The sequence below is a fragment of the Kogia breviceps genome, chromosome 3 (genome assembly GCF_026419965.1).
Source record: "Kogia breviceps isolate mKogBre1 chromosome 3, mKogBre1 haplotype 1, whole genome shotgun sequence".
Classification (NCBI taxonomy): domain Eukaryota; kingdom Metazoa; phylum Chordata; class Mammalia; order Artiodactyla; family Physeteridae; genus Kogia; species Kogia breviceps.
Window position 1 is genome coordinate 108,223,329 of NC_081312.1, and position 72,089 is coordinate 108,295,417.

General features: G+C 38.1%; 1 long non-coding RNA gene and 7 other non-coding genes across 8 annotated transcripts; all 8 read left to right on the forward strand.

The window, feature by feature from the left end:
• Nucleotides 1-3,766: 3,766 nt before the first annotated feature.
• On the forward strand, nt 3,767-3,846 carry LOC131753928 (small nucleolar RNA SNORD115). The gene has a single exon (XR_009334985.1). It is a non-coding gene; the product is annotated as a small nucleolar RNA SNORD115 (small nucleolar RNA).
• Nucleotides 3,847-6,110: 2,264 nt separating this feature from the next.
• Nucleotides 6,111-6,191, forward strand: LOC131753924 (small nucleolar RNA SNORD115). The gene has a single exon (XR_009334981.1). It is a non-coding gene; the product is annotated as a small nucleolar RNA SNORD115 (small nucleolar RNA).
• A 2,069-nt stretch (nt 6,192-8,260) lies between these two features.
• LOC131753923 (small nucleolar RNA SNORD115) lies at nt 8,261-8,341 on the forward strand. Its single transcript, XR_009334980.1, has one exon. It is a non-coding gene; the product is annotated as a small nucleolar RNA SNORD115 (small nucleolar RNA).
• Nucleotides 8,342-10,373: 2,032 nt separating this feature from the next.
• On the forward strand, nt 10,374-10,453 carry LOC131753925 (small nucleolar RNA SNORD115). Its single transcript, XR_009334982.1, has one exon. It is a non-coding gene; the product is annotated as a small nucleolar RNA SNORD115 (small nucleolar RNA).
• Nucleotides 10,454-12,784: 2,331 nt separating this feature from the next.
• LOC131753922 (small nucleolar RNA SNORD115) lies at nt 12,785-12,865 on the forward strand. Its single transcript, XR_009334979.1, has one exon. It is a non-coding gene; the product is annotated as a small nucleolar RNA SNORD115 (small nucleolar RNA).
• Nucleotides 12,866-14,871: 2,006 nt separating this feature from the next.
• On the forward strand, nt 14,872-14,950 carry LOC131753926 (small nucleolar RNA SNORD115). The gene has a single exon (XR_009334983.1). It is a non-coding gene; the product is annotated as a small nucleolar RNA SNORD115 (small nucleolar RNA).
• Nucleotides 14,951-16,599: 1,649 nt separating this feature from the next.
• Nucleotides 16,600-29,871, forward strand: LOC136793828 (uncharacterized). The gene is made up of 3 exons (XR_010839755.1): nt 16,600-16,800; nt 28,618-28,694; nt 29,835-29,871. It is a non-coding gene; the product is annotated as an uncharacterized lncRNA (long non-coding RNA).
• On the forward strand, nt 29,304-29,370 carry LOC131754207 (small nucleolar RNA SNORD109A). Its single transcript, XR_009335237.1, has one exon. It is a non-coding gene; the product is annotated as a small nucleolar RNA SNORD109A (small nucleolar RNA).
• Nucleotides 29,872-72,089: the final 42,218 nt, after the last annotated feature.

Here is a 72,089-nt window from a genome sequence, read left to right on the forward strand (position 1 = left end):
TTTTACAGGATTCTAAAAGTAGCTTTGCGCTACTTTGAAGTACTAAAGAATCTCCCATAGCTGAAGGAAAATGCCATTAAAGAGATTTGAGATACAGTAGTTGGACTGTTAAAGAACTAAAATTTTAAGCTTAAAATTTAGTACATACACTAAGAAACACACAAAATTACAGATCTTAATATGGACTGACTGCATATAATATAATAAACAATTTGCTATAAATCAGCAGTCCCTAAACTTCTTGACACTAGGGACCAGTTTCATGGAAGACAATTTTTCCACAGACCGTGGGGGAGGGGTGGGATGGTTTTGGGGTGATTCAAGCTCATTACATTTATTGTGCACTTTATTTCTATTATTATTACATTGTAATATATAATGAAATAGTTATACAACTCACCATAAAGCAGAATCAGTGGGAGTCCTGAGCTTGTTTTCCTGCAACTAGATGGTCCCAGCTGTGGGTGATGGGAGACAGTGACACCCAAAGTGTGTTGTTTATGTCCAGTCTACTCCATAATCTCATTTTGGTTGCTGTCACTGAAGAAAATCCTGCTTCACAAAGACAGGATGTTGGAAATGGAAGCAGGCTTTTCAGTGCTTTTGTGGCAATGTCAGGATATTACTTCTTGACTTTAATCCAGAACATATGGAGATCTAAAGTTGTCTCAAACATACTTTTAAGGCTACCATAATTTGCGATCTCAAGCAGTTGATCCTCTTCTAGCATGGACAAAGTCAATTCACCTGGTTTATTCACAAATGAGTCACGGATCCATTCCTACCCAGTTCAGGGGTCTTTTGTGGTTGGGAAGTAATGCTCAAGCTCTTTTGAAAGCTGAGATAGGTGATCATGCACCAGCTGAGAAGAAGAAAGCCCTGGCTCAGTCTCTTTCAAAATGTCTGCTAATGTTTGAAACATGTCAAAAAGCCATGTTCACTTGTCGCCCCCATAATTCCAGTTTCGCTTTGAATGCAGCCACTTTATCTGCTGACTAGAACACAGCTGTCATTCTCCCCTGAAGTGACAGATTGAGTTCATTGAGCAGGTTGAATATGTCACACAGGTAAGCAAGTTTTGTGACCCATTCTGTGTCACTGAAGTGTGCTGCCAGTGGTGACTGTTTTTCTAAAAGAAATCCCTGGAGCTGCTCTCATAGCTCAGAAACTCTGGCCAATGATCTACCTTTAGAAAGCCATGTCACTTCGGTGTATAGGAGAAGATATATGTGCTCTGCATCCATCTCCTCACAGAGCTGCGAGAACAGACATGAGTTAAGGACATGTACTTTAATACGGTTGATAATTGTAATCACATCCCGCAAAACACTAAGTTCAGGTGACATTTTTCAGCTAGCCAGCATTTCTCTATGGATGACAGTGTGTAGACTCATTCAGAAGTGACCTCTTTGACCCGAGCGGTGAAACCACAAAGCCGTCCAGTCATGGCAGCCGCTCCTTCCATGCATATACTGACACAAAATGACCAGTTCAGTTTTCCTGATATGTAATCATTCAAAGACTTGAATTGTTCTGCAGCTGTGGTGTTGGTTGGCAACAAAAGTGCACATAACATATCCTCATGCACAGCCTCCTGGAAAATATATTGCACAAAAACAAGCATTGTTGCCTTGTTGTCAACATTGGTAGACTCCTCAACCTGGATTGCGTACCACAGTGACTCATTAATCCTCTCTAACAATTGTGCCTCAATATCCTCTGCTATTTCATCAATTTGTCTATTTATGAAGCTAGCTGAAAAAGGAACATGTGCCACCTTTTGAACTGCAGCCTCTCCTAAAAGTTCACACCAAATGTCCTTAGAAGTAGGCAAGATCAACTCTTCACCAATAGTAAAGGGCTTCTTAGCTTTAGCAATGCCGTTAGCCACTAAGAATGATGCTCTCAGTGCAGACACATTTGATGAAGTTGTGGCCTTCAATAATTGCTTCTGTTCTTCGTGTCCATAGTTTTTTTTCTTTTGAAAAACTCCAAAGGCCTGTCTTTTAATGCAGGGTGATTAGTCTCCATGTGGTGAAGCAGTTTTGAAGGTTTCAAGGTTTTGTTGGATAGTCAGTTGCCACATATAATACAAAGCAGGCTTGGAGAATGTGAACCACCTGTGGCAATGAACCCATAATTTAAGTAGGACTCTTGGTATTCTCTTTTAAATGCATCTTTTTTTATTTGGTAGTCTTGGAGTCTTCTGCTATCTCATCATTGGGTCTTTCCCGATTTTCAAAGAAGCTCTCCAACAAAGTTTGTTTTTTATTCATTTTGGCTAAGGTTAGCTTGTGGGCTTACCAAAACTGTAGCTGAGAAAAGTGAGCAGTGTTGTGGATGGAAGTAGTAAATAAAATAATGGGCAGGCCACATGCAGACTAAAATGATTGTTGTATTCTAACTTGAAGCCTGCCACAAGATGCAGCTGTACAATTGAAGAACATCAACTCACTTGCCACTATAAATCTGCCACCAGATGCAGCTTAATTGTCACTTGCCACTCACAGACAGGGTTTTGATATGAGTCTGCAAACAATTGATTTATTATGGTCTCTGTATAATCAAACCTTTCTGCTAATGATAATCTGTATTTTCAACCACTCCCCAGCACTAGCATCACCACCTCAGCTCCACTTCGGATCATCAGGCATCAGATTCTCATAAGGAGCACTCAACCTAGATCCGTGGCATGTGCAGTTCACAGTAGGGCTCGCACGCCTATGAGAATCTAATGCTGCCACTGATCTGAAAGGAGGAGGAGCTCAAGTGGTAATGTGAGCAATGGGGTGTGGCTGTAAATAGAAATGAAGCTTAGCTCACTCACCCGCCACTCACCTCATGCTGTGTGGCCCGGTTCCTAACAGGCCAAGGATAGGTACCAGCCTGTGGCCTGGGGGTTCGAGACCCCTGCTATAAATGATGCCAGAAGATTCTCATTTACAATTGACTCTGCTAGTGTCACTGAATGAGAAGTATTTTTTTTCTCAATGAGTGACCAACTAACTTTAAAGAATTATCAAGGGCAAATCCAATATTTTTGATGAGATATTTACTGAGCTGTGGTTGCCAGGTGATGGTGTGATTTTTTTTAACTAAATACATAAGAAGGCATATTTACATTGATTATGAAATTCATTTCTTCTGTACATGTAAAGTGGGTAAGATATTGAAGAAAACACACAATATAACAATGGCTTATTAACCATGTTCAAAAAGGCTAAAATTCATTTTCAAACATCACTAAAAAATCAAAATGACAACTGTACTGTTATTTTATTTGTAATCCAAAGACTCATGTGGCTTCAAAAATAGAACTTGAGGAAGTTCTTATGCAAAGAGAAAAATACAGAGATAACAATATAGATCAGTGTTTAATAAAATAAAATTGACCAGTGAAATGACATCATGTTTCCTAAACACTAAAGGTGGAAAAAAGGAAAACTAATTCACAAACACTATAATTCTACAGGGAAAAAATGAAAGGTAAACAAAACTATAATAACATTTAAAAAATATATAATGATAATTAAAAAACAGAAATATTTAGGATGTTTAAATGAACATTTACATCAATCCTAAAATTGAGAAAGTAATAAAGGAAAGAACAAAAAGTATTGTATATAATAAAAAAATAACACAAAATATTTCTGCTAAATGTCAAAAATATTATGGAAATGATATTCAGCATAATGTATTAATTTAAAAATATTTTGTGGTAAACATGTTGAAGAAAGAGGAAAATGATACATGAAAATAGCAGAAAAGATTAGGAAATAAAAATTATATTATTGTCAAGAGAGATGATGGCCTAAAAATCATGCTCAACAGGATTGTGCTAAAGCACAAGGGAATTGGCCATCCAGGGGCAGGAGGATGGAATCTTCTTGTCCCTTCCAGAGCCCTCGGATGTGGGTGTGGAGGCACCCTATCCTTCTAGGAAAGTATGTGAGACTCTACCTTGTCTAGGGGTTTCCACGTGGACAAGGCATGGTCCTGTCTTTGGCTTTCTTTCCTGATCCCTAGTTCCACAACCTGCCCGGAGGCCATAGGTGGGGCCTTCTTAGCCCTTTCTCTTCAAATTGTGTCTTTCAGTCAGACGTTCTGCCAAGGGTCTCATCGTGGCCTGAATGATTCGAGGTGAGTGTCTCTCTTTGGTCCTTGACACAGGCCCCAAAGGACATTGGATTATGTGGGATGCCCAACTAAAAGCAATCAAGAGAGAGGAGTCCTTTCAGAAACCTCAGTCGTCCCAAAGGGGGGTTTCTGCTGTGACACCACAACTAAGGGCTAGGCTCTTAGGAAATGAAAAGCCTTTCATTAGACCTGAATTCTAATCAGATTGCACATGGAAGAAATGTTTCCTTCCCTGAGCCCCTGAGGAGCACACCTCAAAGCAGAGTACTCTGATCAACTGAGGGGACAGTCGTTTGTGGTGTGTATTTTGCAGTCTCCGAAGAACCATTGGTAGAGAAGAATCATGCCCCAGGGCAGGATGTGGTGAGAGGCAGGCAAAACCCATCCACCAGGTCTTGGCATGTAGACGCTGCTGGCTATTGAGAGAGCTGAAGGGCGGCCCCTGAGTTTAACGGAACTTGGCCAGGTAACTTTCAGTGATGGTGGGGTCTTGGTGAGGTTCATTGTTCCTGATACACCCTCTGGAGGATTTTGCTTCAACAACTAGCAGCCATTGCATCTCCTGTGGAGTTCTTCCACTAGGGGAGAAACTGCCTTCAAAGAGAGCACCCTCAAGAGGAGAAACACCTTTTGAGCGTGCCTATCTAGTACGGTTGTTGAGAGCCCTTCTGAGCCTTGGTATCATCTCCATTGTGAGGCCCTGTTGCCCGAAGTGGAGGGGGACCCAATGATGTGGGCCGAGGAGGGAGTAGTTGCATTGCTGTTCTTTGGGGGCCTTTGGTGGTTCATAAAATGGGCTGTTGCACCAAAAGATGATGGCTCTTATTCCTGGCCTGAACGTTCCCTTGCAGGGCTTTTCCAGGTTGACTGGTGCTCAGCCCATGGGCCCATCTCCAGATAACTGCTTCTTCAAGCATCCATTCCATGGGAATTCATGGCCTCATTTTCTGTGTTTTGGAGGGCAAGTGGCCAAGCTGAACGTCCCATTGACCGCCCCATGCTTGCATGGATCAGAATCGAGCCCAAAGGAATGTCTCTGTCCCCAGCACACATCCAGAGAGTTTTGCTGGCCAAGAAGCCACGACAACAGGCCTTCTGAAGGGAGGTGAGCAACTGATGCTCTGCCTTCTCTCAGCAGTCCTTTAGATATTTGTCATTTCTTCATTCCTTGACACATTATCTATGTACGCATTCATACACAGATCCACAAGTCCACTGGTTCATTTATGTTTGTTAGTATGTATAGAGGGAGAGAGGGAGAAAAATAAGGAGCTAGGGAGGTAGGGACCTAGAAACATAGGTAGGTGGGTCAGTAAGTAGGTTGGTAGATAGGTAGGTAGGTAGGTGTTAGGTATGAGTTTCAGATAGGTATTTATGTCAATTCCTATAGGTACATTTGGTCACTCTTTGTGTTTATGCATGTATCCCTCTTGGTATGTCTTGTAGTATCATCCGATGCATGAAGATGTACATGAAGGCTTCCCTGGTGGTGCAGTAATTGAGAGTCCACCTGCGATGCAGGAGACATGGGTTCGTGCCCCGGTCCGGGAAGATCCCCCATGCCGCGGAGCAGCTAGACCCGTGAGCCATGGCTGCTGAGCCTGCTCGTCCAGAGCCTGTGCTCCACAACGGGAGAGGCCACAACAGTGAGAAGCTCGTGTACCGCAAAAAAAAAAAAAAAAAAAAAAAAAAAAAAAAAAAAAATTAAGTTGTACATGCAACTACACCCAGTGCCTAGCGTTATGGACTAGGAGTTGACACAAATATCCTACTCCTCTCTAGGCAGACAAAGTCCCCAGGGGAAGGAAGATCTGAGTTTGGACTGCTGCCTATGGTGAAACCAATGCCAGCCTTGGTGCAACACCTGGAAGAGATAGAAAGTCACATCTTTTTGAGCATCCTCATTTCCAGAAAGCATCTGAGGTAAGACTACTCAAGTGCCAGAGCATGGAGGTGTGGGGATTGCCTCGGTCGGGTCAATGATGAGAACTCATATGGTCCTGAAGAGACATTATGACCTAACAATCATGCTCATTAGGATTATGCTGGGGCCCAGTGGAGGTGGCCATCCAGGGGCAGGAGTTTGTGAATCCTCCTGTCCCTTCCAGAGCCCTGAGGTGTGGGTGTGGAGGCCCATATCCCTCGAGGAAGCCCTTGAGACTCTACCACGTCAAGGGGCTTCCATGTGGCAAAGACATGGTCCTGTCTTTGGCTTTATTTCCTGATGCCTGGTTCCACAGCCCACCCAAAGTCCATAGGCGGGCCCTTTCCTTAGCTCTTTCTCTTCAAATTATGTCTTTCAGTCAGACGTTCTGGCAAGTGTCTCACCATGGTCTGAATGATTCGAGGAGAGTGGCTTTCTTTGATTTTTTGACAGAGGCCCCAGTGGACGTTGGACAGTTGGGGAGGCCCAAACAGTTGGAGAGGCCCATCTCAAAGCTGTCAAGAGGGAGGGAATCCTTTCAGGAACTTCAGTCTTCGCAAAGGGAGGATTTCTGCTGTGGCACCACATCTAAGGACTAGCTTCTCAGACACTTAAAAGGTTTTCATTAGAACTGAGTTCTAGTCTGGTTGCACATGGAGGAAACGTTTCCTTCCCTGAGTCCCTGGGGAACATCCACACAGGTCTGTGCATACCTGAAGGTAGAGCATGTTGATCTACTGAGGGGACAGTCACTTGTGGTGTGTGCTTTGCAGTCTCCAATGAACCACCTGTAGGGAAGACTCATGCCCCAGGACAGGAGAAGTTGAGAGGCAGGCAAGAACCCATCAACCAGGTTTTGGCAGGTAGCCAAACCAGCCACGTAGCTGCTGGCTATTGAGAGAGCTGGAGGACGACCCCTAAGCTTAAATGGAGCTTGGTCAGGTCACTTTCAGGGACCGTGGTGTCTTGGTGAGGTCAATTGTTCCTGATGGGCCCTCTGATGGATTTTCCTTCACCCATTTGGGTCTAATGATTCTCCTGGTGAGTTCTCCCTCTGTGGGAGCCACTGCCTTCTAAGAAAGCACCGTCAAGAGGAAAAACCCCTTCTGAGTGTGCCTTCCTAGTAAGGTGTTGAGAGCCCTTCCAAGCCCTGGTATCATATACATCATAAGGCCCTGTTGCCCAAAGTAGAGTGGTAGACCCATGATGTGAGCCGATGAGGGAGTAGTTGCATTGCTGTTATTTGGGTTTCTTTGGCGGATCACTAGAGGGGACACTAAACCAACAGAGGATGGCCTTGTATCTGTCCTTAACGTTCCAATGCAGTGCTTTGCCAGGTTTACTGGTACTGAGCCCGTGGGACCGTCTCGAGATATCTGCTTATCCGAGCATCCATTTTGTGGGACTTCATGGCCTCATTTTCTGTGTGTTAGTGGGAAGGTGGCCAAGCCCAATTTCCCATAGGCCATCTGATGCTTGAACAGACCAGGATTGAGCCTGGAGGAAGATATCCACTCACCAAGAAACGTCCGTAGAGTTTAGCTGACCAAGGAGCCCTCGACCCAGGCCTTCTGATGGGACAGCCGAAGATGCTGTGCCTTCACCTGGGAGTCTTCAGGGATTCATCAATTCTTCCTTACCAGGCATATTAGTTTAGTACCTATTCATGCACAGATCCAATTGTCCACTGGTTCCTTTATGTTTCAGAGTGTGGATGGAGGGACAGAGCGAGAAAAGTAGATAGGGAAGTAGGGAGCTAGAAATGTAGGTAGGTGGATATGGACGTAGGTAGGTAAACAGTCGTTAAGTATGTGTGTCAGGTAGATGTTTATGTTAATGTGTACATGTACATTTGGTCACATTTTTTGTTCGTGGAAGTGTTCCTGGATGTACAAGACATGTTTTGGTATGTCTCATATCATCATTCGATGCATGAAGGTGTACATTCATGACACCCAATGCCTAAGGGTTGGACTAGGAGGTGACACAGCTGTCCTGCTCCTCTCTAGCCAGATAACATCCCCACGGGAAGAAGATCTGAGTTAGGCCTGATGTGTATGGAGCAAGTGTTGTCTGCCTTGGTCCAGCACCTGGAAGAGACAGAAACTCACATCATTTGGGGCATCCTCATTTTCAGAAAGCTTTGGAGGTAAGCCTACTCAGGTGGGGGGGCACAAATGCGTGGGGAGTGCCTCAGTTGGGTCAATGATGTGAACTTGTATGGTTGCTAAGAGAAATGATGGCCTAAAAATCATGTTCAATAGGATTACGCTGAGGCCCAATGGAGGTGGCTATACAGGGGCAGGAGGTTGGGGATTCTCCTGTCTCTTCCAGAGACCAGGGGTGTGGGTTTGGAGGCCCCCTATCCCTCGAGGAAATCTCTTGAGACTCTACTGAGTCTAGGGGCTTCCAAGTGGCAAAGACGTAGTCCTGTCTTCACCATGCTTTCCTGATCCCTGGTTCTGATGCCCACCTGGCAGCCATAGGCAGGACCTTTCCTTAGCTCTTTCTCTTCCTATTATGTCTTTCAGTCAGACGTTCTGGCAAGGGCCTCATCACGGCCTGAATGAATCGAGGTGAGTGACTTTCTTTTTTAGACAGTGGCCCCAGTGGACATTGGACTATGGGGGTGGGCCATCTCAAAGTCTTCAAGAGGGAGGAGTCCTTTTGGGAACCTCAGTCCTCACAAAGCGGGGAACACTGCTTCCCCACCACATCTAAGGACTAGCTTCTCAGGCACTTAAAAGCCTTTCATTAGACCTGTGTTCTAGTCAGGCTGCACATAGAGGCAAACGTTTCCTTTCCTGGGCCCCGGTGGAACATCCACACAGGTCTGTGTGCACCTCACAGCAGAGAATGCTGATCTACTGAGGAGACAGTCACTTTTGGTGTTTCCTTTGCAGTCTCAAAAGGACCATGGGTAGGGAAGAACCAAGCCCCAAGACAGGAGAAATTGAGAGGCAGGCAAGAAGCTGTCCACAGGGTTTTGGCAAGTACACGCTGCTGGCTACTGAGAGAGCTGGAGGACAGCTCCTGAGCTTAAATGGAGCTTGGCCAGGTCACTTTCAGGGATGGTGGTGTCTTGGTGAGGCCAATTACACCTGATGGGACCTCTGATGGATTTTCCTTCACCAAATCGGGTCCAGTGATTCTCATGGGGAGTTCTTCCTCTCTAGGAGCAACTGCTTTCAGAGAGAGCACCCTCAAGAGGAAATAACCCTTCTGAGGGGGCACTCCTAGTAAGGCCGTTGAGAGACCTTCCAAGCCCTGGGATCATCTCGACCGTGAGGCCCTGTTGCCAGAAGTAGAGTGGTGGCCACATGATGTGGGCTGAGGAGGGAGAAGGTGTACTGCTGTTGTTTGCAGGCATTCGGTGGGCCACTAGAGGGGATACTGCACCAACAGGCGATGACTGTTGTCCCCGGTCTGAAGGTTCCCATTCAGGGCATTGCCAGGTTGACTGGTGTTAAGCCTATGGGCCCGTCTCCAGATTTCTGCTTCCTCCAGCATCCATTCTGTGGAATTCATGACCACGTTTCTTTTGTGTTGGCGGGCAAGTGGCTAAGTCCAATGTCCCATCAGCCACCCCATGCTTGCACAGACCACCATCGAGCCTGGAGGAACATGTCCATTCTGCAAGACACATTTGTAAAGTTTTGCTGGCCAAGAAACCCCCACCCCAGGACTTCTGATGAAAGGAGAGGCAATGATGCTCTGCCTTCACCTGGGAGTCTTCAGGGATTCATCTATTCTTCCTTCCCAGAAACATTAGTTTAGTACCTATTCATGCACAGATCCAATTTTCCACTGGTTCCTTTATGTTTCTAAGTCTGGATGGAAGGAAGGAGAGAGAAAAGTAAGGATAGGAAGGTAGGGAGCTAGAAAGGTAGGTAGGTGGGTCAGGAGGTACATAGGTTGATAATTGTTAGGTATGCATGTCAGGTAGATGCGTACAGGTACGTTTGGTCACATTTTGTGGTCGTGGAAGTGTTCCTGGATGTACAAGACATGTGTTGGTATGTCTCATAGCATCATTCAATGCATATAGGGGTATACGCATTACCCCCCAATGCCTAACGGTATGAACTAGGAGTTGACACCGCTGTCCTACTCCTCTCTAGCCAGATAACATCCTCAGGGGAAGGACAATGTGAGTTTGAGCGGCTGCCTATGGAGCAAGCCATGTCAGACTTGTTCCAGCACCTGGAAGAGAAAGAAAGTCACATCCTTTTGGGCATCCACATCTCCAGAGAGCATCTGAGGTAAGCCTACTCAGGTGCCGTGGCACCGATGCATAGGGAGTGCCTCAGCTGGGTCAATGACTAGAACTCATATGGTCATGAAGAGACATAAGGACCAAAAATCATGCTCAATAGGATTACGCTGAGGCCCAAAGGAGATGGCCACCCAGGGCCCAGAGTTTGGGGGAATATCCTGTCTCTTCCAGAGCCCAGGGGTGTGGGTGTGGAGGCACCCTATCCCTCGAGGAATGCCCTTGAGACTCTACCGTGTCTAGGGCTTCCAAGTGGCAAAGACGTTGTCCTGCCTTCACCTTGCTTTCTTATTTTTTATAATTAATTAATTTATTTTTGAGTGTGTTGGGTCTTCGTCTCTGCGTGAGGGCCTTCTCCAGTCGCGGCAAGCAGGGGCCACTCTTCATCGCGGTGTGCAGGCCTCTCACAGTCGCGGCCTCTCTTGTTGCAGAGCACAGGCTCCAGACGGGCAGGCTCAGTAGTTATGGCTCATGGACCCAGTTGCTCCGCAGCATGTGGGGTCCTCCCAGACCAGGGCTCGAACCCGTGTCCCCTGCATTGGCAGGAAAACTCTCAACCACTGCTCCACCAGGGAAGCCCACCTTGCTTTCTTAAACCCTGTTTCCAGTGACCGCCTGGAGGCTATAGGTGAGGCCTTTCTTTAGCTCTTGTCCTTCAAATTGTGATTTTCATTCAGACAATCTGGCAAGGATCTCCCCACAGCCTGCATGATTCGAGGTGAGTGGCTCTGTTTGATTTTTGGCAGTCCACAATGGACGTTGGACTATGGGGGAGGCCCACCTCAGAGCCATGAAGGGGAGGAGTCTTTTCAGGAACTTCAGTCCTAGGAAAGTGAGGGATTTCTGCTGCAGCACCACATCAAAGGACTAGTTTCTCGGGCACTGAAAAGACTTTTGTTAGACCCGAGTTCTAGTCAGGTTGCACCTGGAGGCAACGGTTCCTTCCCTGGGCCCCTGGGGAACATCCACACAGGTCCCTCCACACCTCAAGGCAGAGCACGCTGATCTACTGAAGAGACAGTTACTTATGATGTGTGCTTTGCCGTCTCCAAAGAACCATAGGTAGGGAAGAATCATGCCGCAGGCCAGGAGATAGTGAGAGTCATTCAAGAACTCGTCCACCGGGTCTTTGTGGGTACATGCTGTTTGCTATTGAGAAGCTGAAGGGCGGCCCCTGAGGTTTAATGGGACTTGGCCAGGTCACTTTTAGGGATGGTGGTGTCTCAGTGAGGCCAGTTGTTCTTGATGGGCCTTCTGATGGGTTTTGCCTCCCATTCTCATCCAGTGATCCTCCAGGGAGTTCTTCCTCTGTGAGGCCACTGCCTTCGAAGAGAGCACCCTCCAGAGTAGAAACTCCTTCTCACTGTCCATTTCTAGTAAAGCTGTTGCGAGCCCTTAGGATCCCTGGTATAATCTCCATTGTGAGCCCGTTTCCCTGAAGTAGAATCATGACCCCATGATATGGGCTTAGGATGGAGTAATTGCACTGCTGTTGTTTGCAGGCCTTGGGCATGCAATGGATGGAGATGCTTCACCAATAGACAGTAGCTCTTTTCCTGGCCTGAACATTCCCATTCAGGTCTTTGCCAGTTTCACTGGTGCTGAGCCCATTTGCCCATCTCCATATATCTGCTCCCTTGATCATCCAATTTTGGGGACTCATGCCCTCGTTTTGAGTGTTGGTGGGCAAGTGGCCAAGTCCAATGTGCCATCAGCCATCCCGTGCTTGCACAGACCAGGATCGAGCCTGGAGGAACATCTCTATTCCACAAGACACGTCCATAGAGTTTGGCTGGCCAAGAAGCCCTCGCCCCAGGCCTTCTGATGGGAGGAGAGCCAATGATGCTCTGCCTTCACCTGGGAGTCTTTAGCAACTCATCAATTTCTTCCTTCCCTGATACATTAGTTCTGTACCTATTCATGCACAGATCCATTGGCCAATGATTCATTTATGTTTGTAAGTCTGGGAGGAGGGAGGAAGACAGAAAAGTAAGGAGATAGGGAGGTAGGGAGCTAGAAAGGTAGGTAGTTGGGTCGGGAGGTAGGTAGGTATTAGCTGTGCATTTCAGGTAGGTGTTTATGTTAATGCATACAGGTACATTTGGTCAGATTTTGTGTTCATGGAAGTGTTTCTGGATATACAAGACGTATGCTGGTATGTCTCATAGTATCATTTGATCTACATAGGGGTTCATGCATGACTCCCCGATGCCTAACGGTATAGACTAGGAGTTGACACAGCTGTCCTACTCCTCTCTAGCCAGATAACGTCCCCATGGGTAGGATGATCTGACTTTGTCCTGGTGCCTATAGGGCAAGAGACGTTATCCTTGGTCCAGCTCCTGGAAGAGACAGAAAGTCATGTCCTTTCGGCAGCCACATTTCCAGAGAGCATCTGAGGTAAGCCTACTCATGTGTCAAGGAACGGATGCATAAGGAGTGCCTCGGTTGGGTCAATTATGAGAACTCTTATGGTCCTGAATAGAGATGATGACCTAAAAATCATGCTCAGTAGGATTATACTGATGCCCAAAGGAGGTGGCCATCCAGGGCCTGGAGGTTGGGGATTCTCTTGTCCCTTCCAGAGCCCTGGAGTGTGGGTTTGGAGGCCCCTTATTCCTGGGGGAAATCCCTTGGGGTTCTACCTTGTCTAGGGGCTTCCACATGGTGAAGATGTGATCCTGTCTTTGGGTTTCTTTCCTGATCCCTGGTTCCTCTGCCTGCCCGGAGGCCATAGGCGGGACCTTTCCTCAGCTCTTCAAATTGTGTCTTTCAGTCAGATGTTCCAGCAAGGGTCTCGCCACAGCCTGAATGATTCGAGGTGAATGGCTCTCTTTGATTTTTGACAGAGGCCCATTGGAAGTCGGACTATGGGGAAGTCCCACCACAAAGCCATCAAGAAGGGGGAGTCCTTTCGGGAACCTCAGTCCTTGCAAAGGAGGGGATACCTGCTGTGGCACCACATATAAGGACCAGTTTCTTGGGCACTGAAAAGCCTTTCATTAGACTTGAGTTCTAGTCAGGTTGCACATGGAGACAACATTTCCTTCCCTGGACCCCTGGGGAACATCCACACTGGTCCGTGCCCACCTCAAGGCAGAGCACACTGATCTACTGAGGGGACAGTCACTGTTATGTGTGCTTTGCCATATCCAAAGAACCATCTGTAGGGAAGACTCATGTCCCAGGCCAGGAGGTGGTGAGAGGCATTCAAGAACCCCTCCACTTGCTCGTGGCAGGTAGACGCTGCTTGCTTTTGAGAAGCTGAAGGGCGGCCCCTGAGCTTTAATGGGACTTGGCCAGGTCACTTTTAGGGATTGTGGTTTCTTAGTGAGGCCAATTGTTCCTGATGGGCCCTCTGATGGGTTTTGCCTCCCACTCCCATCCAGTGATCTTCCTGGGGAGCTCTTCGTCTGTGGGAGCCAATGCCTTTGAAGAAAGCACCCTCCAGAATAGAAACTCCTGACTGTCCATTTCTAGTAAAGCTGTTGAGAGCCCTTAGGAGCCCTGATATCATCTCCACCGTGAGCCCCTGTATGCTTGAAGTAGAGGTGTGGCCCCATGATATGGGCTTAGGATGAAGTAATTGCATTGCTGTTTTTTGTAGGCCTTGGACATGCCATGGATGGAGACGCTGCACCAATAGTCAGTGGTTCTTGTCCTGGCCTGAACATCCCCATTCAGAGCTTTGCCAGTTTCAATGGTGCTGAGCCCATTTGCCCATCTCCATATATCTGCTTCCTTGATCATCCAATTTTGGGACTCATGTCCTCATTTTTTGAGTGTTGGTGGGCAAGTGGCCAAGCCCAATGTGCCATCAGCCATGCTTGCACAGAACAGGATCGAGCCCAGAGGAACATCTCTGTTCCCCAAGACTCATCCTTAGAACTTTGCTGGCTGAGAATCTCTCACTTTAGAAGGAGAGCCAAAGATGGTCTGCCTTCTCTTGGAAGTTTTTTAGGGATTCGTCATTTCTACATATCTTGACACGTTATTTATATATACATTCATGCACTGATCCACTCGTCCACTAGTTCCTTCATGTTTGTAATAATGTATGGAGGGTTGGAGGGAGGGATAAAAGTAAGGATTTAGGGAGGTAAGGAGTAGAGAGGTAGGTATGTGCTTTGGTAGGTATGTAGGTAGATACTTAGGTTTTAGGTATGCGTTTCAGCTACTTGTTTATGTAATGTGTATAGGTGCATTTTGTCACTCTTTGTGTTCCTGAATGTATCACTGTTGGTGTGTCTTGTAGCATCATTTGATCCATGAAGGTGTATCATGCATGACCACCAATTCCTAAAGTGATGGAGTAAGAGTTCTCACTGCTTTCCTACTCCTCTCTAGCCAGACAACACCCCAGAGGAATTCAGTTCCTTGTTTGGCCTTCTTCCCGTGGGTCAATCAATGTCAGCCTTGGTCCAGCACCTGGAAGAAACAGTTACCCACTTCCTTTTGGGCACCCTCATTTCCAGAAAGCATCTGAGGTAAGGCTACTCAGGTGCCAGTGCACCGATGTGTGGGGAGTGCCTTGGTTGGGTCTATGATGAGAACTCCTATGGTCCTGAAGAGAAGATGACCTAAACGTTATGCTCAGTAGGATTACACTGAGGCCCAATGGAGGTGGCCATCCATGGGCAGGAGGTTGGGAATCCCCCCATGTCCCTTACAGAGCCCTGAGCTGTGGGTATGGAGGAAGGAAAGCCCTTGAGACTCTACCGTGTTTAGGGGCTGCCACATGGCCAAGATGTGGTCTTGTCTTTGGCTTTCTTTCCTGATCTCTAGTTCCACAGCCCGCCCAGATGTCATAGGCATGGCTTTTCCTTATCTCTTTCTTTTGATTTGTGTTTTTCTCTTATGCCTTCTGGCAAGGTTTTTCCACAACCTGAATGTTTCGAGGTGAGAGACTCTCTTTGGTCCTTGACATAGGCTTCAGAGGACTTTGTACTATGAGGGAGGCCCATCTTAAAACATCTGAAGGGGGGAGTTATTTTGGGAACTGCAATCCTCATAAAGATGAAATCCCTTCTCTGGTGCCATTTCTACATTCTAGGATCTCAGGCTCTGAATAGCCTTTTGTTAGACTCGAATTCTGGTCAGATTGCACATGGAGTCAATGTTTCCTTCCCTGGCACCCTGATCTACATCCTCACACGTTTCTGTACATCTAGAGGCATAGAATGCTGTTCTATTGAGGGGACAGCCACTTGTGGTGTGTGCTTTGTGGTCTCCCAAGAATCTATTATATGGTATGATCTAGCCCCAGCCTGGACTCTTTCAGATGCATTCATGAACCAGTCCACAGATCTTGGTTTGTAGACACTGCTGGCTATTACTTGAGCTGAAATGTGGCCCCTGATATTATGTAGGGCTTTGCCAGGACATTTTCAGGGATAGTGGGCTCTCATTAATGCCAGTTGCTTTTGATAGGGCCTTCTATTTGTTTTCCTACTTTCAGTGGGGCCCACTGCATTTCATGTGGAATCTTTTTCTCTGTGGACACTGCCCTCTTATATTGCCTCCCACCCCCACAGTTCTGGAAAATCTGTTTACAGCTCTTTGGTGCCATTGTATCATCTCCAATGTTAGATCATTTTGAGGCATGAGTTAGAGTGGTGACCCAAGATGTGGTCCTAGGGGGGGAGTAGTTGCCTTTCTGTTTTTTGTTGTTCATTGTCTGGCCATGGATGGGGTCCCAAAACTAAATGCTGATAGCTCTATTTTCAGGCCTGAAAGTGCCCTTGCATGTTTTTGCCAGTTTGACTGATGGTGAGCCCAATGGGCCAGTCTTCAGATATTTGCTTCCTAGAACATAAATCCACGTGACTTCACAGCCACATTGTCTGTGTGTTTATTGACAAGAATACAACCCCAATGTCCTGTCTGCTACCCATTGTTTTAAGAGACAATGAAGAACCAGTATGAATTTCTTCATTCTTTAATCATCCTATGTTGAATGAATTAACTATTGCATAATTAATTATTCTTTTTGTGCATTTAATGTAATTTCTCTTTAGATATGAAGGAATGTCAAACATAAGTCATTTACCTATAAAAATTTTATGTCTAATCATTTAATACTCTCCATTATTTTTCTTTTAGTTAAAGACTATTTAGTAAGATGACTTTTTGGACATTGTTTTTTTTGTTTGTTTGTTTGTTTTTGTTTTTGTTTTTTTGTGTGTGCTAGGCAGGCCTCGCACTGTTGTGGCCTCTCCCGTTGTGGAGCACAGGCTCCGGACGCGCAGGCTCAGCAACCATGGCTCACGGGCCCAGCCGCTCCGCGGCATGTGGGATCTTCCCGGACCGGGGCACGAACCCGTGTCCCCTGCATCGGAAGGTGGATTCTCAACCACTGCGCCACCAGGGAAGCCCTGGACATTGTTTTTGACTGTACTTTTACCATCAGATCTTCCTGCATTCAATCTGGTCACTTGTACACCAAAATTAAAGCTTTCCATTCCGGGTAAGAGTTTTCTGGAACTGTTTTATTTATATTTGTGAATAGTCATGTTTTGTGTTTTTGATAAAAATTAGTTATTTCTTCAACAAATTCTTAATATCTGATCTTCATTAGCAGGAAGTTTCCAAATGTTTCAGTTTGATTTTAGCACTCTTCAGTTTTTAATTCTTTGGAATTTTGATACTAATTCATGGTGCTTTTTGTTCTCATTTTCTCTTTCTGCATGTCTGGTTAATAGGTGATATCCCAGTCTATGATGTTATGTGAGTGACAGCACCAATGTACCATGTGGTGGCTGTAAAGTTCCAAATAGAACATTGGACAAATGAAAAACAGGGCTCTCTGATTTTATTCAATTGGGAAACATAAATATTATAATGGGTTTTCTTCTCATAAAAGACTGGCCTACTTTCCAAGATTCTTATGAGAAATTTTTTTTTCTTCTGAATTTGCTTTAATTGAAGCTTGAGAAGTTTTGTTATTCTATGGTGATATTTATTATAACCTAAAAATGTTTAGACATATTCATTCCTATTGTATATTTCCAGGGTGGTTATAGTGTTGTGATATGTTTTAATCATTGGCAAACTACTCACAATTAAGAGACCCAGGCAATTGGTGTCTCAAGCTTGAGATTCATATATATGCTTTGCCTATGATATGTGGTCTTGGATAAAATATATGCAAACTGATATCCCTTTTAATGTTTCTGACTTTTACATTACTTTAGTTCTTTCCTTAGAAAGGAAGTACATGATGTGATTAATTATTATTTTTCTTGATATTGCATCCTTGAAGATATGCAAGTCCAAGGACTTGTCAAATATCTATTTGTTTATGTCTGTGATTGATATATCTCTAGTCTACAACAGAAGTATTTTGGACTTTTTAGAGTAAAAAAATATTCCTTGTGTAGAATTTATAGAATAGTCCACGTGAACAATACATACATCAGAGATATAGTTCTCATCCCTGACTAGTGTTATTTTCAAATTGAATAATAATGAAAAAATGAAATCTCAATCTCCTGAAACACCTGGTAGCTACCCAGGAATGTTGTAATAAATGTTCCAGTCTCCAGTTTACTCTGACACCAGGGCTTAAGGATACATATATCTGGTAAGAATTTTCAGGACAAAATGATTATATCTGTGGGTAGTTTTATAGTTCAATTCAATAAGAGCTTTTCTTTTTCCCCAGAATTATTGAGGAATAATTGACAAATATAATTGAATATATTTCAGGTGTACAACATGATGGTTTGATACACTCTACATCATAATATAAATACCAAGATCCAGACAATTAACACATCCATCCCCCACCCCACAGTTAATTCGAGTGTGTGTGTGTGTGTGTGTGTGTGTGTGTGTGTTGAAAATGCTTAAAATCTTCCCCAAAATTTCAAGTATGCAATACTGTATTCTTAACTATATTCACCATGCTCTATATTAGATCTATATACTAGATAAGATTAGTTACTAATCTAGTAACTAAAAGTTTGTACCCTTTGATCTATATCTTCCTAATTCCCTCTCCCCTCTATTCCCTGGTATTCTATTCTCTGTGTCTATAAAATTGGCCTTTTAAAAGATTCTACATATAAGTGATACCATACTGTATTTTTGTATCTCTGTCTGGGTGTTTTCATTTCACATACTGCCCTCAGGTTCATCCATGTAATCACAAATCACATAATTTTCTTATTTTCTATGCATAATATTTCATTATTTTATATATGTATACATTTTCTTTTTCAATTCCTCTATAAATGGACATTTTTTCCATATCTTGCCTGTTGTAAATAATGCTACAAAGAACATGGAAGTGCAGATATCTCTTTGAGATAATGATTTCATTTCCTTTGGCTATATACCCAGGAGTCAGATTACTGCATCATATAATCTTCTATTTTAAATTTGTTGAGAAAACTCCATACTGTTTTCTGCTAGCATCTTTAGGATTTTCTATGTATAGTGTCATGTATCTGCAAACAGTGACTGATTTACTTCTTCTTTTCCAATTATTTCTTTTTCTTCTCTGATTGCCATGGTTATGACTTCCAAAACTATGTTGAATAAAATTGGTGAGAGTGGACATCCTTGTCTTGTTACTTATCTTACAGGAAATGCTTGCAACATTAAGTATGATGTTAGCTATGGGTTTGTCATATATGGCCTTTATTATGTTGAGGTAGGTGCCCTCTCTGCCCACTTTCTGGAGAGTTATTATCATAAATGGGTGTTGAACTTTGTCAAATTATTTTTTTGCTTCTATTGAGATGATCATATGGTTTTTTCCTTCAATTTGTTAATGTGGTGCATCACACTGATTGATGGATTAATCCCTTGATCATTATGTAGTGTCCTTCTTTGTCTCTTGTAACAGTCTTTATTTTTTGTCTGATATGAGTATTGCTGCTCCAGCTTTCTTTTGAAAGCTGTGGATTTGTGGATATTGAAAAATCCTTGAATCCCTGGGAAACATCCCACTTGATCATGGTGTATGATCCTTTATTATGTATTGTTGTGTTTGGTTTGCTAGTATTTTTGTTGAGGATTTTTTTTGCGTCTATGTTCCTTGGTGATTTGGCCTATAATTTTCTTTTTTTGTGGTATCTTTGTCTGGCTTTTGTATCAGGGTGATGGTGGCCTCGTAGAATGAGCTTGGGAGTGTTCTTTCCTCTGCAATTTTTTGGAAGAGTTTTAGAAAGATAGATGTTAACTCTTCTCTAAAAGTTTGATAGAATTCTCTTGTGAAACTATCTGGTCCTGGACTTTTGTTTGTTGGAAGATTTTTCATCACAGTTTCAATTTCAGTACTTGTGAGTGGTCTGTTTATATTTTCTATTTCTTCCTGATTCAGCCTTGGAAGGTTGTACCTTTCTAAGAATTTGTCTATTTCTTTTAGGTTCTCCATTTTATTGGTGTATATTTGCTTGTATAGTCTCTTATGATCCTCTGTATTTCTGTGGTGTCAGTTGTAACTTCTCCTTTCTCCTTCCTAATTTTATTGATTTGAATCCTCTCCCCCTTTTTCTTAATGAGTCTGGCTAAATGTTTATCAATTTTGTTTATCTTCTCAAAGAACCAGATTTTAGTTTCATTGATCTTTGCTATTGTTTCCTTGGCTCTATTTCAATTATTTCTTCTCTGATCTTTATGATTTCTTTCCATCTACTAACTCTGAGTTTTGTTTGTTATTTTTTCTCTGGTTGCTTTAGGTGTAAGGTTACATCATTCATTTGGGATTTTTCTTGTTTCCTGAGGTGAGATTGTATTGCTATAAACTTCTCTGTTAGAAATGCTTTTGTTGTGTCCCATAGGTTTTGGATCATGGTGTTTTTTGTTTGCCTCTAGGTATTTTTTTATTTCCTCTTTGATTTCTTCAGTGATCCATTGGTTGTTTAGTAACATTTTTTAGCCTCCACATATTAGTGTTTTTTACAGTTTTTTTTTCTTGTACTTGATCTCTAATCTTATAGCATTGTGGTTAGAAAAGAAGCTTGATATGATTTCAATTTTCTTAAATTTACTGAGGCTCAAATTTTGGCCCAAGATATTATCTATCTTGGAGACTGTTCCATGTGCACTTGAAAAGAATGTGTTTTCTGCTTGGATGGAATGCTCTATAAATATCAATTAAGTGTATAATGTGTCACTTAATGCCTATGTTTCCTTATTGCTTTTCTGTCTGGATGGTCTGTCCATTGATATAAGGGGGGATGTTAAAGTCCCCCACTATTATTGTGTTACTGTCAATTTCTCTTTTTATGGCTGTTAGCATTTGCCTTATATATTGAGGTGCTCCTATGTTGGGTGCATATATATTTACAAATGTTATATATCCTTCTTGGATTCATCCCTTGGTCATTATATAGTGTCCTTCTTTGTCTATTGTAACAGGCTTTATTTTAAGTCTATTTTATCTGATATGAGTATTGCTATGGCAGCTTTCTTTTGATTTCCATTTGCATGGAATAACTTTTTCCATTCCCTCACTTTCAGTCTGTATGTGTCCCTAGATCTGAAGTGAGTTTCTTGTAGAAAGCATATATACAGGTCTTGTTCTTGTGTCCATTCAGCCAGTTTGTGTCTTTTGGTTGGAGCATTTAATCCATTTACATTTAAGACAATTACTGATACATTTGTTCATAATGCCATTTTGTTTATTGTTTTGGATTTGTTTTTGTAGGTTTTTTTTCTTCTCTTCCTCTTTTGTTCCTTTCTTTTCTGATTTGATTACTATATTTAGTGTTGTATTTGGATTCCTTTTTCTTTAGTGTGAGTATCTGTTGTAGTTGTTTGGTTTGTCATTACCATGAGGTTTTGATATAGCAGTCTATATATATACAAAATTGTTTTAAGTTGCTGATCTTTTAAGTTCCAATGCATTTTTAATATCCTGCATTTGTACACTCCTCATAATTGCTTGTTTTAATATCATATTTGTATGTGGATGACTTCCTACCTTTACTTTTTCTTTGCCTTTACCAGTGAGATTTCCCATTTGTAATTTTTTTGTTTCTAGTTGTGGCCTTTTATTTTCCACCTAGAGAACTTCCTTTAGCATTTGTTGTAAAGCTGGTTTGCTGGTGCTGAATTCTCTTGGAGTTTGCTTGTCTGTAAATCTTTTGATTGTTGAATCTGAATGAGGGCCTTGATGGTAGAGTATTATTTGTTGTAGGTTTTTCCCTTGTTGCTTTTATATCTTCTCTTTGTGGTTTTTTTTTTTTTTTTCGGTTTGATTAGTATGTGTCTCCACATGTTCCTCCTTGGGTTTATCCTTCCTGGGACTCTCTGCACTTGCTGGATTGGGTGATTGTTTTCTTTCCCTTGTTAGGGAAATTTTCAGCTATTATCTCTTCAAATATTTTCTCAGGCCCTTTCTCTCTCTCTTCTTCTGGGACCCATATAATGTGAATGGTGGTGCATTTAATGTTGCCCCAGAGGCCTCTTAAACTGTCTTTATTTCTTTTTACTCTTTTTTCTTTATTCTGTTCTGCAGCAGTGATTTCCACCTTTCTGTCTTCCAGCTCATTTATCTGTTCTTCTGCCTCATTTATTCTGTTACTGATTCCTTCTGGTGTATTTTTCATTTCAATTATTTTATTGTTCATCTCTATTTTTTCTTTATATCTTCTAGCTCTTCATTAAACATTTCTTGTATCTTCTCAGTCCATGCTTCCATTCTTTTTCTGATATCTTGGATCATCTTTATTATCATTAGTCTGAATTCTTTTTCAGGTACATTGCCTATCTCTCCTTCACTTAGTTGTTCCTCTGGAGTTTTATCTTGTTCCTTCATCTGGAACATATTCCTCTGCCATCTTATTTTGTCTAACTAATCTGCAGGCTGCAAGATTGTAGTTCCTCTTGCTTCTGATATCTATCCCCTTGTGGATGAGGCTTGCTCAGGCTACCTGGTGGGAGGGACTGGTGCCCGCCATCTGGTGGGTGAAGCTAGGTTTTGTCTCTCTGGTGGACAGGGCCATGATAAGGTGTGTGTTTAGTGGTGTCTGTGGCCTCAGAAAGACTCTAAGTAGCCTATCTGCTAATGGGTGGGGTTGTGTTCTGGCCCTGTTTGTTGTTTGGCCTGAGGCATCCTAGCACAGGAGCCTAAGGGCTCTTGGGTAGGGCCATGTCTTGGCATCTAAATGGCTTCTAGAACAGCCCATGCCAATGAGTACTCCCCGGTACCTCCACCACCAGTGTCCTTGTCACCTTAGTGAGCCACAGTCACCTCATGCCTCCTCAAGAGACCCTCCAAGTCCAGCAGGTAGGTCTGGCCCAGGCTCCTCTGAAGTCCCTCCTTTTTCCCCTGGTCCTGGTGCACACAAGAGTTTATGTGTACCCTCCAAGAGTGTAGTTTCTGTTTCCTGAAATCTTGTGGAGTTCCTGCAATCAAGCCCCACTGGCCTCCAAAGCCAAATGCTGTGGGGGCTCCTCCACCCGATGCCAGACCCCAGACTAGGGAGTCTGACGTGGGGCTCAAAACTCTTACTCTTGTGGGAGAACCTCTTCAGTATAATTATTTTCCAGTTTGTGGGTCACCCACCTGGTGGTTATAGGATTTGATTGTATCGTGAATGTGCCTGTCCTACCATCCTGTTGTGGCTTCCTCTTCGGAAGGAGAATATCCTTTCTCTAGGTTCCAGTCTTTTTTGTCAATGGTTGTTCAGCAGTTTGTTGTGATTTTGGTGTTTTCATGAGAGTAGGTGAGATCAGGTCCTTCTGCTCCACTATCAGCCTTGCATCCAGGCTGCTGGCTCCCTCAGGTCAGTTCAGCTCTCACCACATGAGACATGTGAAAGATTGAACTGTGCAGCTCAGCCCTTGAATAGTCAATTCCACTTCTGTGAAGATATTTTCTGAATAAGCATTCAGCAACCATGCTAGCTTCAGAGCAGTAAGTACAGTTGTCCCTCGGTGTCCACAGGGGATTTGTTCCAGGACCCATGAGGATAATAGAATCCTGGGATGCTCAAGTCCCTTACATAAAATGGTGTCACTGTAGCTTTTATTTTATTTTTTATTAAAATACAATTGATGTATAATATTATATTAGTATCAGGTGAACTAACAGTCATTTGACATTTATTACATACATTATGAAATAATCACAATAAATCTAGTAACCATTTGTCCTCATATAAAGTTATTACAATGTTATTGACCATATTCCTTATGCTATATACCCCTGGTTTATTTAGTTTATAATTGAAAATTTATACCTCTTAATTTCCTTCACCTATTTTGCCCATCCCCCACCCATCATCCCTCTGGAAACCACCCATTTTTTTCCTCTGTATCTGTGAGTCTGTTTTTCTTTTGGTTTTTTGTTTGTATTGTTAATTGAGTCCAAAGATAGTTGAGATCATATGGTATTTGTCTTTATCTATTTGACTTAATTCACTTAACATAATACCCTATAGGTCCATCCATGTTTTCATAAATGTCAAGATTTCATTCTTTTAATGGGTGAATAATATTCCATTGCATATATATACCATATCATTTTTATTCATTCACCTATCAAAGGACACTTAGACTGTTTCCACATCTTGGCTTTATAAATAATGCTGCAATAAATATTGGGGTGCATCTACATTTTTTTGAAATAGAGTTTTTTTCCCTTTGTATAAATACTCAGTAATTAAATTGCTGGATCATATAACAGTTGTATTTTAAATATCTTGAGGAACCTCCATACTGTTTTCCATAGTGGCTGCCCCAATTTGCAATCCCACCAACAGTGCATGAGAGTTCACTTTTCTTTATTTTTCTCAATGATTCTTTAAAATAAATTTCTTTATTTTTTGGCTGCATTAGGTTTTTGTTGCTGGACGCAGGCTTTCTCTAGTTACAGTGAGCATGGTCTACTCTTCGCTGTGGTGCACAGGCTTCTCATTGCAGTGTCTTCTCTTGTTGCAGAGCACAGGCTCTAGGTGTGCGGGATTCAGTAGTTGTGGCTCATGGGCTCTACAGCACAGGCTCAGTAGTTGTGGTGCACGGAATTAGCTGCTCCACTGCATGTAGAATCTTCCCAGACCAGATCTCAAACCCATGTCCCCTGCATTGGCAGGCAGATTCTTAACACTGTGCCACCAGGGAAGTCCCAAGAGTTCACTTTTCACCACATCCTCACCAACACTTATTTGTTGTCTTTTTTATTATTTAATGCCATTCTGATAGGTGTGAGATGGTATCTCATGTTTTTTAATTGCACTTCCCTGATGTTTAGTAATGTTGAGCATCTTTTCATGTATCTGTTAAACATCTGTATATCTTCTTTGGAAAAATGGCTGTTCAGGTCCTCTGCTCGTTTTTTAATTGGGTGGTTTGTTTTTTTTTATGTTCAGTTATATGAGTTTGTTACATACTTTGGATATTAACTTCTTATCAGATATATCATTTGAAAATATCTTCTACCATTTATTAGGCTGCCTGTCATTGTGTTGATAGTTTTATTCACTATGCAAAAGCTTTTAGTTTAATGTAGTGCCACCCCCCATTTTTTTTTTTTTTTTGCTTTTTATACCTTGCCTGAGACAAATCCAAAAAATCATTGTTAAGAATGATGTCAAAGAATGTACTGTCTAGGTTTTCTGCTAGGAGTTTTATGGTTTGTGCTCTTACATTTAAGTCTTTAATTAATTTTGAGTTTATTTTGCATATGATGTGAGGAAGTGGTGCATTTTTATTCTTTTGCATGTAGCTGTCTGGTTTTCCAAAAAACATTTATTGAAGAGGCTGTCTTTTCCTCCACTGTATATTCTTTCTTCCTTTGTTGTAGATTAATTGATCATATAAGCTTGGGCTTATTTCTGGGCTCTCTATTTTGTTCTATTGATCTATGTGTCTGTTTTTGTGCCAGTACCATACTGTTTTGATTACTGTAGCTTTGTATTATAGTTTGAAATTAAGTACCATGATACTTCTAGCTTTGTTCTTTTTCTCAAGACTGTTTTGGCTTTTTTAAAAGTTTTTAATAAAATTTTAGAATTATTTCTTCTTGTTCTGTAAAAAATGCCATTGGTATTTTGGTAGGGATTGAATTGAATCTAAGTTTGTCTTGGGAGCTATGGTCATTTAAAAAATATTAATTCTTCCAATCTATAAGCATGGAGTATATTTCCATTTATTTATTTCAACTTTTTTCATCAATGTCTTATAGCTTTTTTAGTACAAATCTTTTACATCCGTGGGTAGATTTATGCCTGGGTATGTTATTCTTTTTGATGCAACTGTAAATGACTGTTTTCATAATTGCTCTTTCTGATGGTTTGTTATCAGTGTATATAAATGCAACAGATTTTTGTGTGTTAATTTTGTATCCTGCAACTTTACTGAAGTCATAGAAGAGTTCTAGTAGTTGTTTGGTGGAATCTTTAGGATTTTTTTATATATAGTATCCAGTCATCTGCAAACAGTGACAGATTTACTTCTTTCCAATTTAGTTTCCTTTTTTTTTCTTTGTCTGATTGCTGTGGCTAGGAATTCCAATACTATGCTAAATAAAATTGATAAGAATGGGCATCCCTGTCTTGCTCCTTATCTTAAAGAAGATGATTTTAGTTTTTCACCATTGAATAAGATGTTGGCTGTGGGTTTGTCATAAATGAACTTTATTATGTTATGTTCACTCTATACTTAATTTGTTGGTATTTTATATTAAATAGATGTTGAATATTGTCAAAAGCTTTCTCTGTATCTATTGAGAAGGTCATATGATTTTTATTCCTCAGTTTGATAATGAGGAGTATCACATTGATTGATTTGTTAATATTAAACCATCCTTGCATCCCTGGGTAAATCCCACTTGATTATGGTCAAGTGTGATCCTTTTGATGTACTGTTGAAATCAGTTTGCTAATATATTTTTCGGAATTTTTACATCTATGTTCATCAGTTATATTGACCTGTAATTTTCCTTTTTTTATATTGTCTTTGTCTGATTTTGGTATCAAGGTGATGCTGGCCTTGTAGAATGGGTTTGAAAACGTACTTTCCTCTTCGAGTTTTTGAAATAGTTTGAGAAGGATGAGCATTAACTTTTCTTTAAATGTTTGTAGAATTCACCTGTGAAGCCATCTAGTCCTTGACTTTTGTTTGTTAGTTTTAACGTTAATGATTCAATTTTATTACTGGTAATTGGGTGTTTATACTTTCTGTTTTTTCCTGATTCAATCTTGGCAGATTGTATGTTTTTAGGAATTTATTCATTTCTTGTAGGTTTTCCATTTTATTGGTGTATAGTTATTCATAGTAATCTCTATGACCTTTTGTATTTCTGAGGTGCTGATTGTAACTTTTCATTTTTATTACTGATTTTATTTATTTGGGTCTGCTCTCTTTCTTTCTTGATGATTCTTGGTCTCATTGAATTTTCTATTGTTGCTTAGTCTCTATGTTTTTTTTATTTCTGCTCTATGGTATTATTTCTTTTAATAACTTTTGGGATTGTTTGCTCTTTTTAGAGTTCCTTTAGGTGTAAGGTTATACTATTTGAGATTTGTTTGTTGGTTTTTTAAAGTAGGTTTGTATAACCTACTATAAACTTCCCTCTTAGAACTGCTTTTTCTGCAAAGATTTTGGAAAATTGTGTTTACGTTTTCATTTGTCTCCAGGTATATTTTTATTACCTCTTTGGCTATTTAGTAGCATATTGTTTAGACTCCATGTTTTTGCATTTTTTGCTATTTTTTTCTTGTAATTTATTTCTAGGGTCATATCACTGTTGTTGCAAAAAATGCTTGATCTGATTTCAATTTTCTTAAATTTATTGAGACTTGTTTTGTGGCCTAGCATGTGATCTATCCTGCAGAATGTTCTACGTGCATTTGAAAATAATGTTTATTCTGTTGCTTTTGTATGGAATGTTCTACATATATCTATTAAGGCCACCTGACCTAATTTTTCATTTAAACTTAGTGTTTCCTTATTGATTTTCTGTATGGTTGATCTCTCCATTGAGGTAAGTGTGGTGTTAAAGTCCTGTACTATTATTATGTTACTGTCAGTTTCTTTATGTTCGTTAATATATGCTTTATGTATTTAGATGGTCCTATGTTGTGTGCATAGATATTTTCAATTGTTATATCTTATTACTAGGTTGATCACTTAATCATTATATAATGTCCTTCTTTGTTTCTTGTTACAGTCTTTGTTTTATTGTCTATTTTGTCTGACATAAGTATTGCTACTCCAGATTTCTTTTGCTTCCATTTGCATTGAATACCTTTTTTTCATTCCTCATTTTCAGTCTGTGTGTATCTTTAGATCTGAAATGAGTCTCTTGTAGGCAGTATATATATGGGTCTTGTTTTTGTATCTACTCAATGCCATTCTATGTCTTTTGAGTGGAACATTCAGTCTATTACAATTAATTACTGATAGTTATGTACTTATTGCCACTCTGTTAATTGTTTCCTGGTTGTTTTGTGGGGTTTTTTATCCTATGGTTTCTATATAAACACAAATATTCTGTGTCTAGGGGGTATAGATCTATTGGATAGAAAGAGTATCACATTGTATACTTTGCATACTTTAATAATCTTTTAAGTGATATTACCCAAGTTCATAGCTAACTACTGTTTCTTTGTTTCTATCATACTGGATAAATATATAAGCATTGAAAATTGCCCCAGTGCAATATCACTTCATGTATCACTCTAGACAGAAGAATACAGGGAAGCTTCCCGAATTGCCATTATAACCAGTGTTACTAAAATCAAGTCAAATGTCTACCTGTGCCATTTTCCACTATAAGTTGGATGAAAGTGGTAAATTGTCAAGAACATTAGTGTGTGTAAGGAATGCTTATTTGTTGGTAGTTGTCCTGTCTGGGTCAAGGATGAGCATAAATATCAAGGTTATTGAGATCCCATTGAGTGGCCTTCTAATAAGACAACATTCTCAGAATTGGCTTAATTTTTAACCTCCTCGATAATTGCACAATACCCTTACCATGTGTCTTGCATTTTTAAATCAGAGGTACTTTTACATCATAAGGTATTTATAAAGTCTTTATTGGATGGAATACAACTTTAGAATTTTCCATTTGAGATAACTACTGTGTCACTTATTTGCATAGTTCAGTACAGAGGATTATAGGCTATTTGCAAAAAGTAAAAAACTCAGAGAGGAAACAAGTGGATAAATGAAATGGCAAGGGTGACAATGGATGAAGCAACTGTGATGTTTGTGGCAAAGAAAGCCTATATGATTAATTAAAATGGAACCAATGTTATGCTTTATTTTTAATTAATTTAATGCATTGTATGATCTGATCTATTTTCCTTGTGATGTTTTGCTGCAGGTCAAAAACTAGAACAAGTTACTGTTCTTTCAAGTGAACAAATTATTTCCAGGGAAGAAAAGTGAGCAGCTACTCTGGTACATTTGAAATTCTTATGTGTTTTATGACTAGTGATGTCAGTAGTCAATGTGAGATCATTCAGAGACTCAAGGAATAATATTTTTATGATAGATATATTTTTTCTTGTGAATGTCTCTACATGGTTCAAGGAATTCTCATTATTGTTTCTTCCCCTTTTAAAACGTTTTTTAAAATAACCTGAATAATTTTAGAGAGTCATTGCCGTAATTCCTTTTTTCACTATTTTGTATTGAATGACAATAATCTTGTACTTAAATGAAAGTGATTGATATTTTTAATCTATATCTGGAACATTCAGAACATAGATGTTTCTACTTATATTTGTACTGTAATTATACTACATATAACTTTGATACACTAATTACTCTTCAAATTTTTAGTTGATTAAGTTTTTTCTGTGTTTTCCCAATAAATTTTATCTAATTTTATTAGAACAAGCCAAGGTCACTTTTTTCCATGTTATATATATAAGAATTCCATTATTCAGGTACTAAATAGAATGTCTACTCTACCATGTACTGTTCTTTATTCATAGTGCAGTAGATAAGCCTGAAGGAAATAAGCCTGGCTGTGGAAATGCTTATTTGTTGGGAGGGTGCTTGTCTGGATCGATGATGAGCACAACTGTCTGAGGATGCTGAGGGACTCATTCCAGATGTCAATCTGAGGTCCATATGAATGCCCCTCTAATAGGACAAATAAGACTCTCAGAGCCTGGCTCTATTTGGTAACCCCTCAGTAACAACATAATGCCACTGTTAGCATGCTTTTTTCTCTCTCACAGAAAAGGGCATTAGTGTCCTATCCTGTAAGGCAGTATACACCTTTATGATCAGTGATCCATTTTGCTTTATTTTGCTCACTTTGAACAGAATCACAAATATGACTATATATACATGTATATAGGAAATATGTTCTTGAGTAATGAATGAGAAAATAAAAAGGATTGAATTAAGAAGGGGACAAGCAATTGTGATGGGTACTGAAAGTCTCAGTAATGTTGAACTAAATGAAGGGAACACTGCATGTGTACAGTAAATAATGGTAATGGAACCAAATTTTAGTTCTTTGTTATTTTTACTACTGAATATTTTCTAAGACTCTGTTTTTCTTTTTGTCATGTTTTGCTGAAATAGAAGGACTGGAATCAGGTCTTCCAATTCAGAGAAAAGGGTGAGTAGCTATTTGAAATTCATATTTCATATGCTCTGTGCCAGGTCCTGAGGTCTCTCTGTTTATCTTTTTAGAGGCTTATTTGAGAATATTTTGATGATGTGTTCTTTTTCTCTTTGAGACCCTCACTAAGGTCACTCACATTATTGAATCTTTATAATTTCTTCTTTCATTTTAACTCTTTTCTGCTTTGATGGAAAAATGTAGAATTTTAGAGAATTTTTGGTAATTTCATAGTGGATCAAAAAATTATTGTAGTAAAATTGAAATCTTCCAAAATATTATCAGATTTTCCTCATCTGTTTTATTGTTGGGATTTCAGGATGCAGACTCAATTATTCATAGTCATTTGTGGTCACACTGCATTACATTTTTGTTTCTACTTTAATCTTTGTGGATTGGCATAAATTAGTTGTTTCACATTTTTGCAACATGGAAAGTTGTATGTAAAATTTTGTTAGATCTCTTTAAGACGATGAAGTTTTTATACAATAAACATTGCCATATTCTTTTGAAACCCCAAATAGTTCAGTTTTCAATACTGTGTTGGGCTAAAAAGAAAAGGTATTATGTTAGAGATATCAAATGGAGAAATATGAAATACCATATATGGCATCATTATTTCTGAAGCTTGAAATATGCATCACCAAAAAGAGTCGTCTATATGTTTCCTGGCAAGCTATGTTGAAGATTATGTGTTACCTGGTACTTTGAGATTAATGCCCTAAGGATAGGTAAACATTTTTCTTGACAAAGTTCGGTCACAGATTCTATCAAGAAGTACTTATGTTTATATTTATTATGTATTGTTTATTTATATTTATTCTATAGAACCATAGAAGATAATTCTAAAGAGTTGATAATAACTAAAAATAATAGTCATAGATCAAAAAAGGAAATTGGTTTAGACAGATATTGAAATGAACTCTAGAACCTCAATCATTAACAAACTTTTAAGCAAGCATATGAATAGCAGGAAAAAATGGGACATGTTTTTACTTTTTAAAATGCCTTCTTGCAAACCCTTATTTACATATTTGTTACTATTAGTAGATTCACAGAGCCATGAAGTCAGGGATACTGTCTCAATCCAAAGAGTATAACACTATATTGATGCATAATATATATTCAGTAAATTACCCATATTATTACTCTACAATAGGACAGGATTCAGACACAGAAGCAGAATAGGACTGGCATAATAGAACCCTTCCTTATGACCAGCTCCAACCTCTTCTCCCCAAATGCTGCTTCTTCTGAAAAATGTACTTTATTTTTATGTTTTTTTAAGTTTATAAAAATGGACTGTATAATTTTGTTCCCTTTGTGACTACATCATTTGCACAAGATTCTTACTAATCAGATGAACATTTTATTTGAAACATCAAATTCATTGTTGTAAGTGTGTTAGTAATATGCTCTTCTTATTTTGTATGTCTTTATTTTTTAGGTATTTCATTTTAAAAATAGCAGTAAGTCTTTTAGATTTAGCATTTTATGTTATCTCTAATTCTTGATTAATCTTGCCAGGAGTGTTTCAATCATACTAACTATTTCAAATTACTAATATTTGTTAATATTTCCTATTGCCTGTCTGCTTTCTAATTTGGTGTTTTTCTGCCCTTAATCTCATTAATTTTTCTTTACTCTTCTGGAGTTTGATTCAGTCTCCTTGATCTAGCTCTTGTGATATATAATCTATTGATTTTCAGCCTTCTTCAATTCTCATATATTGCTTTTTACTCTAAACTTCCCTATAAGTCACAAGTGCACAAGTTTGGCATTCTTCATCCTTCTTATTACTCATATAAATGTATTTTCTAATTTCCATATTGATTTATTTTTGACTTATGGATTATTTAGAAGGACATTGCTTAATTTCCAAGCAGATGGACTTTTTCTATCGATTTTTATTACTGATTCCTAACTTGATTCCATATGATAAAAAATATTTTGAATAGATTTTATTACTTTGGAATAATTTTGTATCTCTGTAATGGCCCAGAGGGTAGCACAATTTAGTGACTATTCCATTTTCACTGATTATTACATTAGCATGTAATTATATCATTGTGGATGCAGTATTCTATACTTGCCAGTTATTTCCATTTTGAAATTGCCACATCCATATCTGATGTGTATTTATTCAATGGTAAGCATACTTGTCTGGAGATTCTAGATTATTTCCAGACATTAATCAGAGGTTCCAGCTGGATGTCTATTCATAGGAAGAGAACACTTTAAAAATTGGGCCAGTATGGTGACCTCCTCAGTAATTTTACAATACCTTTATGCACATGCCTTTCCATGCTCTTATCAAATTGCACTGTCATAATACCTTCATTAGGCAGACTTCATGCTTAGAGTTTCACATTAAAGAGAGGTCTGGTGTTTCATATATTTTAAACTATTTGTTGTTAACTGTGAACAAATATTGAAATATAAATTTAAATATAGAAACATATAAATAACTTAAAAAGTGGTCAAGTGACTATAGATTATTAGTGTTATCAGTAATATTGGGAAATTATAAGGGAATATAGGACATTTAGATGTTACATCATGGCAATGATACCAAATTGTATTTCATTATGATTATCATTTATGCATTTTCTCAATTAATATTTACTTTTTCTGACAATTTTTTTTTTTTGCATAGAATTGCTACAACTAGTATCAGCACATAAGATAATAGAAATAAGCAGTTCCATTCATGTGCCTTTTGGAATTCTTCATATGCTGGGAGGATCATAAATTGTGTCTTAGTAAATTTAAAACAATTAAATTAATATAAACCATGTTAATTTAATTCCACAATGTGATGGAATTAGAAATCAGTAAAGAATATCTCTTGAAAATCCTCCAAATAATTATAAAGTGAAATTAGCATTTCTAACATATTCATTGGTTAAAGAAAATTATACAGCATTTTGAAATGGAAAAGATTAAAACATAGCACGTTAAAATGTATGGGATGCAACTAAAGCTGTATTTAGGGGGAAATTTATAGCACTAAAATGCCTATATTAGAAAAGAAGAAAGATCTCAAACCAATGACTTTATTTTCCCCTTAAGACATTTTAAAAAGAGCAAACTAAACCCAGAGTAAGAGAAAGAAAGGCAACCATACAGATAAGGGTAAAATCAATAAAATAGAAATTAAATATATATATAAAGAAAAATAAATGAAATTGAAAACTGGTCAATTGAGAAGATGAATAACATTGACAAAATTATAGCCAGATTAAAGGGGGGGGAAGACGCAAGTACCATTATCTGGAAATGTGAGAAAGGGGCATCATTAGAGATTCTATGGATATTAAAATGTTAATAAGTGAAATTTATGAAAAACGTATGCCAATAAATTTGACAAACCCAAGTTCATGCATCCAATGCACAGTGAAGACAAACAAATCAAAATATCAGAGTTTGGAGCAGAGAAAATTTTATTGCAAGGGCCATGCAAGGAAAAAGAAGTGGCTCATGCTCAAAAGACCCCAATTCTAAGATGGGTTCTAGGGAGGGATTTTTAAAAGCAAGGTGAGGGAAAGGAGTCACAGTGTGTGTGATCAGCTTGTGCACAATCCTCTGATTGGTTGATGAAGAGGTAACAGGTGTTGTCACAGGGTTAACATGATAAATCCTCAGACTTTAGTAAGTCTGGGGCTACGTGCTCATGGTCATCAAGTTGTTAATTTCTTCCACTTGTGGAGGTTTTATCATCAGTAAAACAACTCAGTAAATGTGCATCAGATACTGTTTAGGTACTTCAGAGAGGAACTAAAGATTCTGAGACTGCCATATGGTTGATTTACTGTTTAAATTGTTACCAGTTCTCCTAGTCCAACTGCTACTTTTGTCACTACATGTTCACATCCTTTCAATCATTAATTCTTGAGCCAGAACTTTGTGACTCATGGGAGGCTTTGGGAGACTACAGCTTTTCTATAAACAACAGGCAGTCAGAGGACATGGGGGGAGGGCCCTGTCCTGGGAAGGCCCCATAGAGTCCTGCTTAGTTAAAAAATGAAATGGAAAAATTTATTGAAGGATACAAACTACCAAAATTCAATCATGAAAAAATAGATAATCTGAATAACCCTCCTTCAGTGAAATAATAACTTGTAATTAAAATATTTTCCACAAAGAAAACTCCAGACCCATATAGCTTCAAATGAAATAAAAAATAATTCTAGACAATTGTCTATAAAATTTAAAAGAAGGGAACACTTTTCTACTCATTCTATATGAACAACTTTACCTTGATTTAAACAAAAAAACATGCAATTTTTAAAATACACAAAAATATTCCTCTTGAGCATAAATGCAAAAAGTCTAATGAAAACTGTAGTAAATGAAATCCAACAATATATAGAAATATTGCATGACCGAGTAGGGCTTATCCAAGGACTGCAAGGATGTTTTAACATTTAAAAATCAATTAATGTAGGAAAAGCACTTCTGGAAAGTTGGAGTAAAATAACCTTCAAAAAATCTGCTCCTCTATAAAATTAACAAGAATATGACCAAAAGTGGTCAGAATTAATTTTGCAGAACTTTGGAAATTAACCAGTCTTATAGAATGTCAAAGAACATTTATTCAAGAAAACTGGCTGACTTACACTAAGAATAGCAAGTTTTATAACATTTTAATGTTCCAACTTCCAATACCTCTCTCCCTAGCACTGTGGCAGGCTTGAAAATAGTAGGCTAACAGCCATCAGGGGAGGAAGAACAGGTTTGGAGATTCCCCCAAAAGTCCTGTCCTCAAAGAATTATTACCAGTTGACCTCTCTGGAAGGTCCCTGAAAAAGCCCCATTTACAGAACTTGTATATTTTTAGACTAAGAGCTCACTCAGTGGGGTAAACCCAATTCCAGAACATTAGTCAAAAGGAATCCATGGAAAGTTCTGAGTATGACATGTCCCTGAAGTGTTGATATGAACTGGGTCAAAGAGTGGCAAAAAAACTAAAAAAGGAAATTTTGGGAATGAGATAATCTGAATATTCTTTTTTGATCTAGAAAGCTACATACATGTGCAGAGATGCATGCCAGTAAACACCTGAGAAAGACCTAAACAATTGCCTCTGGCTTTCTTTGAGGCTCTGTGCAATCAAAAGGTGAAGACTAAGGAAGAGGTGCAAACTGCCTGAGCATTAAATGTAAGCCCCAACACACATGCACACACACACACACACACACACACACACACACACACACACACAGCCTCTTAGCAAAGGGCAAGAGACATATTGATTAGAGGCATTGTAGGTAATCTTGGTCTAATTATTAGCTGACCACTAAGATAACCAAGCAGAAACTTCAGTGTCCACATATTGCTGGGAATACAGACTTTACAGAATTAGTCCAGGAACATCATTTTTAAGACAAACAGCAATAACAACAAACAACTGCAACAATAAACTTTTGGAATTGAGGATATCTGGTTTCCGAGTTGCCACATTATATATAAAATGTTCAGTCTTTAATGACAAAAAAAAATACAAGACATGCAAAGAAACAAGAAAGCATGGCACATACACAGGAAAGAAGGCAATAGAAAGTATCCTTGAGGAAGGCCAAATGTTGGACTTAATGGACACAGACATTAAATTAGCTATTAAAAATCTATTCAAAGAACTAAATTACAGCATGTCTAAAGAATTAAAGGGAAGTATAAGAATTATATCTTACCAAATATCAATAAAGATAGAAATTATAAGAAAGGACCACTTGAAAATTCTTGACTTAAAAAATAAAATAACTAAAATTGAAATTATACAAGAAGGGTTTCAACAGCAGATCTGAGTGAACAGAAGAAAGAATGAATGAACCTGAAGATAGCTTAGTTGAGATTATCCAGTATGAGGAACACAAGGAAGAATAATAAAGTGAACTGAGCTACAGAAAACTGTGAGACATCAACAAATATACCAATGTACTTATAAATTGAAGCCCTAGAAGGAGAAGATAGAAAGAGAAATATTTGAAAACATAATAGCTAAAAAATTTCCAAACTTGATGAAAACATTAATCTACACATCCAAGAAGATCAATAAATTCCAAGTAAGATAAACTCAAAGAGATCCAGACCCAGATGTACCATAATCATACTGTTGAAAGATAAACACAGAGAAAAATGACTCAACATGTACACATGATCCTCAGTAAGCTTAAAAACTGACTTCTAATAAGCCATGTGAACCAGAAGGCAATGTGATGACATACTCAAAGTGATGGAAGAAAAAATTATCAACCAAGAATTCTATAGCCACAAAATCCATCATTTAAAAGGGGAGAAATTAAGCCAATCTCAGATTTTAAAAAGAGAGAATTTCTTGCTATGAGATCTGTTCTACAAGAAATGTTAAAGGGATTCCTTCCATCTGAAATAGAAAGACACAGGAGAGTAACCCAAATCCACATGAAGAAATAAAGAGCACTTTAACTAGTTACCTTAGCTGAAACTACATATGTAAATATAAAAATAAAAAATAAATGTGTTTTGTTTGTAACATTTTTCTTCTATTTGATTAAAAAAATAATTTCAATTATAAATTTGTGCTGATGGGTTTGTAATTTATATACTTGTAACTTACATGACAATAATAACACAAAGTAAGGGGAGGAAATGAAGCTATATTGATGTTAAAAAATCCATTTAACCAAAAAAATAAATAAATAAATACAGGGAGGAAAACACATAAGACATATAGAAAATTAATAGCAAATTGGCTGTCATAAATCTTACCTTATAAGTAATTATATTAAATGTAAAATGAATAAACATTCCAATCAAAAGGCAGAGATTTCCAAATTGGGGGGGAAAACCATGATTATATTCTGTGTAGAAGATATATACTTTAGTGTCAAAGCATAAATAGATTGAAAGTAAAAGGATTTTTTTAAAAGGTTATCATGTAAACTGTACCTAAAATAAAGCTGGACAGAGTATTCTTTAACAAAAGTTATTGTTAAAAACAAAGAGCATTTTAAAATGATCAATCCATAAGACATAACAATTATTAACATATATATTGAACAACAAAGCACAAAATCACAAAGCAAAAACTGCTAGAATTAAAAGGAAAAAATAGATGATTCAACTATTAAAGTTAGAGACCTCAAAACCCAATTTTCAATAATAGAACAGAGTAATACCAGCAAGATGGCAGAATAGGAAGTTCCCTGCTTGTATCCTCACTCAGGAATAGTAACTTGGCAGCCATTCACAGACAAAAGTGCCTTTGTGGGAGCTTTGGGACTTAGGTTGGAAATTGTGAAACACCAATGGGGTTCAAGATCAAGGAGGGTCATGTTGAGAAAGCAAGCCAATGCCCAGGAGGCTGATTTGCCAACTATTGACTCAACTGCAGAACCCAAAACATCCCCATGCCCCAGTGGGCTCAGCTACAGCCCCATATGGTTTTGGTCCTGCCACCATAACCATATATCATGGTACCCAGGAAACGTCACACATGACTTTGCCTCAGACAATAAGCCCACAGACCTTGGTCCTGCCTGTGGACCTTGAAATGACCCATGACCCAGCTCTAGCCCTGTCAGCCATTGGCTTCAAGCAGTACTGCCAGCCTAGGGATCTGGCAGGGGAAACACCAGTTATTGTCCTCAAAGATACTGCAATAGTCCTATAATTCGGCTCCATCCCCTTCTAGCTGCAGTCTGTGAGAAGTCCTGCCATTCCAGGGAATAAGCTGGAAACATACCCATCTGTACTTTGGGAGATTGGGAAACAGCCCTGTAACTCAACTCCAGCTCCCCCCCACCCAGCCAGTCACTGCCCATGAGCAGTCCTACCTGCCCAGGGACCCACTGGAAAATTCACCTGTCAGTGTCCCTAGAGGGAGGCCAGTGAACTTTAGTCAGACAGTAGACCCTGAAGCAGCCTTGTGGCTCAGATCCAGATCCTTCTAGCCACATTCTCCAAGCAGTCCAGCTAGTCCAGTGACTTACCAGAGGACATTCCAGTTAGTGTCCCTTGGTGGCAGGCCAACCAACCTTAATCCACAACAGATCTTGAAACAATTTTGTGAATCAGCTCAAGCCCCTCCCTGCCATAGTCCACAAGAAATCCTGTCCACCCAGAGATCCACCAGAAGACCCATCCATGCCCTTAAAAGTAAGCCCACCATGGTCTGAAATGGCCCTGTAACTTGCCTCCCATTTTTATCAGATATGGTCAGGGAGTAGTCCTACCTGCCCAGAGACCTGGTAAGAGACACCTCATCATGCCTCCAGAGTCAGGCATACAAACTTCAATCCCAGCTGTGGGTCATGATGCAGCCCTTGGACTCAGTTCCAACCCCTCTCAGTCATGGTCCAATGCCAGTCCTGCCTACCCAGGGGCTAACCCAGTTACATGGCTGAAGCTCTCCAAAGAACCTCTTGGGAACCATCCTTGTCCATACACTTGGTAACAGATCCACCATCTGTGGATCCAACTGTAGACCCTTTTCCCAGTTCCAGACCTTATGAAAAAGGTCCAGGAGACAGTCCCATCTTCCAGGGACAAGACATGATCTATGCCTGCCAGAGCACCTTGTAACAGGCCCACCAGCTACAAACACTACTGCAGACCCAGCAATACATGACCTGGCTCTAACCCAATTTACCTACAATTCCCTGGGTAATCCCATAAGTACAAGGAATCTACAGAATTTATTTCCCTGCCAAAAACACTCTGGAAAAACTGAAAAAGTGTTTTCTCCTTCAGATGCACACCCCAATGCAGGCTACACAAACCATGAAGACTCAAACAAAAAAAACCAATAAAGCTCCAGTAACAGATTCCAAAGAAGTGGATATTTATAAATTGCTTGACAAATAATTCAAAATCATCATCTTAAAAAGCTCAGTGAGTTATATCACAGTAGAAAACTCAAAAAATCAAGAAAGTAATGCATGAACAAAACAATAAGTTTAATAAAGAAACAAAAATCACACATGCACATGCACACACACAATTTTGGAGTAAAGAATACAATGATAGAGCTGAAAAATTCAACAGAGAGCTTCAACAGGAGCCTTGATTATGTAAAACCAGAACAAAACAAATCAACAATCTCAAAAGCAGATCATTTGGAATTAGACAATGACAAGAACAATAACAAAAAAGAATGAAGAAAGACTACGTGAATTTGGGGACGCCAACAAACAAACAAATATTTACCTCATCAGAGTCCCTGAAGAGGAAGAAAGAGAAAGAAGCAGAAAGATCTCTAAAGATCTCTAAAGAGAGAGATCTCTAAAAAGAGATCTAAAAGATCTCTCTAAAGAGAGATCTCTTTAGAGATCTCTAAAGATCTCTCTCTAAAGAAATAATATCTGAATACTTCCAAAATCTTGAATAGATATGGACATGAAGGTATGTGAAATTCAAAGAAATCCAAGCAAAATGAAGATGAGCCTGAGATATATTAAAATCAAATAGTTAAAAGTCAAAAACAGGGACTGCCCTCATGGCGCAGTGGTTAAGAATCTGCCTGTCAATGCAGGGGACATGGGTTCAATCCCTAGTCTGGGAAGATCCCACATGCTGCAGAGCAACAAAGCCTGTGCACCACAACTACTGAGCCTGAGCTCTAGAGCCCACGAGTCACAACTACTGAGCCCAAGTGCCACAACTACTGAAGCCTGTGTGACTAGGGCCCATGCTCTGCAATAAGAGAAGCCATCACAATGAGAAGCATATGCACCACAACAAAGAGTAGCCCCCACTCTCTGCAATGAGAGAAAGCCCATGTGCAGCAACGAAGACCCAATGCATCCAAAAAAAATAATAAATTTATTTTTTTTAAAGTCAAAGACAAAGGGAAAATTCTGAAAGCAACAAGACTAAAGTGACTTATTACCTATAAAGGAAGCCCCATAAGATGATCAGCTATTTTCTCAGCAGAAACCCCAGGAGAGAGTGGGGTGATATATTCAGAGTGCTTAAAGAAAAAAACTGGCAAACAAAAATACTACACTCAGCAAAACTTTTCTTCAGTAATGAAAAAGAGGTAAAGACAATCCCTAACCAAAAAAAAAAAAAAAAACAAAACCCTGAGTTTATCACCTCTAGACGTGGCTTAGAAGAAAAGCTAGAAGAGAGTTCTTCAGACTGAAAGTAACACACTAAGAAACAACATAAAAACATATGAAAGTGTAAAACTGACTGGTAAATGTAAATATACAGTCAAATTCAGAATACTCCAATACTGTAATGTTGGTGCATAAACAAATTTTAACTCAATATAAAAGTTAAAAGACAATAGGATTAAAAATAACTATAGCTACAATAATTTGTTAATGGATGCACAATTTAAAAAGATGCAAAGTGTGACTTCAACAACATAAAATGAGGGGGAGGGGACTAAAAGTATAGAGTATTTTGCACACATAATTTATATGCAATTGAAGGTCAGATGTTATCAGCTTAAAATAGATTGTTATAATTATGAGATGTTTTATATAAACCTTATGGTAACTACAAGGAAAATTTTCTAATAGTTACACAGAAATAAAGAGGAAGAAATAAAAGCACACCATTACAAAAACAAAACCAAACCAAAATAAAACAAACAAACAAAAAACACCAAATCACGAAGGAAGACAGAATGAGAAGAAAGGAGCAAGGGAACTACAAACCAGAAAACAACAAAATGGCAAGAGTAAGTTCTCACCTATCAATAATTACTTTAAATGCAAATAGTCTGAATTTTCCAAACAAAAGACAGTGGTTAAATTAATTTTTTTTAATCCAACAATATGTTGTCTGTAAAAAAACTCACCTTAGCTTTACGGACACACATAGGCTAAAAGTGAAGGGATGGAAAAAGAAATTCCATGCAAATTGTAACCAAAAGAGAGGAGGAGTGGCTATACTTATATCAGATAAAATAGACCTTCAGTCAACATTGGTCAGAGACAAAGATCACTATATAATAATAAAGGGACAATTCATCAGGAGAATATAATAATTGTAAATATATATGCACCCAACTTTGGAACACCTATATATTTAAACAAATATTAACAGAAAAATAGACAGCAATACAATAATAGTAAGGGGACTTTAATATCTCACCTTCAACAGTGAATATATCATGTGTACAGAAAATCAATAAGGAAATGAACACTTGAACACACTATAGGCCAAACATACAGCATAATTTCATCCAACAACACCAAAATTCTTCTCAAGTGCACATGGAACATTCTCTAGAATAGATCATAAGTTGTGCAGTAAAGGAAGTCTTAACAAATTTAAGAAGATTGAGATCATATCAAGTTTCTTTTCCAACCACAATGGCATGAAATTAGAAGTCAATAACTGGAGAAAATTTTTAAAATTCACAAATATGTGGAAATTAAATAACAAACTGCTGAACAACCAAATGGTTAAAGAAAAAATCAAAAGGGAAATTTAAAACATCTTGAGACAAAAAAAAAAAAGGAATCTCAACAAATTAAAATTTATGGGATGAAGAAAAACCAGTTCTAAGAGGGAAGTTTATAGCAAAAATACCACTTATATTAATTAAAAATCTAAATAAAGAACCTAAATTTACTCCTCAAATAAATAGAAAACAAAGAACATCTAAGTCCAAAGTTAACAGAAGAAAGGAAATAATAAAGATTAGAGCATAAATAAATAAATAAATAAAATAGATATTAGAAAGACAATAGAAGAAAATCAACAAAATTAACAGCTAGTTTTTTTGCAAAGATAAAATATTTGAGAAAGCTTTAGCTAAACTAATCAAAAAGAATAAAGAGGACTCAAATAAAAAAATCATAAATGAGAAAGGAGATATTACAACTGATACCACAGAAATATAAAGTAATATGAGATCAATATGAACCATTATATGTCACATTTTGAATAACCTGGAAGAAATGGATAAATTCCTAGGAACATACAATCTATCAAGGCAGAATCATGAAAAAATAGAAAATTTTAATGGAACAATAATGAGTAAGGATATTGAATCAGTAATCAAAAATCTTCCAAAAAAGAAAAGCCCAGAACCAGGTGATTTCATGAGTGAATCTCATCAAACATTTAGAGAAGAATTAATTCCAATTCTTCTCAAACTCTACTAAAAATAAAGAGGAGGGAAGATTTCTACATTCATCTTATGAAGTCATCATTACCCTCATGAGAAAGCCAGATAAGGACATTACAAGAAAAAAAATTGATCAGTATCCCTGATGAATATAGATACAAAAATTCTCAAAAAAGCTAACAAATTAAATTGAACAGCACATTAAAATTATTATGCACCATGATCAAGTGAGATTTATACCTGGGATGCAATGATGGTTCAACATACACAAACCAATAAATGTAGTATATCACATCAACAAAATGAAAGATAAAAATTATATGGGGCTTCCCTGGTGGCGCAGTGGTTGAGAATCCGCCTGCCAATGCAGGGGACATGGGTTCGTGCCCCGGTCCGGGAAGATCCCACATGCCGCGGAGCGGCTGGGCCCGTGAGCCATGGCCACTGAGCCTGCGCGTCCGGAGCCTGTGCTTCCCAACGGGAGAGGCCACAACGGTGAGAGGCCCGCATATCACAAAAAAAAAAAAAAAAAAAAAAAAAAAAAAAAAAAAAAATTATATGATCACCTCAACAGATGCATAAAAAGCATTTGACAAAATTCAACATCTATTCATGATAGTAACTGTAAAGAAATTAGGTATAGAAAACATGTACCTCAACATAATATTGAGCCATATGTGACAATATTACAGCTAGCATCATACTGGATGGTAAAAAGCTGAAAATTTTCCCTCTTAGATTAGGAACAAGACAAGGATTCCAACTCTCACCACTTCTAGTCAACATAGTACTGGAAGTTCTAGCCAGAACAAATAGGCAAGAAAAGGGAATAAAATTTATCCAAATTAGAAAGAAATTAAATTGTCTCTCTTTGCAGATGACATGATCTTATACAGAAAATCTTAAAGACTCCACCAAGAAATTGTTAGAACTAATAAACAAGTTCAATAAAGTTGAAGAATACAATATTAATGTACAAAAATCAGTTGCATTTCTACACACTAACAACAAATTATTTGAAAAATAAATTAAGAAAGTAATGTTTACAATAGCATCAACAACAATAAAATATTCAGAAAAAAAATTTATCCAAGAAGGTGAAAGATCTGTACTATAAAAACTATAAAATATTGTGAAAGAAATTGAATAAGATGCAAATAAATAGAAAGATATCCATGTTCACAGATTGGAATAATTAATATTGTTATGTCTATTACTATTCAAGGCAATCTACAGATTCAATGCAATTCTTATCAAAATTTCAATGGCATTTTCCACAGAAATAGAAAAAACAATCATAAAATTTTCATAGAACCACAAAAGACCACAAATAACCAAAATGAACTTGAGAAAGAGCAACAAAGCTGAAGACATCACACTTCCTGATGTCACATTATATTACAAAGCTGTAGTAATCAAAATAGTATGGTACTGGCATAAAAACAGACACATAGACTAGTGGATCAGAGTAGATAGCACAGAAATAAACTCACACATATATGATCAACTAACATATGACTAGGGCACCAAGAATAGACAATGAAGAAAGGACTGTCTCTTTAATAAATTGTGTTGCAAAAATTAGATATCTACATGCAAAACAATAAAATTTCTTATAACATATTTTTTAAAACCTCAAAATGAACTAAAGACTGAAACATAAGGCTTGAAACCACTGGTATTGGTGGGAATGTGAATTGGTACAGCCATTATGAAAATAGTGTGGAGATTCCTTAAAAATTAAAAATAGAACTATCAAAAAATTCAGCAATCCCACTACTGGGTATATATCCAAAAGAACTGAAATCAGGGTCTCAAAGAGATAGCTGCACTCCCATGTTCAGTGTAGCATATTAACAATAGCCAAGATATGGAAACAACCAACTAAAGTTGGTTCATCAGATAAACTTCCCATGAATAAAGAATATATATATATATATATATATATATATATATATAAACACACACATACGTACATATATATGAATAGTATTCAGCCATAAAAGGAAAGAACACACTGTCATTTGTGACAACATGAATAAACCTGGAGGACACTACATGAAATAGGTCAGAAAGTGAAAGACAAATACTGTATAATCTTAATTATATGTGGAATCTAAAACATCTAACTCATAGAACCAGAGAATGGCATTGGTGGTTACCAGTGCTAGTGGGTAGAAAGTGGGCAGATGTTGTTCAAAGGGTACTAGCTTTAGTTATAAGTTGCCTAAGTTCTGTGAATCTAAGTCACAACATGGTGACTTAGTTTTTACTGTATTGTATACTTGAAACTTGCTAGTAGAGTTGATCTTAAGTGTATTTACCACACACACAAAAAGTAACAATATGTAGTGATGGATGCATTAATTAACTTAATTGTGGTAATCATTTCACAGTGTATACTAATATCAAACCATCCTGTTGTTAACCTTAAATATATAAAAAATTTATTTGTCAATTATACTTCCACAAATCCTGAAAAAAAAAATAGATCAACTAGGCAAATGAAGAAAAAAATAGAAAACATAACATCTACCAGACATCTGTAGAATACACCACCCCAAAATAGTACAATACACATTCTTCTCAAGTGTACATGGAATATTCTCCAGAATAAGCATATGTTAGGCCATATAACCCACCTCAATAAATTTTTTAAAAATTGAAATCATACAACTCATATTCTATGACCACAAAATATATTATATTATAAACCAATAACAGAAGAAAACTTGGGAAAAATCACAATGATGTGAAAATTAAACAATACACTCTTAAAAACCCAATGAGGTAAAGAACAAATCACAGGAGAAATTAGAAATATCTTGAGATGAATAAAATTGAAGAAACAACATACCAAAATTTTGTGGATGTACTAAAGCAGTACTTAAAGTGAAATTTATAACAATAAATGCTTATATTTAAAAAGAGGAAATAAATCAATAAGCTAACTTTCCACCATAAGAAACAATAAAAGAGCAAATTTAACCCAAAAATAAGTAGAAGGAAGAAATAATAAAAATTAGCATGTTAATAAAGAAATAGTGAAAAGAAAACAATAGAGAAAATTAATGAAACTAAAGTTGGTTCTTGTAAATATCAATCAAATTATCATACTATTAGCTAGACTGAACAAGAAAGTAAGAGGGAATATTCAAGTTACTGAAATCAGAAATAAAAGTAAGGACATCACTACTCACCTTACAGAAATAAAAATTATATAGGGGAGAGGGAGTCAAGATGGCAGAGGAGTAAGTGCATATGGAGTTCATCTCTCGCTAAAAATGCATCAAGAATACATCTACAAATGGAACAGTTCTCAAAGAGTGCCTGCTGAACACTAGCATAGGACCTCAGACACCTAAAAGGACAAGAAAGATTCCCATGTAACCACGTATGATGAAAGAAAGAAGGGAAAAGGAAGAGGAGAGGAAGCAGGACGAGACTTGCACCCTTGGGGTGGGGGACCCTGAAGGAGAGGAAAGGTTCCTGTATCTGGGGAAGCTGCCTCACTAGTGGGGAGATTATCTGGGACAGAAGGGGAGCTTTGGGGTCTCAGAGGAGAGGGTAGAAACTGGTCTGTGGCAGGCAGGACAGAGTGAGACTTACACAGATGTTCCATGGCACAGCCCTGCATGCCCCAGCCTGAGACATGTGTCTGCTGATGCACACGGGGGCTGGGTGTTGGAACATGGGGTTTGGAGAGCAGACCCAGGAAGAAGATTGCTCTTGGCTGTGAGGAGACAGCCTAAGGGGATGTGAGTGAGGAATTCCACAACCGGGAAGGCTCATGGAGGAAGACCAGACAGCATAGAAGTGAAGGGCCATTGTTGAGTGATGTACAAAGGGCAGGGCTACCATTGCCTCTCTCCTCAAGCACCAGCCCTGACTCCCCAGGCACTAGGGAGGGCTGCTGCCAAAGTGGGCTCATGTGTCCCTGACTGCTGCCTCCTTTGTCTCCACTCTGCCTGGGTGGCCTGCTCCCCACAAGTCGCCACCTCAGCCCCCTCCCACCTGATGGGCCTGCAGTCCTGATCACCACCCCAACACTCTCCCACCTGGGTGGGCTCGTGTGCCCCAATTGCCACTCTGGCCCCCTCCTGCCTGAGAGAGGTTGTGTATCCTGATCACCACTCCAGCCATGGGTGGGTATATGTGCTCTGGCAGTCTCAAGAACAGAAGCAGGTGGATGGTCCACACACAGAGGTGGGGCTGAAACCACACCTGAGCCCCAGGGGCTGTGTGACTAAGGAAGAAGAGCTGAAATCTCTCCTCATGGCTGCATGAACTGTGGATTTACACTTCCACTGGTGGCTTTGTAAATTCAGTGCCTGTGGAACATTCAAATGGACAAGTGTTCCTGCAGCTGAGATGGGTCTGGCTTTAGCAGCTGTGGGCTTTGTGGGCACATACCCATGGGTGTTGGGCCAGGCCAGAGTCTGAGCTGCCTCTATAACTCTCACTGTGGGTACAGGTGCACAACTAGTGCAGTCCTAGTTGTGACCACAGTGGATCTGCTCTGTGGCCTGGTGAAAACAACACTTTAGAGTCACCAGGGCCAATTGCCAGCATACCCACAATTAAGGTGGGACTGAGACCAGTGCCAACAACAGTGTATTTTATGAGCCCTCACAACAGGCCAAAGAGGACACAACAGAGCACATTCACAGGTGAACACCTCCATAAGAGGAATAGTCAGTGGCTTCTCTCCCAGTGAGAGTGCTCCAATCCCACCTACCTCACACCACAGATCAGAAACACAGCTAAGAAAAACATCTGGGGGCTTCTATTCCAACAACTAGGAAGCAGACCCTGCCCATGATAGGGCAGCGAGGGGCAACCACAGAGCAAAGGGGAGGCCCCACTCAATATCCAGTGTAGGCTGTGGTCACCAGAACACCAGTCAAACCCACTATCAAGGGGATAATGGCCAGCATATACTGAGGAAATAAATGACAGTGATCCACACTAAAAACAGCCCTCATACTAGAAACAACAAAACAACAACAAATTATATGTATATATATATATATCCCACTCAGACTAAACAGTGATGTTCCCACATAAAAATAGCTCTCCAAGACAGCCTGAGGGTCTAGCTTCAGGAGAAAGAACTCCCAGCACATGTAACTGAAGGCCAGTGGGGCTTTAGTGCAGGAGCCCCACAGGGCTGGGGGAAATGGAGAGTCCACTCTTGGAGGGTGCACACAAGGTCTCACATGCACTGGGACCCAGCACAAAGCAGTACCTCCATAGAAACCTGGGCTAGACCTACCTAGGCGTGTTAGAGGGTCTCCTGGGGAGGTTGGGGTTGACTGTAGCTCACTGTGAGGACAAGGACACTGGTAGCAGAGGCCCCTGGGAATATTAATCAGAATGAGCTCTCCTGGAGGTCCCCATTTAAGCACCAAGAGCTGGTTCCACCCCACAACCTGCAGGCTCCATTGCTGGAACGTCTCAGGCCAACAACCAACAAGACAGGAACACAGCCCCACCTATCAGCAGACAGGCTGCCTAAAATGGTACTAAGTTCACAGCCAGCCCAAAACATATCCCTTGACACAGACCTGCCCACCAGAGGGTGGAGGGAAGACCCACCAGAGGGCAGGCAGGAAACCTGCACAAACCCCTGGACCAACCTAATCCACCAGAGGACAGACACCAGAAGCAAGAGAAACTATGATCCTGCAGCCTGTGGAAAGGAGACCACAAACACAGTAAGTTAGGCAAAATGAGATGAGAGAGAAATATTGCAGATGAAGGATCAAGGTAAAAACCTACAAGAACAACTAAATGAAGAAGAGGTAGGCAATCTAGCATAGTAATGATAGTAAAAATAATCCAAAATCCCGGAAAAACAATAGAGGCACAGATCAAGAAGATACAAGAAATGTTTAATAAAGAAATAGAAGAGGGGCTTCCCTGGTGGCACAGTGGTTAAGAGTCCGCCTGCCGATGCAGGGGATGCAGGTTCGTGCCCCGGTCCGCGAAGATCCCAAATGCCACGGAGCGGCTAGGCCCGTGAGCCATGGCCACTGTGCCTGCGCATCTGGAGCCTGTGCTCCGTGGTGGGAGAGGCCACAGCAGTGAGAGGCCCTCATACTGCAAAAAAACAAAACAAACAAACAAACAAACAAACAAACAAAAAAGAAATAGAAGATTTAAAGAACAGAGATGAACAACACAACAACTGCAATGAAAAATACACTATAAGGAATCAATAGCAGAATAGCAGAGGCAGAAGACTGAATAAGTGACCTGGAAGAGAGTGATAAAATCACTGCCACATAACAGAATAAAGAAAAAAGAATGAAAAGAAATGCAGACAGTCTCAGAGACCTCTGGGACACCATTAAACACACCAACATTCGCATTACAGGGGTCCCCAAAGAAGAAGAGGAAGCAAAAGGGCCTGAGAAAATATTTGAAGAGACTATAGTCAAAAACTTCCCTAACATGAGAATGGAAATAGTCACCCAAGTCCAGAGAGACCCATACAGGATAAACCCAAGGAGGAACATGCAGAGACACATATTAATCAAACTAATAAAAATTAAATACAAAGAAAAAACATTAAAATCAACAAGGGAAAAGCAACAAATAACATACAAAGGAATCCCCATAAAGTTATCAGCTGATATTTTAGCAGAAACTCTGCAGGTCAGAAGGGAGTGGCACAATATGTTTAGAGTAATGAAAGGGAAAAACCTACAACCAAGAATATGCTACCCAGTGAAGCTCTCATTTAGATTTGACACAGAAATCAAAAGCTTTACAGAAAAGCAAAAAATAAGAGAATTCAACACCAAACTAGATTTGAATCAAATGCTAAACTTCTCTATGGTGGGGGGTGGGGGTGGGGAAGAGGCCACAACTAGAAACGAGAAAATTACCAATGCAAAAGCTCACTGGTAAAGGCAAACATACAGTAAAAGTAGGAAATCGTCACACACAAATATGACATTAAAACCAGCAATTGTAAGAGGAGAGTACAAGTAGGAAATGGGAATCACACTTGAAATTAAGAGAACAGCAACTTAAAACAACTTTGTATATATAGACTTCTATGTTAAAAACTCATGGTAACTGCAAACCAAAACACTACAATAGATACACATGCACAAAACTAAAAGCAACCCAAACACAACACTAAAGATGGTCATCACACCACAAGAGAAGAGAACAAAAGAGAAAGGGAAGAAAAAAGACCTATAAAAACAACCCCAAAACAATTGAATGGCAATAGGAACATACATATTGATAATTACCTTAAATGTAAATGGACAAAATGCTCCAATCAAAAGACAGAGAGTGGCTGAATGGATACAAAAACAAGACCTGTATATATGCTGTCTACAAGGGACCCACTTCAGACCTAGGGACACATACAGACTAAGCGAGGGGATGGAAAAACACATCCGTGCAAATGGAAATCAAAAGAAAGCTGGAGAAGCAATATTCATATCAGACAAAATAGACTTTAAAATAAAGACTTACAGGAGACAAGGAAGGACACTACATAATGATCAAGGGATCAATCCAAGAATATACAATTGTAAATATATATTCACCCAACATAGGAGCACCTCAATATATAACGCAAATGTTAACAACTATAAAAGGAGAAATTAACAGTAACACAGGAATAGTGAGGGATTTTAATACCCCATTTACACCAATGGGCAGATCATCCAGACAGAAAATAAATAAGGAAACACAAGCCTTAAATGACACATTAGACCAGATAGACTTAATTGATATTTCTAGGACATTCTATCTGAAAGCAGAATACACTTTCTTCTCAAGTGCATATGGACCATACTCCAGGGTAGATCACATCTTGGGCCCAAAATTGAGCCTCGGTAAATTGAATAAAATTGAAATCATATCAAGAATCTTTTCTAACCATGATGCTATGAGATTAGAAATTAATTACAGGAAAAAATGTAAAAAACACAAACACATGGAGACTAAACAATATGTTACTAAACCACCAACAGATCACTGAAGAAATCAAAGAGGAAATAAAAAAATACCTAGAGACAAATGACAATGAAAACACAATGATCCAAAACCTATGGGACACAGCAAAATCTGTTCTAAGAAGGAAATTTACAGCAATACAATCTTACCTCTGGAAACAAGAAAAATCACAAATAAACAACTTAACCTTACACCTAAAGCAACTAGAGAAAACAGAACAAACAAAACCCAAGGTTAGTAGAAGGAAAGAAATCATAAAGATCAGAACAGAAATAAATGATATAGAGACAAAGAAAACAATAGCAAAGATCAATGAAACTAAAAGCTGGTTCTTTAAGAATATAAACAAAATTGATAAACCTTTAGCCAGACTCATTAAGAAAAAGGGGGAGGGCTTCCCTGGTGGCACAGTGGTTAAGAATCTGCCTGTCAATGCAGGGGACATGGGTTCGAGCCCTGGTCCGGGAAGATCCCACATGCCACAGAGCAACTAGGCCCATGCTCCACAACTACTGAGCCTGTGCTCTAGAGTCTGCAAGACACAACTACTGAGCCCGTGTGCCTAGGGCCTGTGCTCACAACAAGAGAAGCCACCACAATGAGAAGCTCGCACACCACAACGAAGAGTGGCCCCCACTCACTGCAGCTAAACAAAGCCCATGCGCAGCAATGAAGACCCAATGCAGCCAAAAATAAATAAATATTTTTTTTAAAGAAAAAGTGGGAAAGGATTCAAATCAATAAAATTAGGAAGGAGAAAGGAGAAGTTACAACGGACACCACAGAAATACAGAGGATCATAAGAGACTACTACAAGCAAATATATATCAATAAAATGGGCAACCTAGAAGAAATAGACAAATTCTTAGGTACAACCTTCTAAGACTGAATCAGGAAGAAATAGAAAATATAAACAGACCAATCACAAGTACTGAAATTGAAACTGCGATTTTAAAACTCCCAACAAACAAAAGTCCAGGACAACATAGCTTCACAGGCAAATTCTATCAAACTTTTAGAGAAGAGTTAACACCTATCCTTTTGAAACTCTTCCAAAAAATTGCAGAGGAAGGAACACTCCCAAGCCCATTCTATGAGGCCACCATCACCCTGGTATGAAAACCAGACAAAAGTACCACAAAAAAGAAAATTACAGGCCAATATCACTGAGGAACACAGATGCAAAAATCCTCAACAAAATACTAGCAAATAGAATCCAACAACATGTTAAAAGGATCATACACCATGATCAAGAGGGATGTATTCCAGGGATGCAAGGATTCTTCAGTATACACAAATCAATCACTGTGTTGCACCACATTAACAAATTGAAGAATAAAAACTATATGATCATCTCAATAAATGCAGAAAATAATTTGAAAAAATTCAACACCCATTTATGATAATACCTCTCCAGAAAGTGGGCATAGAGGGAACCTACCTCAACATAATAAAGGCCATATATGACAAACCGATAGCAAACATCATTCTCAATGGTAAAAAACTGAAAGCATTTCCTGTAAGATCAGGAACAAGACAAGGATGTCCACTCTCACCAATTTTATTCAACATAATTTTGGAAGTCCTAGCCATGGCAATCAGAGATGAAAGAGAAATAAAAGGAACCCAAATTGGACAAGAAGAAGTAAAACTTCATATGACATACTATACACAGAAAATCCTAAAGATCCTACCAGAAGACTACTAGAGCTCATCAATGAATTTGGTAAAGTTGCAGGATACAAAATTAATACACAGAAATCTCTTGCATTCCTATACACTAACAGTGTAAGATCAGAAAGAGAAATTAAGGAAACAGTCCTATTTACCACTGCATCAAAAAGAATAAAATACCTAGGAATAAACCTACCTAAGGAGGCAAAAGACCTGTACTCAGAAAACTATAAGATACTGATGAAAGAAATCAAAGATGACACAAACAGATGGAGAGATACACCATGTCCTTGGATTGAAAGAAACAGTATTGTCAAAACGACTATGCTACCCAAGATAATTTATAGATTCAATGCAATCCCTATCAAATTACCAATAGCATTTTTCACCGAATTAGGATGAAAAAGTTTACAGTTTGTATGGAAACACAAAGGACCCCAAATAGCCAAAGCAATCTTGAGAAAGAAAAACAGAGCTGGAAGAATACGGCTCTCTGACTTCAGACTATACCGCAAACCTAAAGTAATCGAAACAGTATGGTACTAACACAAAAACAGAAATATAGATCAATGGAACAGGATAGAAAGCCCAGATACAAACCCATACACCTATGTTCAATTAATCTTTGACAAAGGAGGCAAGAATATACAACGGAGAAAAGACAGTCTCTTCAATAATTTCTGTTGGGAAAACTGGATAGCTACATGTAAAAGAATGAAATTAGAACACTGCCTAACACCATACACAAAAGTAAACTCAAAATGGATTAAAGACCTAATTGTAAGCCTGGATACTATAAAAGTATTAGAGGAAAACATAGGCAGAACACGATCTGACATAAATTGCAGCAATTGATCCACTTCCTAGAGTAATGAAAATAAAAACAAAAATAAACAAGTGGGACCTAATTAAACTTGAAGGCTTTTGCACATCAAAGGAAACCATAAACAAAATGAAAAGACAACCCTCAGAATGGGAGAAAATATTTGTAAATGAAGCAACCGACAAGGGATTAATCTCCAAAATACACAAACAGTTTATGCAGCTTGATATCAAAAAAAACCCAAACAACCCAATCAAAAAATGGGCAGGGCTTCCCTGGTGGCGCAGTGGTTGAGAATCCGCCTGCCGATGCAGGAGACACGGGTTCGTGCCCTGGTCCAGGAAGATCCCACGTGCCGCGGAGCAAAGCCCGTGAGCCATGGCCGCTAGGCCTGCGCGTCCGGAGCCTGTGCTCCGCAACGGGAGAGGCCACAACAGTGAGAGGCCCGCATACCGAAAAAAAAAAAAAAAAAAAAAAAAAAAAAAAAAAAAAATGGGCAGAAGATCTAAACAGACATTTTTCCAAAGAAGACATACAGATGGCCGAAAAGCACATGAAAGATGGTCAACATCATTAATTATTAGAGAAATGCAAATCAAAACTACAATAAGGTATCACATTACACCAGTCAGAATGGCCATCATCAACAAATCTACAAAAAATAAATGCCAAGGAGGGTGTGGAGAAAAGAGAATCCTCCTACACTGTTGGTAGGAGTGTAAATTGATACAGCCACTATGGAGAATAATATGGAGGTTATGTAAAAAACTAAAAATAGAGCTACCATATGATCCAGCAATCCCACTCCTGGGCATATATCTGGAGAAAATCATAATTTGAAAGGATTATGCACCCCAATGATTATTGCAGCACTATTTATAATATCCAGGACATGAAGGCAACCTAAATGTCCATCGAGAGATGAATGGATTAAGAAGATGTGGTATATATATACAATGGAATATTACTCAGTCATAAAAAGAATGAAATAATGCCATTTGCAGCAACATGAATGGACTTAGAGATTGCCATACTGAGTAAAGTAAATCAGACAGAGTAAGACAAATGTCATATGGTTTCTCTTATATGTGGAACTTTAAAAATGGTACAAATGAACTTATTTACAAAACAGAAATAAAGTCCCAGATGTAGAAAGCAAACTTATGGTTACCTGGAGGAAAGGTGTGGGGGGGATAAATTGGGAGATTGGGATTAACACACACTGCTATATATAAAAGAGGTAACTAATAAGGACCTACTGTATAGCACAGGGAACTCTATTCAATATTTTGTAATGATCTATATAGGAAAATAATCTAAAAAAGAGTGGATATATGTATATGTATAACTGATTCACTTTGCTGTACACCCGAAACTAAAACAACATTGTAAATCAACTATACTCCAGTAAATTTTTTAAAGCATATAAGGATATTGTGAGCAATGTTAAAAAATTAGATAATTTATGAGAGGGACAAATTTCTTGAGAGGCACACACTGCCAAAATTCAAGCAATAGAAAAATCAGAATAGATAATTTACAATTCAAGAGACTGAATCCTAACAAACATTTAAAGAAATAATACTAATCCTTTACACACTCTTTCAAGTGAAATAGAGGAGGAAGAAACAATTCACAGCTATGTGGCCCATTCAATGAGGCCCATAACACCCTGATACGAGAACCAGACAAAGACATCACAAGGAAAGAAAACTACAGACTATGGTTTCTGCTCTGACATATAACGAGATTAGAAGTCATTACTACCACCTTCATGGGAAAAAGTATGAACAAACTAAAGTGAATAACTGTTTTAAGCTAATCAGAGAATTGAGGTCAGAAGGCAAACCACCAGGCAAAAGCTCAAGAGATAGGCAAATAAAGAGAATCAGCTTGCTGGGAGTAGAAACTGCTGAAGACAGCAACTGATAGAAACATTTAAAGGATAATTGATGAATTGCTGGAGTATGGACTCGGTAGAGACTTAAAAACTACTGAAAGCCCAGTCTTAGAAGAGCCCCACATTTCTGTGAGCTTTTCCTAGAGATGCTTAAAGAGATTCTCACATTTAAGATGCAGAAAAAATGCCCTCATGCTTCAGTTGCGTTTAAGAAAAAGCAACCATTAAAAAATGTGCCCTGGGCTTCCCTGGTGGCGCAGTGGTTGAGAGTCCGCCTGCCGATGCAGGGGACACGGGTTCGTGCCCCAGTCCGGGAAGATCCCACATGCCGCAGAGCGGCTGGGCCCGTGAGCCATGGCTGCTGAGCCTGCGCGTCCAGAGCCTGTGCTCCACAATGGGAGAGGCCACAACAGTGAGAGGCCTGCGTACCGCTAAAAAAAAAAAAAAAAAAAAAAAAAAAAAAAAAAAAAAAAGTGCCTACAGGGAAAACAGCCATTTTTGAAAAAGTCTCAGAGCATTCTGTTCCCCAGGGCAGTGGTCGGCCCTCTGGGGAAACTACTTCACCTGAGCCTTGTCTGAACTAGGGGAAATGCAACTGGATAACATGAGCCCCCTCTGGCCTCCACTTATCACATAAGTGAAGAAAAATATAGTCTAAGTCACTCTTCTGAATGTCATAGCCCAGAGGGATTTAATCATAAGGTTATAGAACACTCATCCCTAATACCATACTACAACATCAACACGTCTTTAGTTTAATAGCAGTGGATTACTACTGAGAGAGATACAAGACACAGACTCTACTCAAGAAGAAATTTCTAGGAAAACCCCAAAACAATGTGGGAACAAAAATACTAGAGGAGATTGAAGCTTCTTACACCTATAGCTACAGAAAACATTAAACATAGCATAACCCCTAATCAGATAAATAGGAAACCTCACAAAAGTGCCTATTATCTCAGATCCTATTATTCAATATATCATGTTTTGTTTCAACAAAAATTTCAAGGCATGCTAAAGACAGGAAAAAATACAGTCTGAAGAGACAAAGCAAGCATCAGAATGATACTCAGATATGGCAGAAATTAGAAATTATCAGATCATGAATTTTAAATGGACTATGATTAATATAACAAGTCTTCTAACATAAAAATTAAGCATACTATTGATCATGTTTTTTAATCCTCTCTGCCAATCTCTTTCTCTTATACTGAGGTGAAATTTACATAACATAAAAATAACATACAATTCAGTGACATTTAGTAATATACAATGTCATGCAACATTAACTCTTCTGAGTTCCTAAAAATTTTCATCACTCCAAAAAGAAAACCTCATACCCATTAAACAGTTGATTCCAATTGCTCCTTCCTCCAGCCTCTGAGAACCACAAATCTGATTTCTGTCTCTATGGATTCGCCTATTCTGAATATTTTATGTAAATGGAATCACAATAAGTGACCTTTGTGTCTGACTTTATTAATTTAGCATTATGTTTTTGATGTTCATTTATGTAGTAGCATCTATTAGTACTTTATTTCTTTGTATGACTCAAAAATATGCCATTCAATGACTACATGAAATTTTGTTTATCCATTTACCATTTGATGGGCTTTGGGGCTGTGTCCACCTATTGGGTATTGTGAATACTGCTGTTAGAAAAATTGTGTACAAGTTATGTGTGAATCTCTCTCTCTCTCGGTCTATATCTATTAGTGTAATTGCTGTGTTATATGGTAATTCTATGTTTAGCTTATTGAAGAATTGCAAAACTGTTTTCCACAGTGGCTGCATCATTTTACATTCCCACCAGTAATGGATAAGTGTTCCAATTTCTTCATATGTTCATCAGCATTTGTTACTTTCCATTTTTATTTAAATTATAGCCATCTAGTGGATGTGAAGTGGTATCTCATTGTGATTTTGATTTGCATTTTACTAATGACAAATGATGCTGAGCATCTTTTAATGTACTTTTTGGTCATTTGTATATCTTATTTGCAGAAATGTCTATTCAAGTCCTTTGCCCATATAAAAAGTTAGGTTGTTTGTCTTTTCGTGTTGAATTTTAAAAGTTTTTTTTAATATATTCTGAAAACTAAACGCTTATTAGATCTATGATTTGCAAATTTTTTCTCCCATTCTATGGAACGTCTTTTCACTTTTGTTATAGTGTCCTTTGATGCACAATTTTTAATTTTGATGAGTCGATTTTTTTTTCTTTTGTTGCTTGTGCTTCTGCCCAATTAAATGTCATGAAGAATTTTCCCTGTTTTCTTCTGAGAGTTTTACAGTTTTAGCTCATACATTTAGGTTGATAATCCATTTTGAGTTAATTGTTGTGTATACTGTAAAGAAGAGAGTTCAACCTTATCTTTTACATGTGGCATCATTTCCTGAAGAGACTATTTACAGTACTGAATGGCCTGGCACTCTTGTCAAAAATCAATTGACAATAGGTATATTGAATTATCTCAGACTCTATAAATTCTTTTCCATTGATAATGTGTCTATTTTTATGCCAGTAGCACACTATTTTAATTACTCTAGCTTTATTGTAAGTTTTGAAAATGGGAAGTGTGTATCCACCACCTTTGTTTTTCATTTTCTAGGGTTTTTGTTCTATTTGGGGTCTTTTGTGATTCCATATGAATTCCAAAATTGGCATTCCAATTTATGCAAAAAAAATTGTAGTTGGGGATTTACATCAAATCTGTAAATCACTTTGGATCGTATTGCCATTTAAACAATATTAAGTCTTCCAATGCATGAACATGGATATCTTTGTCTTTATTTAGGTCTTATTTACTTTCTTTCAGCAATATTTAGTGTACAAGTCTTGTACCTCCTGGAATAAATTTATTTATAAATTTATTCCTAGGTATTTTATCCTGTTTGGTACTATTTAAATCAAATTGTTCCACTAATTTTACTTTCAGATTATTTACTGCAGGTGTATAAATACAACAAATACAACTGGTACAATGTTTGTTGATCTACTTATTTGCAACTTTGCTGAATTCATTTATTATCTCTAAAGGTTTTTTAAGATTATTTAGGGTTTTCTATATATATTTATGCCATCTGTGAATAGAGGTACTTTTCCTTCTTAATTTTCAATGTGGATATTTAATTTCTTTTCCTTGCCTAAAACTTCCAGTATAAAATAGAATAGAAGTGGTAAAAGCAGCCATACTTGTCTTGTTTCTAATGTTAAGGGAGTAACTTTCAGTCTTTCACCATTGAATATAATGTTGGCTGTGGGTTTTTGTTAAATATCCTTTAATATGTTAAGTAAGGTTCTTTCTATCCCTAGTTTGTTGAGGGTTTTTACAAGAAAAGGGGTTTGATACTGTGAGATTATTTTCTGTATCAATTGAGATTATCATGTATTTTTCCTTTATTTTATTAATGTGCTATACTACATGATTGATTTTCATATGTTGATCCACCTTCACAAACCTGGGATAAATTCCACTTGGTTATGATATACACAAGTCTCAGGCTCTGTTCATTTTATTCACCCTTTTCTTTTTCTGCCTCTCAAACTGGATAATGTCAATTGATCTATTTTTTCAAGTTTACTTGTTCTTTCTTCTGGTGTTCAGATCTGCTTGAATCCCTCTAGTGAATTTTTTATTTCATTTATTGTACATTTCATCTCCAGAATTCCTATTTAGTTCCTTTTCATAATAGTCATGGCTTTATTGATATTCTTTATTTGGAGAGACATAATTTTCTTGGTTTCCTTTAATTATTTGTGTGTAATTTTCTTTAGCTCTTTGAGCATATTTAAGACAATTGATTAAAAGTATTTGTCTACTAAGTCTAATGGCTGGGCCTTTTCAAAGATAATTTCTATTATTTTCTTCAGTGAATGGCCCATGTAATATTTTTTTGAAACTGGACATTTCTAGTATTTAATATATTCATTCTGGAAATCAGATGATCCCTCTACCTTAGTACTTACTGCTTTTTGTGTGTTGTTTGCTTGTTTAGTGATTTTTCTAAACCATTTTTGAAAAACCATATTATTTGTCATTTGTGGCTACTGAATTCTGTGTTCTGTTAACCTCATGGTAAGCTAGTGTTTTTTAAATTTTCTCAAATTCTTGGAGCAAAGAAGAAATTAAATTTTAAAAGAAAATAAGAAAAGAAGGGAGAAAAAAAGAGCTTTACAAAAACTCTCCCAGTTTTGGCTCTGTGTGTGGGATTTTCTCCAAAATATAGCCAGGCCATTTACAACTCTGCCTTAGTCTTTACTTCCTATTTGTGTGGTACATGAAGGGGTAAAAGCTTAGCATCTTCTCAGGTCTTTTCTGAGCATGATTCTTCCCTTGGGTACATGCATGGCCTTTTCAATTTTTTGGTATATGCAGGAGCTTTCAGAAAGCCTCATTTTCCATATATCTCTTTTCCTAATCTCTTCCTTTCCACCATATTCAGTCTGCTTATAGTTTGTCCCAACTGTTGTTTCTTGCCCCCAGGTTGCTGCAGAAAATACTGTGTCTTTAAATGTTTTCAGCACAAACCATCTGGAAGCTTCCCCAGCCATGGGTCTGCTCTGAGTTGGGTAAAACAAAGGCAAGTCCATGCACTGTACTTTCAGGGAGGCACAAAACAAACCAAAGCGCACAACCACAATTCTTTGAAAATAAGGTCTGAATTGGTTTCTGTGGCCCTAGTAACCTACATTAGGAGATTGGGGCTGCCCTCCTCATGGTGCTTGTACTAGTTTGCTAGGGCTACATAATAAAATGCTACAGATTGGGTGGCTTAAACAGCAGGAATTTATATTTTCTCAGAGCTCTGGAGGCTAGAAGTCAAAGATCAAGATATCAGCCTCTTTGGTTTATTCTGAGGCTTTGGCTTTGGCTTCCATATAGCCATCTTCTTTCTGTGTCCTCAAACTGCTTTTTCTTTGTGCATGCACATCCCTGGTGTGCCCAAATTTTATCTTCTTATAAAGATACCAGTCAGATTAGATTAGGCTCAACTCATATGACCTCATTTAACCTAATTGCATCTTTAAAGACCTTATTTACAAATACAGTCACATTCTGAAATAATGGGGGTTAGAACTTAAACACATTAATTTTGAGGGTACACAATTCACTCTATAACATTCCACTCTCTTGATCCCCTAAATTCATCTCCTTCTAACATGTAAATACATTCATTCCATCCCAAAGAGACTCGAAAGTTTTAACTCATTTCAGAATCAACTCTAATTTCCAACTCTCATCTAAATATCATCTAAATCAGGTATGGGTGAGAATTTATGTATAATTCATCCTGAGGCAAAATTTCTCTTCAGTTGTGAAACTGTGAAACCAGACAAGTTATCTGCTTACAAAATACAAACAGGGATGGAATAGACATTCCTTTTCCAAATGGGAGATATCAGAAAGAAGGAATCATGAGTCCCACGAAGTCCACGACCTATCAGGGAAAATTCCATTATATATATATATATATATATATATATATATATATATATATATATATATATATATATATAGTTTGTTTGTTTGTTTTGTTCTGTTTTGTTGTGGGCCTCTCACTGTTGTGGCCTCTCCCATTGCGGAGCACAGGCTCTGGACGCTCAGGCCTAGCGGCCATGGCTCACAGGCTTAGTTGCTCCACGGCAGGTGGGACCTTCCCGGACCAGGGCACGAACCCGTGTCTCCTGAATCAGCAGGCGGATTCTCAACCACTGCGCCACGAGGGAAGCCCTCCATTATATTTTAAGACTCAAGAATAGTCCTCCTTAGCTCAGTGTTCTGACTTCCTGGACCATCAGGGTGATGGTTCTGGGCCCTCGATGGCAGCCGTGTTGATCACTGAATTACCTTTTGGGTCATTTTTCCCTTTTCTTGAAGGAAAAATCATGTTCACAGGTAAATAAGTCTATTGTCATATCCTGTAGAATCCCAGAAGTCCAAAAGCTTTCCCTCATTTTTCTCCTCCAACCTGGAAGTGTTTCTACTGTTAAAACCCATCTCAATTCTTGGCTTCAGCTGAGATGGCTTGTTAGTCAGTGAGTCATACCTGTAAGTCTCTTTATGGAGTTTTTTTCCAGCCACACTTTGGTGTTCTCTCCAGAACATGCTTTCTTGTATTTTGAAATATGGACAGGCTGATAATTTTCCAAATTTTCAAGTCCTGGTTCCTTTTTGCTTAACAATTTCTTCAAATTTTCCCTCTCTTCTCACATTTTCCTATAAACAGCAAAGAGAAACCGAAGTATAGCTTCAACAATTTTCTTTGAAATCTCCTCAGTTATGCGATGATCCAAGATCATCACATACAATTTCTACTTTCGACAAGACACTAGAACACAACTCAATTAACTTCTTTGCCAATATTGTAGCAAAAATCAACTTTCCTCCTGTCACCAATAACGTGTTATTCATTTCTATTTGAGACGTTACCAGAATCACATTTAACGTCCACATTCCTACCAACAGTCTCTTCAAGACAGTCTAGGCTTTTTCTAACATGTACCTCAAAATTCTTCCAGCCTCTACCCATAATCCAGTTTAAAAGCCACTTACACATTTTTGGGTTTTGTTACATTTGTTACATTTCATGGTACCAAAATTTGTATTATTATGTTAGAACTGCCATAACAAAATGCCACAAACTGGGTAGCTTAACAGCAATTTATTTTCTCACAATTCTGGAGGCTTGAAGTTCAAGTTCGAGGTGTTAGTAGGTTTGGTTTCTTCTGAGAACTCTCTCTTTGGCTTGCAGAGTGTCCCTTTACTGCATTGTCATATGGCCATTTCTCTGTGCATGCTCTTCCCTGGTGCCTCTTTTATGTGTCCAAATTTCCTCTTCTTATATGGATACCAGTCAGACTGGATTAAGTGCTACCCATATTACTTTATTTAACCTTAATTACCTCTTTGAGGGCTATATGCAAATAGAGTTACATTCTGAGGAACTGAACTGAACTTCAACATATTTGGGAAGGACACAATTCAGTCCATAATTCTACTACAGATCTGGCATGTGGTGGGATGGTAGGTAGGCAATTAGAAATGCCATAATACTCTTACCCCAAAGCACCTGCTCCTTTCTTCAACAAGCCTTCCCTTGGCTTTTGTGAGTTTCTAAACTAAAATCCAGAATTCTAGTCAAGTTGATTATGACAAGTTTTAATTTAAAATTTTTATTTTTTAGATCAGTTTTAGGTTCACAGAAAATCTAAGTGGAAAATACAGTTTTCTCAAATATCCCCTGTTCCCACACATGCACACCTTCCCTACTATCTACATCTTTCACCAGAGTAGTACATTTTTTACAATGTACTATAAAGACACTGTACAATGTACTAAAAGGTTTATAAGATAAACCTATATCGACAAATCATTATTACACAAAGTCCATAGATAATATTAGGGTTTGGCCTTGGAGTTGTATATTCTGTGGGCTTTGACAAACATATAATGACATGTATCCACCATTGTAGTATCTTACAGGATGATTTTACTGCCCTAAAAATTCTCTACTTTCTGCCTATTCATCACTTCCTCCTTACTAATCCCTGTCAACTACTAATCTTTTTAACTATCTCTATAGTTTTGCCTTTTCCAAAATATCATATAGTTGGAATATAACATTAGAGAGCTTTTTCACATTGCATTTAATTTTTCTCCATGTTTTTTCATGGCTTGACAAATAATTTCCTTTACTGCTGAATAATAGCCCACTGTCTGTGGGCACCACAGTTTATAAATTCACCTACTGAAGCACATATTGGTTGCTCCAAATGTGGCAGTTGTGAATAAAGCTTCTATAAACATCTGTGTAGACAAAAGTTTTCAATTTATTTGATTAAATACCAAAGATCACAATACCTGGATTGTATGTTAAGTGTATGTTTAGGGTTATAAGAAACTGCCAAACTGTCTTCCAAACTGACTGTAACATTTTGCATTTCCTCCAGCAATGAATGAGTTTCCTATTGCTCCATATCATCACCAATACCAATCTCATCTGGTATTGTCTATGTTCTGGATTTTGGCCATTCTAGTGGGTTTGTAGTGGTATCTCGTTGTTTTAATTTGCATTTCCCTGATGACAATAATGTGGAGCATCTTTTCATATGCTTATTTGCCATGTGTATGTCTTCTTTGGTGAGGTGTTTGTTAAGGTCTTTGGCCCATTTTTTTTTTAAACATCTTTATTGGAGTATAATTGCTTTACAATATTGTGTTAGTTTCTGCTGTATAACAAAGTGAATCAACTATACGTATATGTATATCCCCATATCCTCTTCCTCTTGTGTCTCCCTCCTACCCTCCCTATCGCACCACTCTAGGTGGTCACAAAGCCCTGAGCTGGCCCATTTTTAAAATCAGTTGTTTATTTTCTTATTGTTGAGTTTTAAGAGTTCTTTGTATATTTTGGATAAGAGTTCTATACCAGAGGTGTCTTTTGGAATACCATCTCCCAGTCTGTGGACTGTTTCCTCATTCTCTTGACATTTTCTTTCTGAGAACAGAAGTTTTTAATTTTAATGAAGCCCAGCTTATCAATTGTCTTTTTCATGAATTATATCCCTAGTGTCTTAAAAGTCTGCTATATTCAAGGCCATCTAGGTTTTCTCCTATGTTACCTCTTATTCTGGGCTTTTTTCCTTTACATATAAATTACAGAATTATTTTTTAATATCCTCAAAATAACGTTAATATTCAGATGAAAGTTACATTGAATCTATAGATCAAGTTGGGAAGAACTGACGTATTGACAATATTGAGGCTTCCTATCAATGAACATGCAATCTCTCTCCATTTATTTAGTTCTTCTTTGATATCTTTCATCAGAGCTTCATAGTTTTCTTCATATAGATCTTCTACACATTTTATTAGATTTATACCTAAGTATTTAATATGGGGGAATGTTAATGTAAATGTAATGTATTCTTTTTTAACATCTTTATTGGAGTATAATTACTTTACAATGGTGTGTTAGTTTCTGCTTTATAACAAACTGAATTAGTTATACATATACATATGTTCCCATATCTCTTCCCTCTTGCATCTCCCTCCCTCCCACCCTCCCTATCCCACCCCTTTAGGTGGTCACAAAGCACCGAGCTGATCTCCCCATGCTATGCAGCTGCTTCCCACTAGCTATCTATTTTACGTTTGGTAGTGTATATATGTCCATGCCACTCTCTCACTTTGTCACATCTTACCCTTCCCCCTCCCCATATCCTCAAGTCCATTCTCTAGTAGGTCTGTGTCTTTATTCAAATTCCACATGTCTATTGCTGGTATGTTGGAAAAAATTGACTTTTGTATATTAATCTTGTATTCTGCAACCTTTCTATAAACCAGGAAAAAAAATTTTTTCAATTCTTTCAGATTTTCTACAAAGACAATTATGTCACCTGTGAACAAAGGCAGTTTTATTTCTTCCCTCACAACCTGTATAAATTTTATTTCCTTTTTTTGTTGTTGCATTATGTAGAACATCCTGTATGATGTTGAAGAGCAATGGTGAGAGACCACATCCTTGTTTGTACCTGATCTTAGTGAGAAAGCTTTGAGTTTATCATCATTAAGTATGATGCTAGCTGTAAGGTTTTTTTAGATATTTTTTATAAAGTTGAGAAAGTTCTCCTCTATACCTAGTTTTTTGAGAGTTTGTATCATGAGCATTGGATTTTTGTCAAATGCATTTTATGCATCAATGCTTCTGTTGATATGATCATGAGACTTTTCTTTTGTCTGTTGATTTGATGGATTACATTAATTAATTTTTGAAAGTTGAACTAGCATTGCATATGTGGGATAAATCCCACTTGGTTGTGATGTATAATTTCTTTTAAAAAAATTAATTAATTAATTAATTAATTATTGGCTGCATTGGGTCTTTGCTACTGCACACAGGCTTTCTCTAGTCACAGCGAGCAGGGGCTACTCTTTGATGCAGTGTGCAGACTTCTCATTGTGGTGGCTTCTCTTTGTTGTGGAGCATGTTCTCTAGGCTCGTGGCTTCATTAGTTGTGGCTCATGGGCTTAGTTGCTCCGTGGCATGTGGGATCTTCCCGGACCAGGGCTCGAACCCATGTCCCCTGAATTTGCAGGCGGATTCTTAACCACTGCACCACCAAGGAAGTCCCTGTGATGTATAATTTATTTTACACATTTTTGGATTTAACTTGTGAATATTTTGTTGCAGATTTTTGCATGTATCTTCATGAGAGACATTCTTCTGTAATTTCCTTCTTTACAATGCCATTCTCTGGTTTTGGTACTAGGATAATGCTGGCCACACACAGTAAATTAAGAATTATTTCTTCTGCTTGTACCTTCTGAACAAAATTGTAGAGAACCTGGTGAATTCTACCAACCATTTAAGAAAATGTTTATTTTTCTTTCGCTTTTTTTTTTTTGTGTGTGTGTAGTACACGGGCCTCTCACTGTTGTGGCCTCTCCCATTGCGGAGCACAGGCTCCGGACGCGCAGGCTCAGCGGCCATGGCTCACGGGCCTAGCCGCTCTGCAGCATGTGGGATCTTCCCGACCAGGGTACGAACCCGTGTCCCCTGCATCGGCAGGCAGACTCTCAACCACTGCGCCACCAGGGAAGCCCCCTCTTTCACTTTTGAAGGATAATTTCACAGGGTACAGAATTCTAGTTTGGGATTTTTTCCTCAATGTTTTAAATATTTCACTCCACTCTTTTCTTGCTTGCAAGGTTTCTGATGAAAAGTAGGTATGATTTTTATCTTTGCTCCTCTATAGGTAAGGTATTTTCTCCCTCTGGCTTTCTTCAGGACTTTTTTTTTAATCTTCAATTTTTTTGTAGTTTGAAAATGATATGCCTACCTGTGTTGTTGTTGTTGTTATTTACCATTTGGTGTTCTCTAAGCTTCCCAGATCTGTGGTTTTGTGCGTGACATTAATTTGGAGATATCCTCAGTCATTATTGTTTCAAATATGTTTCTGTCCCTTTTCTCTCCTTATTCCTACTAAGTGTATGTTACACATTTTGTAGTTGTCCCATAGTCCTTGGACATTCTGTTATGTTTTTAAAAATATTTTTTCTCTTTGTCTTTCACTGTGGAAAGTTTTTCATATTCTCAAAATTGGAGATTATTTCCTCAGCCATGTCCTGCCTACTAATGAGGTGTTCTTCATTTCTGTTACAGTGTTTATCTCTAATATTTCCTTTTAAAACTTTCTTAGAATTTCCATCTCTTACTTACATTATCTATCTGTTTTTGCATGTTATCTTCTTTTTCTATTAAAGTCTTTAGAATGCTAATCACAAGTTTTTAAAAATTCCTCATCTGATAATTCCAACATTTCTGTCACAGCTGACTCTGGTTCTGATGCCTAGTCTCTTCAGATTGTATTTATGTCTTAGCGTGCCTTGTAATTTATTCTTGAAAGGTGAACCTGATATACTGGGTAAAAGGAATTGCACTAAACAGGCCTGTAGTAATGTGGTGGTGCAGTGTGTTAGGAGGAAAAGTATTCTATACTTCTCTGATTAGGTCTCAGTCATTTGGTGAGCCTGTGACCCTGGACTGTCAACTTCACAGGTGCTTCTCAGTTTTTTTCTCCCTTAAGTGGAACAGGAGAGCTAGAGAAGGCTGGAGTTGGATGTTTCCCTTTCCCAATGTTGGTAAAATAGTTTCTCCTATTGGCAGGCCTTACTAAGAAGAGCAGAATGCTCTGGCCAATTTCAAAATGGTTTCTTTTTCCCTTCCTCTGCTGAAAAATATGAGGGGATTTTTCTCTGATATATACTATGAGAACGAGGTTGAGCTCCTGGAGAGAAAACTGACAAAAGTATGGGGGACCTCCCCCCATGACTTGGTTCCACTGGATTTTTGAACTCTTAAAATTGTCCACTCTGAACCTCTTTCAGTTAATCAATTACAGTTCAGGTTTTCCTAACTCAGCACTGGTTCCCACAGAGGTTTCTGCTCATGGATTTCTGCTGTAGTAAATTGTGATTTTCTGTATCTGCCTGTATATCTTTCCAATTTTTCAAGCAGTGGTCTGCCTTGTGGTTTCTCTTCTCTGATGGATCTAGGAATAGCTGTTGATTTTTCAGTTTGTTCAGCTTTTTACTTGTTGTTAGGAATGGTGGTTTCTAAGCTCCTTACAGGCAAGTTTTTGTTAGCTTGTTAGTTTCTTCTTTGAAGGGCTGGAGCCCTGTATTTCTCTACTTTGAAATTTTTGGTGATGTTGCTCCTTTGTCTTCTAATTGGTATTTGAGACCATTTACATTTGAGGAAATTATTATTTTATGGCTTACATGTGCCACTTTGTTTCCTATTTATTTTCTGTTTCCCTTTTCTGGCCTTCCTATGGATCACTTGAACATATTTTTTTAAGGAACAATCTGATTTATCTATGAGTGTCTGAGTTTTTATAGTTGTTTCTTTGTAGTTTTACCCCTCCTTGGGCATAACAGTATAAACATATACCATGTCATAATCTTCTGATATTGGCATTTGCCACTTCAAGTGATAACCTTACTTCCATTTAGGTTCCTTTACCATCCATACTTTTAAAATACACATATCTGAAGTATTTCTTCTACCTATTTTAAGAAGCAAATCAGATAGTATTATAATTTTTATTTCCACCATCAAACATGTTTAAATATCTCATGAAAAGGATAATCTATTATATTTTTACTCTTGTATTCACCCATTCCAATGTTCTCCTTTTCTTTCTTAAGTTCTAAGATATCTTTTATTCTTTCCTTTATGTTTAGAGAACTTCCATTAAACTTTCTTTAATGATAGGTTTGTTAGAGAAATTCTTTGTTTTCCTTCATCTGAGAATGTTTTTTTTTTTTTCTCTTTTTTTCCCCGAAAGGTTGTTCTGCTGGGTTAAAAAAAAAAAAGTAGTTGATGATTATTGTCTTTTAGTACCTGAAAAATTAACATTTTTCTACATTAACATTTGCTACTTCCTTTGGCCTTTATGTTTTTAAGTGAGAAATGCACTGTCATTTGAATCTCTTTTCTTAACACACTTAAATGTGTCATTTCTCTCTAGCTTCTTTCAAGATTTTTTCTTTTTCTTTAACTTTCAGAGTTTGATTATGATGTGTTTTGGCATGGATTTCTTTGGGTTTATTCTATTTGGGTTTGTTTAGCTTCCTAAATCTATATAGGTTAATGTGTTTTTCTAATTTGGGTGAATTCTAAGCCATTATTTTTAAAAATATTTTTCAGTTCCAATCTCTTCTCTCTTCTGATACTCCAATGTTTTGAATGCTAGTTCTTTTGTTATTGTCCACAGGTCTGCAAGACTACATTTTTTTTTGTTTTTAGTCTTTTTGTTTGTTTGTTTATTGTTCAGATTAGATTGGGCAAATTCTTTTTTTTTTTTTTTTAACATCTTTATTTGAGTATAACTGTTTTACAATAGTGTGTTAGTTTCTCTTTTACAACAAAGTGAATCAGTTATACATATACATATGTTCCCATAACTCTTCCCTCTTTTGTCACCCTCCCTCCCACCCTCCCTATCCCACCCCTCTAGGTGGTCACTAAGTACAGAGGTGAACTCCATGTGCTATGCTGTAGCTTCCCACTAGCTATCTAATTTACATTTCGTAGTGTGTATATGTCCCTGCCACTCTCTCACATCGTCACAGCTTACCCTTCCCCCTCCCCATATCCTCAAGTCCATGCTCTAGTAGGTCTGTGTTTTATTCCCTCCTACCACTAATCTCTTCATGATTTTCTTTTTTTTTTTGGTTCCATATATATGTGTTAGCATACGGTATTTGTTTTTGTCCTTCTGACTTACTTCACTCTGTATGACAGATTCCAGGTCTATCCACCTCATTACAAATAACTCAGTTTCATTTCTTTTTATGGCTGAGTAATATTCCATTGTATATATGTGCCACATCTTCCTTATCCATTCATCTGTTGATGGACACTTAGGTTGCTTCCATGTCCTAGCTATCGTAAATAGAGCTGCAATAAACATTTTGGTACATGACTCTTTTTGAATTATGGTTTTCTCAGGGTATATGCCCAGTAGTGGGATTGCTGGGTCATATGGTAGTTCTATTTGTAGTTTTTTAAGGAACCTCCATACTGTTCTCCATAGTGGCTGTATCATTTTACATTCCCACCAGCAGTGCAAGAGTGTTCCCTTTTCTCCACACCCTCTCCAGCATTTATTGTTTCTAGAGTTTTTGATGATGGCCAATCTGGCCGGTGTGAGATGATATCTCATTGTAGTTTTGATTTGCATTTCTCTAATGATTAATGATGTTGAGCATTCTTTCATGTGTTTGTTGGCTATCTGTATATCTTCTTTGGAGAAATGTCTATTTAGTTCTTCTGCCCATTTTTGGATTGGGTTGTTTGATTTTTTGTTATTGAGCTGCATGAGTTGCTTATAAATTTAGGAGATTAATCCTTTGTCAGTTGCTTCATTTGCAAATATTTTCTCCCATTCTGAGGGTTGTCTTTTGGTATTGTTTATGGTATCCTTTGCTGTGCAAAAGCTTTTAAGTTTCATTAGATCCCATTTGCTTATTTTTGTTTTTATTTCCATTTCTCTAGGAGATGGGTCAAAAAGGATCTTGCTGTGATTGATGTCATAGAGTGTTCTGCCTATGTTTTCCTCTAAGAGTTTGATAGTGTCTGGCCTTACATTTAGGTCTTTAACCCATTTTGAGTTTATTTTTGTGTATGGTGTTAGGGAGTGTTCTAATTTCATACTTCTACAGGTAGCTGTCCAGTTTTCCCAGCACCACTTATTGAAGAGGCTGTCTTTTCTCCAATGTATATTCTTGCCTCCTTTATCAAAGATAAGGTGACCATATGTGTGTGGGTTTATCTCTGGGCTTTCTATCCTGTTCCATTGATCTATATTTCTGTTTTTGTGCCAGTACCATACTGTCTTGATTACTGTGGCCTTGTAGTGGAGTCTGAAGTCAGGGAGCCTGATTCATCCAGCTCCATTTTTCGTTCTCAAGATTGCTTTGGCTATTCGGGGTCTTTTGTGTTGCCATACAAATTGTGAAATTCTTTTTTCTAGTTCTGTAAAAAATGCCAGTGGCAATTTGATAGGGATTGCATTGAATCTGTATATTGCTTTGGGTAATACAGTCATTTTCACTATGTTGATTCTTCCAATCCAAGAACATGGTATATTTCTCCACCTATTTGTATCATCTTTAATTTCTTTCATCAGTGTCTTATAGTTTTCTGCATACAAGTCTTTTGTCTCCTTAGGTAGGTTTATTCCTAGATATTTTATTCTTTTTGTTGCAATGGTAAATGGGAGTGTTTTCTTAATTTCATTCTCAGATTTTTCATCATTAGTGTATAAGAATGCCAGAGATTTCTGTGCATTAACTTTGTATCCTGCTACTTTACCAAATTCATTGATTAGTTCTAGTAGTTTTCTGGTAGCATCCTTAGTATTCTCTATATATAGTATCATGTCATCTGCAAACAGTGACAGCTTTACTTCTTCTTTTCCTATTTGGATTCCTTTTATTTCTTTATTTTCTCTAATTGCTGTGGCTAGACCTTCCAAAACTAGGTTGAATAAGAGTGGTGAGAGTGGGCAACCTTGTCTTGTTCCTGATCTTAGTTGAAATGGTTTCAGTTTTTCACCATTGAGAACAATGCTGGCTGTGGGTTTGTCATATATTGCCTTTATTATGTTGAGGAAAGTTCCCTCTATGCCTACTTACTGCAGGGTTTTTATCATAAATGGGTGTTGAATTTTGTCAAAAGCTTTCTCTGCATCTATTGAGATGATCATATGGTTTTTCTCCTTCAGTTTGTTGATATGGTGTATCACGTTGATTGATTTGCGTATATTGAAGAATCCTTGCATTCCTGGAATAAACCCCACTTGATCATGGTGTATGATCCTTTTAATGTGCTGTTGGATTCTGTTTGCTAGTATTTTGTTGAGGATTTTTGCATCTATATTCATCAGTGATATTGGCCTATAGTTTTCTTCCTTTGTGACGTCTTTGTCTGGTTTTGGTATCAGGGTGATGGTGGCCTCGTAGAATGAGTTTGGGAGTGTTCCTACCTCTGCTATCTTTTGGAAGAGTTTCAGAAGGATAGGTGTTAGCTCTTCTCTAAATGTTTGATAGAATTCGCCTGTGAAGCCATCTGGGCTTTTGTTTGTTGGAAGATTTTTAATCACAGTTTCAATTTCAGTGCTTGTGATTGGTCTGTTCATGTTTTCTATTTCTTCCTGGTTCAGTCTTGGCAGGTTGTGCATTTCTAAGAATTTGTCCATTTCTTCCAGGTTGTCCATTTTATTTCCATAGAGTTGCTTGTAGTAATCTCTAATAATCTTTTGTATTTCTGCAGAGTCAGTTGTTACATCTCCTTTTTCATTTCTAATTCTATTGATTTGAGTCTTCTCCCTTTTTTTCTTGATGAGTCTGGCTAATGGTTTATCAATTTTATTTATCTTCTCAAAGAACCAGCTTTTACTTTTATTGATCTTTGCTATTGTTTCCTTCATTTCTTTTTCATTAATTTCTGATCTGATCTTTATGATTTCTTTCCTTCTGCTAAATTTGGGGTTTTTTTGTTCTTTCTTCTCTAATTGCTTTAGGTGCAAAGTTAAGTTGTTTATTCGAGATGCTTCCTGTTTCTTAAGGTATGATTGTATTGCTATAAACTTCCCTCTTAGAACTGCTTTTGCTGTATCCCATAGGTTTTGGGTCGTCGTGTCTCCATTGTCATTTATTTCTAAGTACATTTTGATTTCCTCTTTGATTTCTTCAGTGATCACTTCGTTATTAAGTAGTGTATTGTTTAGTCTCCATGTGCTTGTATTTTTTACAGATCTTTTCCTGTAATTGATATCTAGTCTCATAGCGTTGTGGTCAGAAAAGATATTTGATACAATTTCAATTTTCTTAAATTTGCCAAGGCTAGATTTGTGACCCAAGATATCATCTATCCTGGAGAATGTTCCATGGGCACTTGAGAAAAATGTGTATTCTGTTGTTTTTGGATGGAATGTCCTGTAAATATCAAGTAAATCCATCTTGTATAATGTATCATTTAAAGCTTGTGTTTGTTTATTTATTTTCATTTTGGATGATCTGTCCATTGGTGAAAGTGGGGTGTTAAAGTCCCCTACTATGATTGTGTTACTGTCGATTTCCCCTTTTATGGCTGTTAGTATTTGCCTTATGTATTGAGGTGCGCCTATGTTGGGTGCATAAATATTTACAATTGTTATATCTTCTTCATGGATCGATCCCTTGATCATTATATAGTGTCCTTCTTTGTCTCTTGTAATAGTTTTTATTTTAAAGTCTATTTTGTCTGATATGAGAATTGCTACTCCAGCTTTCTTCTGATTTCCATTTGCATGGAATATCTTTTTCCATCCCCTCACTTTCAGCCTGTAAGTGTCCCTAGGTCTGAAGTGGGTCTCTTGTAGACAGCATATATATAGGTCCTGTTTTTGTATCCATTCAGCCAGTCTGTGTCTTTTGGTGGGAGCATTTAATCCATTTACATTTAAGGTAATTATTGATATGTGCGTTCCTATTACCATTTACTTAATTGTTTCAGGTTGTTCTTGTAGGTCTTTTCCTTCTCTTATGTTTCTTGCTTAGAGAAGTTCCTTTAGCATTTGTTGTAAAGCTGGTTTGGTGGTGCTGTACTCTCTCAGCTTTTGCTTGTCTGTAAAGGTTTTAATTTCTCCATCAAATCTGAATGAGATCCTTGCTGGGTAGAGTAGTCTTGGTTGTAGGTTTTTTTCCTTC